The following is a 72,089-nucleotide window of genomic DNA, read 5'->3' on the forward strand; positions in this document are numbered from 1 at the left end:
AGCAGGCGAAGATTTTCCCCCCCCCCCCCAAATCTGTCCAAAAACTTTGCAGTTTACTCAATCTTCGGAGGAGACTGAAGTTGCTCCGGTCAGTTGGAGCCCAGTCTCTGTATGAAGCAGGATGCGAATTTAACTGCTACAATGTTCATGTCCTCCAATAAACCCCAAACATCTGCAATCCTCTGTCTGAGCACCACTCCAGATAATATAGACACCACTATATTATAAAGACAGGCGTCTCCCAACCCCACTGCTGTGTCAGGGTCATATGACAGAAATTATTTCCAGCCCATGGAGAGCTTTGTGCATAAAAGAGAGAGAGAGAGAGAGAGAGAGAGAGATAAACGTTTCCTGTGCTAATTCATTATAATAGTCTCTTATTTTCCGTTACCGTGGTGGGCATCCACAATATTAAAAATAATTGCTGCGATTTGGTCAGAAGAGGACAACGGTGATAAATTACCCTCTGAAAGAAAAGGGAAAAAAAACAACTCAGAAATAGATTCAGCTGTATAATGAGCCCTAACAGATTGTTCTGGTGTCATTAAAAGTCTGTCGGAATTATGAAGGCCTTCATCTCACACCACAGTTGGTTTAAAGACTGCGAATCTCAGTCAAAATAATTAGCACTTTAAAAGCACGGCGTCAGTTAACACGGGCATAAATAAAAACAGCTCTTCCTCCTCTGACAGCTGACAGATCATTTTTAGGACTTGCCTCTGGTGAAAACTCCTGTCTAATGTGCAGTGACAAAATATCTCATTCTACCCACTCCTTAGAGTTAAAAAGACTATGTACTGAGGTTTAAAGGGTTTTTGATCTGGAATCGGCAGCACATATACATGCTCAAGTGTTAAACACCCTGTAGAATTTATCAAATGTGGCATTGATGCAACAGTTTACAGACCGAAATGCCTTTGAATACGCAAAGACTGTCTCGTTACTCATTCATTCAACTTCATGCTTATTCAGTGAGAGAGTGCTGTCAGTTTCGGGATGATCTGGGGATTCAGTTCAAGTTCATAAGAGCTTGGGTATGTGTGGTTTACTTTTCATTGGGCTAATTAATTCTTAAAATTAGCCATCTCTCTCAGTACGGAGCCTGTTATCTGCTCAGTAAGATCTGGAAAGCCTGAGAGTGCAGCTTGTCCTTCAAGACCGTTGCGGCAGAACCCCGACCTAGATGACCAGTCAAATTACTGATAAGCTTTTGGCACGTGTTCCATTACAGCCATATGCTCAACAAAACCTTTAAAGAATTCGTCCCAATTGAAGGGTCTCATTAACAGCCAATTGGGTACGAGAACTGACAGTTTGACACTTTCCGCATTGAGCTTGTGCTTTGCCAAAACGTGGCTCTCCTTCACTTCAGTCTCGGGGGATGTCGATTGACTGTATAAAGAAATTCAGCTACTTTCCATTATAATGGAACTGGAGAAGATGCTCCATTAATTATATGACACAAGGTCCTTCACTAACAAATAACAAAAGATATTTCTTTCAAAGCCTGCATGTATATAAAAACATTCAGGATTAATTAAACCACTAGAACAAAAATGTCATTATAAAACAACCCATTTTACTAGCAAAACAATGTTACCTGTAGTGGAACACTATTTAATTATAATACCTAAAATCCATTAGGGTATATATTTTTTTTAATTATAAGGAGTGTATGTGCCCACATACTCTCTCCGCTTGTTTACATCTATTTTCCGTAAACATTTATCCAACCCAGGGTCACAGTGAGTCTGGCAGTGATCCCAGGAATCACGGGGCAGAGTACATACTCTGTACCGGATGCCAGTAATTATACCGCTTAGAGACACCTTCTCATATGAAGCAGAGAGCATGGAGGAAGCCTAGGCTAATAGAGGAAGCCTAGGCTAATAGAGGAAGCCTAGGCTAATAGAGGAAGCCTAGGCTAATAGAGGAAGCCTAGGCTAATAGAGGAAGCCTAGGCTAATAGAGGAAGCACGCAAACTCAATGTAGAATCGAACCTGCAACCCCAGTGGTGTGAGGCAGTGGAGACTCATTGATCCATCGTGCTGCCTACAAGTTGTTTACAGAGAAAACCAAACATTTGTATGAATTTCTTCAATAGTTAAAGTGATGGCTTTGGGTAACTTGAGTTACTTGATCTACTCTCAGAATAGAATCTGGGTTCCAGCTACAAGAGTATGGAAATGGTGGCAAATCTCCAGTTGTCACAAGGCTATTTTAAACAGTAGTGATTTTTGCTAAAGGTACAGTAAACAGAAATATTTTTAAAGTGCTCTCTGTATATTTAATTACAGTATTATCCTGACCATATGACCTGTTCTGATTGGATGCACTTTGATATTGCCAGGATTCTTTATTAAAGTTTAGTGCTGAGTCAAAGAAAAAAAAACATTCTGCTTTCCTTCAGAAACTTTCCTTGTTATTTCAGATTCTTGAAGGAAGTTTGGAGGGTAATTTGCCCAGACACACTTGTGTTGCCATGGCAATATCTTAAGTCTTTGAATTATTGGGAAAAGTAGTTAGGATGCACTTTTATGAAGATCATTTGAAGGAGAAAACGTACCCCACTTTAATGGCTGCTGGCGATTCTTTAGCCGATACGATTGTCACTTGCTGATCCCTAACAAATAACTGAAATGATTCATTTTAACATAAACCAAAATAAAATAAACCAAAGAGTTGATCCATCCATTTTCCGATCATGGTGAGGGTTTCATATAATGGGCAATTACATATATTTTGACTCGGAGAGGAGAAAAGCCATATTCACTGACGAAAGTCCACAGGCACACAGAGCAGAGGTGGGATTCGAACTCACACCCCTGGAGATGTGAGATAACAGCGTTATATAAATTATGTAAAATTATACACTTTCAGATGCATCGATTCATTTGTGAAGGGTGGCAGACACAGCGCGAATGCTTATTAATGCAGATAGCAACGCTTCAGTCATATGTCTGTAATTGTATTTTTGGCAACCGTCACAAAATAAGATATGCTCAACAAAATTATCCACTGAAACCCTTCTGGGTTCTTTAAATATTTAAACACTTAATATTACAAAGGATGCTATGCAACTTTCCTCTTCTAGGAAAGGATTTGCTTTTTAACAGGACTAACTTGTTAACACATCTATTTCAGGTGTTCTGAAATGGTTCATATTGCGTTTTCCAGCTCGCTTGTTTTATACATCATCCTAGTGTCATGCTGAAAGGGTAGGGATATTCCAAGGCTCTTCCAGCAAAGGGACCGCTGAAAAGACGGCAGCAGAGAGGATGCCGTCCCTCGGTTCACATCTCAACGCGGGCGCTGCCTCTTCTGCTTCTCAGCCCACTCAGCGTACTGCAGCAGCACACCACCCAGGCACAGCAACAGCGGAGAAAAAAGAACATCAGGTGCCTCTTAAAATAATAAAGAGACTTGCAAAAATAACAGCAGCCATGCTTATAAAACATGCCGGTTATACAACATAGAGTGACGAGAGTAACCAGAGAAAACTATGCATGAAAAATGACCGTGGTTTTAATCATTGGTTCTTTGTGTGGTTGATCGTTTAATTCTCATTAAATCAATTTCCATTAGATCAACAGTCCGTTAGTCAACGCATGTATACAAGAGTTATATGCCCATAGTCAAATATATATTCTAAAATATCGATTTTAAGTCACCAACGAAATCAACAAATTAATATTGATATATTGGATATACATCCTTTCATATTTATATATGCAGTTATATACCCTCCAATGAGCGCCATCTAACGTGACGGAGTTTTGGTTACATAAAGGCTGTGGCATTAATTACCCAGTGGATCCAGATAATGAGTGTTAATTTTAAAAGCCGAGAAAATACTTTCCTGAAGAAACATTAATATTACTTGTCAAGATGAAGTTTCAGTTTGTAAAGTAATTATGTCAACACCGGCAGCGATATCGAGCGCATCTAAGACTATAAATGAATAATGTTAATCCGCCCTAACCTGACTTTGAGAGAATTTACAACACATCGAAAGCTGCGACGGACAAACAGCTTCATGACACAAATTACTGTAAAGTAGAAAATAAAAATACATTTCCAAACAGTATTTAGAGCACTGTTCAGAATAAACCTAAAGATGGGGAATGTGCCAGGCTCTCTGACCGGTAGTGGGTTAACTGCTTCTACTGAGTATTACGGTAATGGTAGTCAAATGTAAGGGTATTGCGACCCCTGTTGAGCAGGAGCGGAACTGGGGTTCCTTTCACTTATACGTCTTTAGCATTTCTAAGCAGGGGCGTTGATAATGATTTTGGGCCCCATAGAAACATATCATAAGCGCCCCCTCCCCTATCCCAGTCCAGACAAATGCAGTTATTTTCCAAATTCTGTATGGAGAGTTACATACTTGCACGGCAATGTAAGCCAGGGGAACGTGTACCCCCCACCCCCCCACCATATTTAATTTGACTTAAATTAATAAATATACTTTTGTATTATTAAACTCTCTCCTATCACAAACGATCAGAGGACTGCATGTTAAATGCAGTGCAAATCGTGACCAGGAGGTGGTGCTCTAATTCTTTGTCTTAGTCCCGTATTGCTCCAGTCCTGTTAACGCATTTCGGCTATCCCATACAATTTACTAATGTTTTGATGCCCCATGACATCAGATTTCCGCGCCACTTGGGGTTTCATCAGCCTTTTGTATTATCCTTTTTATACCAACGGGCTTGCTCGAGGGGTGTCAAAACTATGTGTAACCATGAACACGTGACAAACGGGGTTATGGGCACAGTATTAAACGAATTAACCGTATTACGGTCATTGGAAGGGGTATTAGGGGGGAATGGAAGGGGGAAATGTTTTAGACATTCTAACAAGTTTCAACTATCCAAAATAAGTGCGTTTTATAAATGCAAAATTATAAATTCATGTACCAGGAACACTAGTAATGCGCTGACTTTGATTAATATTGCCTTAATATTTTAAAACTAAGGATGTCAACTATTATGCAGCTGTAGTGCATTATACAGCATGTGAAGAACCATCATTGGTTCGCTTGTCTCTTGTGTGTCTGGCTAGCTTGGGCCATATTTAGAGAGGATAATTTTAGTCGTGCACTGAATAAACATCAGGATCTCACGGGGGGAATGCGGTTGAGGCAGTTGGTCAGGAACGACCTTTTATCCGTGTGATTCTTAAGAGGTGGCTGACGGGTCCACAGGGCAGGATCGGCCTGGGGGACTCTGCGTGTGTGTCTCTTTATCTGTGTCTAACTGCGTTTGTGGTTCTGTTGGCGGTGCGTGTACGCGTGCGTATATTCGTGTGTTTGTGACCCAGCCACCATCAGCGGAGCACGATTCTAACCCTTATCCCCTTATAGCCTGTCTGACGTGCTGCTTGTTGTAGGGCCAAAGGCAGGATGTGGACGAGGTCAGGTGTCATGAGAACTGAGCCCCACTGCACTCCAAACTGTACCCCCCCTCCACCCCCCCTATGGGAGAACCTAAAGAGCAGCCCCTGCTCAACGCTGGGTGGGCTATTTTAGGACTGGGCTCAGAGACACACCTCCCTCTCCATCCAAAAAAACACGAGTCTGTAAGAAGGATGTGACTAGTTAACCTACTAACCCTGTGCTCAGTGTGTCAGCCACTTAGTATAAAGACACATTAGAGAACTCCTGGGACGTTAATGTGGGATATAGATACATAAGGAAGAAAGGGCATGGTATGCGGTTAACGCTCGGTGGCGGCGCTAATCGCTTTCAATCCCATAGTAACTGTACTTTGTGCCCGCAGTACAAAGCAGTCACAGCGGACTCATGGAAAGTTCTGCTACCTTTACATGGGTTCTTTCCTTAAGCCTGGGACCGCGGAGGAAGGGCGAGAGAGAAACGGAAAAAGGTGATTGCTCGCCCTGCCGATTGCCACGCCAAGATAAGAGCCCTAGGCTCCATGGTCCAGACGGAGTCCGTGGCCCCCGGGCGACCACTGAGGAAATGAAGGGAACCAGGGGGCAGGGGAATCGTAGCCTGAAGCGGTGGCCCTGAAGGACCGTAAAAATCCCCCAAAAGAATCGTCGCGTGTGAGAATATTTCCTGTTGCTCTCAGGCTGCCTGGAAGTAACTATATCCTTAGAGGTCCCTTGACACGCGAGACTCTCCTTCACTCGAACCCGTCCTGGGGCTAGGCTGCACCTGCTGCCCTGTGGAAATCACTGCCAGAAGGGCTTTCTGCTTCTTGCTGCTTTAAGTTTTGTTTTTTTTTTTTTGAAGGAAACCAAAGGGGAAGAGAAGAGATGTTCCAGGTGACTGAAGGAAAGCATTACTGGAAGGAGAGCGGTTATCGTGTGGTGAGAGATGGGGCCTTTCTGGTGTATAGGCTGTGGCATACCTGCCAACAGGAGGCTGTGAAAAATAGGGAGATTTTGCAGTGGGGGGGGGGGGGGGGGAGAGTTCCTGATGGATAAAGTGTGGGTGTGGAAAGTCAGGAGAAATTGTAAATTGGGGTGGAAAACCCATGCATGGACTTTGGGGGATATGAATTATTATTATTTATACAATTATTATTTGGTGCTTTTATATAAAGCAACTTGCAGAATAATGAAATAACACAATTTATGTGCTACATGGGATTTGAACCCATGACCCGTTCACACTCTACGGAGGTACAGGAGCGACAGGTGCGAGGAGTGATCGTTTTCGGGAAAGTTGCTCTCGCCCAGATGCTGCTCACTTCTTATAGCTTGAAGGAGGACAAGCAGCGGAGAGGCAAAATGGTGACACAATCAGACAACCAGCTTCAATGTCTTCCTCAAGGTCGCGGCCCCTCCCACCTCTTTTCCGGACATTTCCGGCGGCGCTTATTCCAACAAGCAATGAGAATTTGCGACACATGTCCACCCTACTTTTAATTTTTCCGCTGTACTGGAGCTAACATGAATGAATCCTAAATCTTATATCAACAGTCAATAATCGATTCCATATAAAGTACCGAGGAAGTAGACCACTTCATATTTTTGAGCAAAATGTCTAGTTTTGTGTTAGAAATGTGACATAATGAAACAGTTTAAAGTCTGAAGTAAGCCTTGTCCATTGCCATATCTGATACATCTGAAAGACTTACAGAACTATTAAATACTCCCTTATGACAGCAGAGTAATGACTGCACGGCTGTGGATGCAGAAATTGATATATAATTACTGTCATTATCTTGCTATCATTTCTGCACATGGGCAATCCAGTGACTTGGCTTGAAGTTTTGGGTCTTATACTCTGTTTTTTGTTTTTGGTTATATAAAGTGAGATTGTATGAATTTAGAACAATCTGCTGGAGAGCTGGACCTTGCCAGCTTTCATAATGGTTTGAGGGAAGCCTCCTGCTGGTTCTGCCCTGGTTCTCCATGATTCCACACCTCACCTTCGACTGCTGGGCCAAGAACATCCGGCCCGTCCATCATAAAACACGCCTCTGCTCCCAAAACACCATCTCTTCCCAGCTACCCAAGAAGTTAGGTGGCACGCTGTCTTCTAGAGCCCACCGCCAATAAAAACCTGAAAGTCGACCTCCGCTGAAGCTGCCAGCCCATTCGTTCCACTCTGGGAGGGATTACTGCTGAGGCTTGCTGGTGGACTTACCGCAGAGGGCCATTGGCTTTGATCTCACACACCTCCGCGCGTCCCCTATCCGGAATTCCAGCAGACTGTGTGCCCCCAGAAGGCGTGTAATGTGTGCCAGACCGCCCCCCTCTCCCCTGCCTTGCCGAAATCCCTGGCACTGTCCAGGCTGCAACTTGCCTGGGCCTGGGATCCATCAGCCACTGGGTCCTGCAACTGAGGGCTGTAGCTGCTCTGAATTGTGAACGCGACTGTTTTTCCCTCCCCTGAATCGGTCCTTTTTACTCTCCTGATACAAATCACAGCTGTTACGTATTCAGCGGCTGGTCCGCAGGCCGGACTTGGACACTCTCAGTGTTAGATTACAGCTGCCGATGTTGCCGTCTGGAGGCTTGCGCCAAACCGGCAAGCCGGTACCACGTAGCAGCATCGCTAACAACCCGGCCGTCTGCTTTAGCACAGGTCCTTTCCCAGAATCCCCCAACAAGGTGTCCAGCAGGTGCCATCGCCCACAGACCATAGCCTCTCAGACGCGGCTAACTGGTAGAGCTGCCTGCCGGGAACTCAGCAGGGTCCGTCTCCACCGGTTCGCATCAAGGCCAACTGCGTTGGTGCATCACCACGCATTTAGCCGGGAGCTCCCTGCACACGCATGATAAATTGCAGGCCACAGGATCTGGATTCACGGCCCGTTTGGCAAGAATGCCATTCCCTGGTCACAGAAGTTGTGACCTGTGTGGAACTCAGAAACGACCGCTTTGGGACATGTGTGTCCCAAAAGTTTTACGCTGAGGTCTAGTCAACTTAACAACAGCTACTTAATAGCAAATTAAAAAATTCAAAACGTTATCATTAGAGTTTTAAATCAGCAAAGGAAGAGCATGAATGCTATGTGCCATAAAGACGGACCCTGCTTTCATTGCTTCATTACACGCAGTGACTTTTGCTTTTATAGCTAGCTAGCTATAATTCATAACCACTTAAGCTGTAACTGTGTTAGATTTTTTTTTAATTCTAGTTTTAATTACTTTATTGTGTATTTATTGCTACATATTATGACAGAGAACAATGACAAAATGGACAGGTATTAATGTTTCAAATGTGTAACGTGGTCATCCAGTACACCCTAAGTCTGACTATCATGTTATTTTTTGAGACATGTGACCAGCCCTTGTCTCCCGTTGTAAGAAGGGGGGGGGGGGGGGTTCATCTCACAGGTCAGAGGACATCTGCACAGGTCGGAATTGATTCCCATTAAGTTATTTGAAGTGTGACACCTTACCCACAGTCCCAGAGATGAGATAAATGTCGGGGGGGTTGGTGGGTGTGGGATTTGTCAGCTCCAGATACAGACATGTCCACCTGTTCTCCCCCATCCTCTACTGGGCCATGGTGGGGGGGGGGGGGGCGGTCCTACCGCTAATTTGATTTGTGTTGGCCATCACAGAATCCAGCCTACCATAAGAAACAGTGCAACAATGTTTACTAGCAGACGATACTCACAATGCTATATAGCAGATCATTTACCATACTGGTTATTGACCTCTTCTGACAGATAGTGGCTGACTGGCAACGCCAACTGGGTGCCAAAGATGTTCGTTCTCATATTTTTGGGAATGTTCTTTAACTAATTGCCTGGCTTATCATAATTTATTTGTTATGCTTGTTCTTGGTGGATATTTTGTGGAAAAATAAACAGTAAATGTTTGTCTTTTTACATATTATTTGATAGCTTACATCAAAAGTTTTGTGAGCTTATCCTTATAAAATCTTATCTTATATAATAGCTGTTTTTTTGTTTATTGGCAATATAGTTCCACGCATATGTAAGTCACCACTTAAACCTTCAAATGAGCCTGTCGGTATCATCTCATCAGTCCTTGAGGTATTAGACAATCTAGGTACTTGAGATCAGTTTGGCTTTGTCGAAATAGCAAAGACTTTTTTTTTGTAAGGTGGGGCTGTTAATAGCCCTGAAGGACCCCAGTAGAGACGAGAATTGAGTAGACAGTGATGGCTGTCCTCCCCCCAGTCAGTTAGACAGCATCTGGCTGGTCACCAACCTTGTAACGTTAGGGCTGCACAGTCAACTGCGTGCGGACTGCTGAATTCCGCTGTGACCAACCTGCTGTCATGTGACCCCCCACTTCCTGTTGTTACTTTTACATTATATACAGGTGACTTTCAATCACACTTTGTAGGGAGGTGAATATTTTTTGCCTCCAGTCTTTCATGGCCAATCAGATTGTGTGTTAGTGATTGCTCCACACTACATATTGTGGTTAGTCTCCAAGTGACAAGTCAACAATTTCTAGCTGTTTTATATTTTTAGCATCAATGAGAAATTATTCCTTTTCAAAGATTCTCTTTATTTTTGTTTTAAGTATATTGAAGGTAATTTTGTCACTGCATTCAGGTTTGAATAGATTTTGGTGAGCTGTATTCATGTGAATGAGGTGATCTGAATGCACTATGTTGAGGTTTATATGTTAATATAAGTAAGTGTATCTTTAAGTAGATCTGAGTGCACTGTGTTAAGGTTTATAAGTAAATCTGGGTGCAGTGTGTTAATTTTTGCATGTAAATCAGGGTGCACAACAATTAAAGTTTACAGTTAGATCTGGGTGACTGTGTTAAGGTTTATAAGTAGATCTGGGTGACCAGTGTTAAGATTTATATGTAAATCTTGGTGCACAGTATTAAGGTTGACAGTTCAATCTGGGTGGCTGTGTTAAGGTTTATGAGTAGATCTGGGTGGCTGTGTTAAGGTTTATGAGTAGATCTGGGTGGCTGTGTTAAGGTTCATGAGTAGATGAGGGTGGCTGTGTTAAGGTTCATGAGTAGATGAGGGTGCACTGTGGGTCAGTATTGTTAGTGCAGCTGAAGCGCAGAGTGCAGGTTTGATGTGTCTTGTGCTGTTTGTGAAACATGCCCTCTGGTGACACCATCCTTTAAAGTCCCCATATCTGGAAGCCATTTGCCCCCTTGGGTTGTTTTCCCAGTGTAGGGAGCGGGAGGGCCAAGCTTCGCCCCAAGACATCTGCTCAGCGTTTATTTACTCAACACTTAGCTTTCTCTCGCCGCACAAACAAACTGAATCGACAGGAGACAAGTCCCACTGAGCTACTGGGGAAATTTTCAGTGACACATCACAAATTAAGACCATTGAATCCAAATTTACGTTTCGTGTAAAACTAACTATGGAAATGCAACAGTTTTTTTTACTGATTCACAAATAGCTGGATAACATACAGTATTTTTTCAGCAGTATTTCTATATCCAGACTTTTTTCCTCTGTCATTCCTCCATTCTCTCCTGTACCCCCGTTATTGTAAATAATGATGTTGGTGAGGAGAGTTGTTGTTACGGACAATGAGACCATGCCTCCCTAAAGCCAGGACTTGACTTGATCTCCCCAGATGTGAGAAATGCCACACTTTTGCACTATTTGGCACTTCCGGATTAGATGCGAACTGGTTTTCATTGTCCATGTAGTTGTACTTCATGGAATGACAATAGTGTGGAACTTAACCTAATCTAATCTAGAATTTATCAGCTAAATATTTCACATGATATCAGGGAAGGACATTTCAATATTTCGTTATTTCTGTAATCCCGTATACTAGGAAGAATTATTGCTTTAATTCTAAGAGTTTTGTCCAGCGATGTCATACATCCTTCCATTCGTCTATCTTCTAAATGCTTATCCTGGTCTGGGTCATGGGGGGAAGGGGGGGGGGGGAGGTATAGGGGAGGAGGTGGGGGCTGAAGCCTCCACAAGGCATTACAGGGCACAAGGCTAGTGCACATCCTGGACAGAATTTCTTATTATCAATATTTGATATTCAAAACAAAATCTAACTATGTAAGTTTTCTGATAACAAATAACTATATATGTTCTCTGATGGATAAAAAAATAAAAATGTCTCAGTAAAACCACAGAGCATCAGTGGCATTAATCTTGCTGACATCCTACCCAGCATGCCACGGGACATCACATTAGCTACATTCCGTTGTGTAAACATATGCATGTTCACGGCAGAATGATGTGGCTTTTGGCTGCCGCCCCGATGAGTTAGTATGGACCCTTGGCACTGTGGTGTTTATCTAAAGTCATTTCTGGGGCATATTTCTCACAGTCTTTTTAAGGTAAATCCTTGGTCATCATGTCTGTACTTTCTCTGGTGTGTGCCACCCAAGCATTTATGAAACCCTTTCCCAGTATCACTGCTGTGGTGGCAGCAGGTGCCAGGCAAAGTCCATGCGGTGGTCGAAGCCAGCTTCACCGCTGGTGCCCCCTCAGAAGATGCCAACTCTACGTGGACTCCTATGTCACCGATGTCTTGTCTGGCACTCCACGGGAGCCTGGGTGTGTCACCAACGCCTCCAGGCCATCAGAGGTTACACCTGCTCCTTACCTGCACACCTGCAAGACCTCCAGCAGGCACACGCCAATAAAGCATCGCATAGTTATGACGTCAAGTCCCGTAAATCCACTGACTGGGATGCCTGGTCATCTGTGGCCAATTCACAGAGTAATGAGTGATCTGACTCGCTGTGTGGGTCTGCGATGTAATTGCAGCAGAATGTCATCGTGGTGGAGCTTAGATGCTTGACCTGCGTGTCATGAGCTCATCACCCCCATGTTGGGTAACCAAAGAGCGGGAAAAGAAAAGGAGCCCCATCGTTGTCTTAGGGGGCAGCTGTGGACGTCATTCAGAGACACCTCGTCCGGGGGAGGGGCAGCCCCAAAAAAACATGTTGTGAGCAAATGACTCCACGCACCTTAATGACACACAGTGCCTTAACCAGGGGGGTCAGAAGGATGACACATAGCTAGGGGGGGGGGGGGGGGGCAGCGTTGTGATTTATAGGGACGCAGGCATCTCCGCTAAGAGCCGGAACAAATGTGCGCAGTTCTTATAGGTTTGTAAAAGGGGTTAAAATGTCGACCATGTGGAGGGAACTTCACAAGGGTTTAATTGAGTGCAGGGGTCTTAGGTGCCCCTGGAATGCGAGGACCCCAAGCTGCATGGCCATTTGTACAGTCAGGACGCTGTCCTTTCACATACGTATTAAAAAGAGGCTGCCATTTTACTGCTTTTGAACAGAAATGGCCCTCTCCACCCAATATATGTTGTGGGCAGGGAATTTTTATTGGATTTTTTTTTTTAACGGCTGTAAAGTAAATTTTAGGGGTGAAGCTCGGGCGAAATCCTGGGCACCGTTTGATCCTTGACACGTGGAATGCAGGCGCGGACCTCAGCCTGTGGCATTTTAAAAATGCAACACGACCCTCCGTTTTAACGCCCCTTGCCCTCGAAGTGCGTGGTGGGGCATTTTTTCGTGAAAATCAGTTCTTAGATTCGTCAGAATAACAGCACCCCACTAAAGCCCAACCCCTCCTCCCTGGGTAACAGATATCCCCCCCCCCCCCCAGTGGTTCTGCCCCTGCCGTGATTGGTACAGCCCCCTTAATTGCAGGCTTATGAGGCAGCAGGAGGGGGCGGACTGGGATGAATTGGTTTACAGGTGCAGCCTTACTGAAAACACATGGGCGACTGCCGACCCGCCTTTCTCCACATTAACAGCTCGCAATAACCTCTGAAGGGCTCATGCTCCATCAGCTGTAACACAGAGTCTGCTGGTGACCAGGCTCAGTCATAAAGAGGCTCTTTTATGTTGATTATGAGCCTGCTTCACTTTCCCAGCAGCCGCCTTTCTGGGCTGACTAAAGCAACAACAACGTGCAGAAAGGAGAACAGGCTGCCAGCGGTAAAGCTTAGCTGTTTTTCATCAACGGAGCCCTCAAGCAGAGTAATGGTCACTTCAAGCCGAATGCTCAAGTTATTAGTAATGATTTGGAAAAACGACGCGTGCTGTGCGATTCGTCCCGTTACACCGGCGTTCCCGAAGCTGACGGGGCCCCGCGTGAGACGTGCGCCTGGACGTACTGAAATGCCAGGCGCTAAACCGAAGCCAGCTAATAGGTTACGACGTTTGCTGGAAAAGGATAAGAAATGCTTTGGAAACCACACGTTCCTTATGATTTATGCGTGTTAAGCCTTTTTTGTACAGGTTCAGTCCTGCCAGCTCTTCCCAAATTCTCGTATACTGCTTAAGAACATCATAATAAGAAATCGGATGGGTTACCTACATGATTCAGAGCACACGTACACACTTTAAACTTCTTCAGTAATGATACATTTAGTATTAAATATTTGTATTTATCAATGAATCGGCATTGGATTTAGACATAGCGACCTTTATCCTAATATTGTATATAGATCATATTTTTAGGCTATAATATGCTTTTAAATATTTCAAGTAGGCCTAGCCTACAGCTAGATAGCCCTATAGACGTAGTTATAATTTTCCGAAACTATTAGCCCCAAAATAGAAAGTTATTCACAGATTCAAAGTTGAATTATAAATGTATATATGACCTATTGTTTTTTATTATTATTATTTATCGTAATACAACTTTATGTCCTAGTTAAAGTGATTGGATAAATAACATGAATTCGATTAAGACCAAATTCGATATGCTCATTTGTGGCCGCATTATTAGTTTACGCACATGCGGCTGTGTAGAGACGCAGAAGGGCAAAAAGTGTGCGCTGCTTCCCAGTATAAACAACGGAGCTGGGTTTGCGCCACCGAAGGAAAACAAGACGCAGCGGGGGAGGGGAGGGGGGCAAACCTGCGCCAAAGATATAGCGAGGGAATCCCTGACAGCGATCTGTCGCACCCCCGCCGCCGCTTCACACTCACCAGTTTCATTGCTGCTAAACGATTTACTGCGCAGGCAGCGTAAAACACTGAACCGCAGCGTTAAAGCGCGCACCGATTTTTACATTTATAACCTGTAATAATCACTCCGTACAGTAACCAGCGAGGAAAGCTGGGAAACAGACTAAATTATAATACCAATGGTCCCACAAGATACAGAGCTAAAATGTTGACGTTTCTGACCTCAAGTAGCCTAATTTAAGTGGTTAGTGGGAATTACTGAAATTTCTTATAGAGCTGATAAATTAAATTCTCTGTTGTGTGACGTGGGATTTTACGCTTTTCACAAAATGCTTCCCCAGTGTCTAGGAAATACGGTACAAACGAGGTGCAAGAAGAGAGTGCAGATGGTTGCCAATGTTTTGATGTTTGCGGATTTAACGCGCTTTTGGCTGTTTAGATAGCGGGACAGAGATAAGGGCATTTATAAAAATGTAGCAGGCCGTGAAAAGAACGACGTGAAAAATGCGTTTTTTGAAACTGCTAATTAAATATCTTGAGAGCATGTATAAGCAGGCCCACGTTTTATATAACCCCCCCCCCCAAAAAAAAATATTTTACAACTTATTATTAATATGGCATAATAATCATAAAGTAGGCCTAGGCCTATATAATGTACGAGTAACCTAAGGTAAAATCAGTTTGGGTTGTTTGAATCTTCGCCATTTAAAAACAAAAAAATCTGCATTTGCACTCCTGTCTCAATTTCTCCAAGGGGTGACGTTATTCGCAAAAATAAAAAATTAAAATTAATGAAATAAAAATTGCGGGCCTACATGTGTCTGCATTTTATATAATACGTTTTAAGAAAGAATTTGTGCAGCCGACCCAAACCAATGCGGAAATATTTATTTTGATTTTACTACACAGGATTCTTACCTGGAATATTACCCCCAACTGCGCATTACATTTCCATTTAACTATGACCGTATTTTAGTTGATTGATAAATAGTAGATTATTTCTAACGATGTTGAGGAGGACCATTTTATATTTCCCACTGAATAGAAAATCAGCAAGACTTTCTTCAAATAAAATTGCAGTAATGCACTACTGGACCAAAACTCAAAAAACACGGCGAAATAACAAGATATTTCTTTTTTCAAATTGAAACATTCTGCAGGTATAAGTTATTAATATCAACTAAAACAATGTTGAACATAACTTTGTCATGCACGTGGATGGCTTTGTTGTCAGAATTATTAATGAACGGGGAACAGACAGCTATTGATTCAATGTGGAAGCGAGGACAAATGTTATGCTCATTTCTAAGATGATTACTTATACAGAAACGGTCCCCAAAGAATCACCAGACAGTCCAGACAGTAAAAGGAGAAGAAAAATATTTAAAAGCCGGCAAGTGCAGAAGGACTGTGCTCGCCTTTTCCCGAAAGCCTGCAAGTTGGAATAGGAAGCAGCTTCTGTTTTCAAACCGCCCAGAAGAACAGTGGAATTGATCAGCTTTTACGTTAGTGTTTAGTTGAAAATGGTGTGAAATAAATGGAAAACCATGGGACCGGTGACTGGAATTTGTGTCTGCCTAACGGAAATGGGAAGTGATTTTTTTTCGTTATGTCATCCATAATATACAGTTACTCTTAAACAACTTTTTTAAACTTCGGAGTAAAGTGTGCTAGTCATTTAAACTCGTGTTTAACTAGTAACTGGCGCCCTATCATTAATTTTTCAGCATTTATGTTCCATTATGCAACCCATTTCAAATTTAAATGTCCATAAACGCTCAAGCAAATGAACTGCTAAAGTTTTCAGAGCTTTTATTGAATAGAATTTGCTTAATCAAATGAAGTTGCAATGGTAAATAAACTGAAACTATTTTGCAGAATATTTGCATGGTGGAAGTACAGTACACGCGTCGTTGCATAATATTTCGGTTTAAATACAGTTTGATTATTAATAAAGTCCGCATGAATTACATCAGTTAGTGTATAACGCCATCTCGTTTTTAAATGGTTTTCTAATTTCAGATTATGTTCTAAGACAATTTTGTCGCAGTAGTAGTTGCTATGCGATAATTGCTTGGAAGCTGTAAAAATGAAGCATATAGATATAGATATAGATCACTGTAGAAGCTGAATTTGAGGGTGGAAATGTCACGATTTCCATTGGAAGCTGGGGATTTGCATACCTCAGGCAACCCCTCCCATTCAGATATAAGGACTCAGTAGCGCGTCGCGCTCAGTTCTCTCCCGGATCAAACGTAGTTTGGAAAATCATGTGTTGACAGTTAACATCCGCAATACACGCATGTTAACAATAACTGCAACTGATAGCCTGACGTTAAGTTTTCGGAGACACATACATCCATACATATATGCAGCGGGAGTGTTTCCCGGTTGATTTCTCCGTGCTGCCGAAACCCCAAGCCTCCCGATGATGACATTTGCCATGCTGAGGCCCATGGCTACTCACCTCGTCTATCCCGACATCAGCATGATGTCCGAGGACGAGGAGAACCGCAGCGAGAGCGACGGCAGCTCGGATCAGAGCTACGGATACTGCGCCGAGAAGCACCGGAGGATGTCTCGCAAGTCCGGGGTCACCGGCGTGGTGATGGTGAAGCAGCGCAACGCGGCCAACGCCAGGGAGCGGGACCGTACGCAGAGCGTCAACTCGGCTTTCACGGCGCTGCGGACTCTCATTCCCACCGAGCCGGTGGACAGAAAGCTCTCCAAGATCGAGACGCTTCGCCTGGCCTCCAGCTACATCTCGCACCTGGCAAACGTGCTGCTTTTGGGGGACGGTAGCGAGGATGGCCAGCCGTGCCTGAGCGCGGTGTACAGCGCGCAGGGGGAAGGGGACGGAAAGCAGCCCAGGACCATCTGTACGTTCTGTTTAAGCAACCAGAGGAAAGGGGTAAGCATGCAAGGATGGATGGCTTGAGTTGCTGCCCATAACTGTTATACTTAAAAGGAATACATTTTTTAAAGAGCAGGAGTTTGAATTCCATAACCAAAGTTTAATACAAATCTATAGATGTCAATGCCATTTCATGTAATTCATACTGTTAAATGCTTTTAAATATTTCAAGTAGGCCTCGCCTGCAGCTATAAATACCCCAATAGGCGTAAAGTTAAAATACTCCAATGAAATGATTTTCCAAAACTGTCTATTAAGATAAATTTTGCTGCGCCAAATGCTAAAGACGAGTAATTGGGAAACAAGTTCACTGCATATTGCAGCGCTGTCATTTTTGGCTGCATTCGAAATAGCTGTTAAAAATGAAAACCGGGTGTATGTAGATGATAGGTGTATCAGGCCTAATAATACAACGTGAAAACACGGTTTGTATGTAGTTAACTTGGCCTATCCGAAGTAAACTATATTCCTTTGTTATTTTTCTGTTTCACGCATCGGAATATTGATCAGTTGCATAATATGCGGTATAACATTTTTGTTGCATCCATACCCTCAGGCTGTAAGCAATATTATAACCTGAAAAACATGATCTATAAAAACGATAAGGAATTACCTTAAATAACAAATGAGTAAAACGAAAAAGCATCACAATACACAGATTTTATTTATAAGCCTAATATATAAGCCTAAAAAAATCCTTGAAGTATTCTTAGGCAAATTTAGGCTAAGACAATAAAAAGGTGTTATTATAAATGATAGAATAAAAAATACAATCAAGAATAACAAATTATGTACGGGTAAATGTGTAACATAACAAATATTCAGAAATTTATGACAAATAAGTGTTTATTTTTAGGCCTACGTGGGGAAGGAATATAGGTTATTCCAGTCTAGGAGTTTCAATTTATTTGGGAGAAAAATATATTTTTGATTGTTGCTTGTCTCTTGTTTTTTTTTTTTTATCTGAGCCCTTGGTTTTGTCGGTTTCTGATATTAATCTGAGTTTTCCTAGTTTATCCAACAAATAACACCATGTCATCTGTCTTAACACACACTCATCATTATTAATATATCAATATGAAACTTATTTAGCTATACGTTTTCTGTTATCCTCATACAGTGCCTTACGTGCTTTTTTTATTTTTAACACCGTATTACCTGCTGTTATGTCTGTCTGCGTAATTGTCCCAAATTTGATTCGGATCAAGTAATTAAGCGCTTTGATGTGGCTCTGCTGGGAAGGGCTATAGGCCTATATAAAACTGAATTGTTGTTTAATTATTTTCTGTAGGTGAAGGATGGCAGAGATTGCCTGAGGATGCGTGGAGTCAGTTCGCTGCGAATGAGTCGCAGGTAGACGGCCTGCAAAGCCGCCCGGAGCCGGAATCAGTGTTCACATCTCAGGGAGCTCCAAGCCGGCCGCGGGAAACTGTCCGTATCGGGTGACACGAAAGACGGATCCAGATCGAGAAACAGAGTGAAATTCTTTCATTTAGAGAAAGTCGCACGAACTGTTTCAGCCACTCTGGACTGGATGGGGGCGGGGGGTAGTTACTGTTTTTAAGGCCGTTTGAACTTTAATGCAGAGCATGAAGTTATTGCCGTTAAAAGAGAATTTATTGAATTGTTACTTGCGTGGAGACAATGCTTGTATTCCTCTTTCAAATAAAGTTTATTTTTTCAATAGCTGCAGAATTTATCGTTTCAATTTTTTACACCTTAAACCTCTGTATTATTTTTAAAAAAGATGAAAATGTATTCGGATTTTTTAAATTGTACCGCAGTTACTTTGAACATTATCTTGATGTGCTTAGTTTGTGTAATTTATGTAAACGCAAAACTTATTGTCCGCAACGCTAAGGGATACATCCGCGTATGCATGTGACTGCACCTGTTAATAATCTCTAGGCCATGTGGTTATAGATATATAATGTATGTATGTATGTATATATACATATATGCAGTAGGCCTGTATATCATAATATACATAGAGCACATCAATTTTATATATACACATACATGCACACACACACTATATATATATATATATATATATATATATATATATATATAAATTCAGTCAGCCTGTCATGATATAATGGCATTATTAATTGACAGTTTGCTCGGACCATATGTATGTGTGTCTCTTCAGGGGACTTCATTAACAGTCTGGGATCAATGCAAGGTGCCTTAAACAGTAACATGTGTTGGCATGACATTTCTCTCCACATCGTGCTGTGAACATTTTACTGATTGTTAAAATTTGTTACGTGGAGATTTAACAAATGTGACAGAATGCATGAATTGCAAAACTCAGATGCTTCTGACAGAATGAAAATACATTTTTTTTATGTCCATGTTGGATTTTATTCATATATGTTCCTGAATACTATAATTATTAAATTAATATTATTAATAATATAATTATTTTTTCCTAAAAATCTCAATGATTACAATAATTTTGCTAGTGCGAGAACTTGGAATCATTCATTTGCATATCTGCTCTTTGATATTTCTAAAACCTTATTTAATTTATGAACTTGTGATGCTGTAATTTATTAAACAAAAACGTCTTTTATAAGAATACGTATCTTGATGGACCGCTTTGACAATCCCCTTTGATCCTGTCTGTGTTTTAGATCCTCCTGGGGTTGAATGCTGCAGTCTTCTTCCTTTCAGAAACTCTCCTGTTTCACTCCTGCATTGCTCTACAAAGGCCACTTTCGGCCTACATTGGAAATGGATGTGGAAGACCCAGGTTTGAGCGCCACTGTATCCCAGGTGGTGCCAGTAATGTGTGAGGTCGCGGCCCGGCCTAGATCCTCACCCTTGCTCCCCATCCTCCCTAAAAAGGGCATCAGGCGTGGGGTTGAATAACAGGAAAAGCTCAGGGTTGGATGCCACACGTCAGGAGGGCGCTCACCCGCCACAGGATTTTCTTTCACATCAAAGAGCTGTGGAAATGGCAGGGAAGCTGTGCCAGTTACTGGGAGCATGCGTGGGGTGGGGGGGGGGCAGCATGGACTTGATGGCGTCACTGCCAACCGAACCCAAGCAGCAGGAACCCTACAGACCAGTGGTCCTGAACTGGTCAGACCTCAGGACCCGCATTCTGCTGTGATCTGTTAGGCACGATACAAAAAGCTGGGGGGTGGGCAATATATATTTTTTTAAATCGCAGACTTTGCAATCAACTGAAAATGACTTATGGGTAGCGGCCCACTAAAAACACTGCCGTAGGTCGTCGTAAATCCCCGTTTGCCAGTTAAAAGACAAATACAGCTCATTTACTGTGATTATTCACCTGACCCAAAGGACAGCTCAAGCTCGCTAAATCAGCATTACAAGTTAACTGGGTGTCCATCGTCCTGTGGATTTATTGAGTGATTATCCATCCATCCATTTTCTGTAACCACTTGTCATATTCAAGGTCACAGGGGGGGGGTCCAGAGCCTATCTGAGGGACTACAAGCACAAGGTAGGGAACAACCCAGGATGGGGTGCCGACCCATCACAGGGCACATTCACACACCAGTCACACACCCCCACACCTACAGGCAATTTGGTAACTCCAATTAACCTCAGCATGTTTTGGACTGTAGAGGAAAACCAGAGTACATGGAGGAGATCCCACAGCGTCACAGGGAGAACATGCAAACTCCACACGCAAGGAACCCTAGTAGAGACTTGAATCCAGGTCCCAGAGGTGTGAGGCAACGTTCTAAACACTGCACCACTGTGCCACCTCACTGCAAAACTAATTACATAATTGTACACAATTATTTCAAGAATCTGCTAAATGAATCTAGTTTTCATTTTGCTTGCCTGGACACAGAATTTGTATGCTTTAAAACACTTTTATCCTGTTTCAGTATATATTATTTTGTGCATGCATGTAGGAATGTTTATCCTCCTGAGACCCAAGGAAAAAAGTGTCCTTCAATTATAGGTTATTTGTCTTTGGAGGAAATAAGACATCTTACAATTTAGATTTTTAAAAATGTATTCTTATTTTAATTTCCCAGCATGTCCTCTTTAGTGCACAACAAGAATAAATACGTTTCCCAACATCAGTGAAAAAATAAATGCAAAAATACAATGTCCACTACAATGGACATAAATGAATAGGTCGGATCTCAGGAGGATATACCCTTTGGTTTGTTAGCTAGTAGAAAATGAATGGTGACAGAATGCCCTGAAATTCTTAAACCTACCATGATGAAGCAGGTTTGGAAGGTACTGCAAGCTAACAGTCAGGCACCCAGGAACCTCTGAAATGTAGGTCCATCCCTCATTTTGTAGAGCTTCTCTGAATAATGGCTCTCAGCTGATGAAGGTGGGACAATACAGGCACAGGGGCTAGAGGAGTTAGGGCAACAGCTCGGAGTGAAATCTGTACATGGGGCTCAGGATATGGGATGGGATACAGGACGTGCACATTCCCAGGCAGAGCTCGGTGGCTAGGTGTTGATAACAAAGAGTCTGTTGTCCGTTGTTAGGAAGGACTGATAAGGAGAGTTAACTGCAGCCAGACAAGTGCATAAGCAAATTTGGCCTTAATCTTATCGCCTTCAAAATGTTATATCATGGCATGAAAATAAAGCAGGTGGCTTTAGCATACTTGCTTTTAAGCTTTGAATGTCATACATCCCCTAGATTGCTGTTTTTTTTCCCAAAGTTCTGGCCACACTGGAAAGAGAGAGAGAAAGAGAGAGATACAGAGAAAAATTGAGAGAGAGAGAGATGGGAGTCCACATGCACTTTAGCTTTCAGTGGCTTTTGTCACTGTCTCAGGACTCATGGATGTTAATGCAGCTGGACGCCTGAACGGGGATCCTCTGTCACATAGGGCGAGTTTCCTTCTCACATATGTGTCAACTGGGGCTGTGAAGAGCCGGAGCCCTTGTTGATGGCCCCCCTGCCAAGCTGCAGCAGGCTGAGACGGCCTTCCCTGCCTCACCTGCCCGCGTCCTTCCCCTCTGACTACTGGACCCTTCTTAATGCAGCTCTCTGGGTTGTAAATAACTAAATGGGGAAAATGTCGCACTTGGTTACAGCGTTTGGTTACAGCTTCTAATACATGATACTTTGCCAGGAGAGAGCAGCCAAATTCCCGGTGTTTCGTTTCTGCTTTTCCTTCCCAGCGCCATAATTACACTGACTTACGGCGGTGAAAAGCGCGAGCGCTGGACATTCCTGAAAGACGGAAATGACGGAGGCTTAACGTTAATTTATGGGCGGCCAGGTGTGACCATGAGAAGCAGATGATTGCACTTGCTGCCGCAGCAGACAGGTCCTTTTACAGAAATTTCCGTTGGGTAATCAAGTTGATGTTTTTCTGGTCCTCCTGTCTGAGTGAGTAGTTTTTGAATCGTGTATTTTGCGAGCAACCATCCATTATCTGTAATGGTCGCTGCAGTTTGAAGTTCCCCGTCTTTAATGCCAGCCATGAAAATTTTGTTAAAAATACTCAGAATCAGCATAATCTTATCTCACCAAGGGTATTTACATGTCTGAGGAATTAGTTGCATAATCAGACTAAAAATAGTATGATAATGAAAGAATAAAATTTTAAATAAATGTACATTATAAAGAGCTTGTTGTGTGGTATATAGGGTCAGGAGAGAGACACACTGTGGAGTCTGATGGCAGCATCAATGTTAGACGATAGCATTGCTAGTCATTTCTGCCCAATCTGTCTTCTGTTCGAAGTAAAAGCAAGATTGTTATTGTTATGAGACAAAAGTGCCACAAGTGAAACCACAAGACATAAACAGGGGGTGACAAGGGCAGAAGCCTGGTCTCCAGGGGCTTTTCAGGGGAATATTAAGACTTGTAATTCATCCAATAATTTGTCTTGGGAAAATATTCTGGGTAGAGAAAGGAAAATAGTTTGACGAAGGTAGCAATGCATCATCCTTGATTTTAAAATAAAAACTGTTTTTTTTTATTATTTCATTCTTTATTATCGCTCATGGGAGTTTTACTTAGACAAAAATGTTCTGAGGGCAGAAGGAAAAATGATTGGCTCAGGGAGCTAACCAATCAGATTGTACAGGAGGTGGGCCCAAGCAACCAGAGGAGGCAGGACCAAGACATCTCATTGGCCGACGAACTCAAAGGGGCCGAAACCAGTCGACTCCTTGATGGTATCACAAATTGCGAACAACAAGAAGGGGATACTTTTTGGTTTCTCTAGTCCTCCAAAGACATTCACTTAGGTTAATTGTCTCTAAATTGCCTGAAGTGATTGTATTAATGCGTACATGAGCCCAGTAATGGACTGGTATCCCAGCCAGGGTATACCACAGCCTTGTGCACTCTGCTGCCTGGTCTAGGCTGCTGGCCCCAATGTTACCATAGCAAGGGTAAGCAGAAGTTGCAAGTTCTTACCATCTGGGGCGATGTTCTGCATCACATGAGAGTTAACTGGGTGGGACACCTACCAGCATGACACTACTGAAATATAATGGGAATTTTATGTCAACAGATGGTTTTAGGGATACAAAAATAAAGTCAGCCATCACCTATGTACATGTGACTACTGACCGCTGGAACTGACCCTGGATCAGAGTCTCACTGGGGTGACTATTGTGCGGAGGAATGATCCCAGATCCCCGTGAAACTGCTCTGCAGCCTTGCCAGCTACTCTCCACGATGTCTCCATGCCGTTCTGACCCAACACCTGGTTCCAGTTTCCAGTTTTTGTCCAGTGTATTGTAGGTCTTCCTCAGTACATTGTAAGACACATCCTGCTGAATAATGTGTTATATTCCCAAAAAAAAGGCCAAAAAATGAAATCTTAGTTTAATATGTATCATAAATTTCCCTTTGAGTGATCTGAGTTATGTCCCCATTATTGAAAACAAATGTTTGGTTGCCATTTTACTTCCTCTTGAATTTTCAAAGCCAATATTCACCGATGTGTTTCAAAGCCCTTACATCTGTTGTACAAGAGAGCCGTCTGATGGCTGTACCAAATGATTAGTAGCTCACTAAAAAACCCAACTGCTGAAAAACAGGTTGGCCAGAATCCTCTGTGGGATTCCTGGGGACAGAAAAGTAGTGTGTTTACTTTGGAGCTTTTAGCTTGGCTGTTCAGTGCCCCCCACCGCCACTCACCCCCACCCCATACTCTCTCCCCGCCCCTTTCATTGTTTCCTAAACCACTGCCAAGAAATTGTTTGTGAAGCCGCAGCAAAGGGTCGAGGTCTCTGGTGTCACTGACTGCTGTGGTTTCGCGAATCTCACGCTTGCTTTATTGAAGTCTGGTATCGATTAGTCACGGCGAATATCAGGCCCGTGCTCTGCACCTCCACCCTGACGCAGCTGTTTGGATGTCAAAGGCATAAATCACTAAGCGTGACCCCCACTGGAAGCAGGGAAGGGGGCTGTTGGGTTTCTGAAACGGGGGGATGTTCTGGGTGCACGTCCGGCCTACTGTATTCACAGCAGCGCAGGTGACCGTCATGGACCTGGAACCAGAGTAACTTTCGGAGCATCCATAAGAACGCAGTGATGAACAATTGAACAAATGACAAAATTACCTACAAATGATTTAATGCAGATCGGAAAACCTTATTAATAAACTTCTGCACTATATTTGTGTTTTTTAAAAGAAATGGTTATATCTGACTTTTTCAAACAAACAAAGGATCCCCCCTGTTCAGACGCGTTCCGTGGTGCAGTGGGCGGGAAGGGTGTCACTTTGCTTTGGTCATCTGGATTCTCCGGCATGTTGATTCGGTCCCTTCCATTCTCAATGTGACTTAAGGGGACATGAATAAAGCCAGAGGGAGGAAAATGAGATACAAGAGTCGTCGGCCAAAGCGGTATGAGGCCAGGCCCCCCACTCATAGAGCTCCAGCTTTATTTTGCAGAGTTTCCTTTCCACGGCGCCAGGCCCCTGTCCCAAATCTGGCAACCTTGGGCACCATTAACGGTAAGGGCGACTCAAAACAAAGTAGGGCTCCATCCAGCGCCAGTTCCTGAGTGCAGACACATGATGAATCAGTGAGAATTTCCTCTCTTTTATTTAATCTCTTTATGTGTCACTAATGTCTACCGGCTGCCCCCCTTGCTAGAGGAAGAGAGGGAGAGAGGAAGAGAAGCGGCCAGGTTCAAACTACTGTTTAAAGGCTCATTTCTGGAAAAGTGATTTTGTTATGATAACTTGAGCGGAACTGGAATCCCTGTGACCCCCCAGTGAGGGAAGTAGTTTGAAGATGGATGGATGGATGGAGGGATGGTTGGATGGATGGATGAGTATAACTGGAATAAAAAATAAAGAAATATCTCCACAGGTAAATGAGTGGACAATGAAGCTGAAAATGATTCAGCTATTAATCATATTAAATGGAATTTTCCAAATAGCTTTGTTACATGCACACTCCAAATTCCTTTAGACTGGATCTCTTGGTCGCTAACATGTAGTTAACTAAACTGATTATTAGACTAGCTAAATTAACTGCTGTAGTACTCTTACTGACAATTTGTGCATCAAAACCAACTTTGTTTCAAACTTCCATCCATCCATCCATCCATCCATCTAACCACTTTTCTAACTGGTCAGGGTTGTGGTTTTTTTCTCATTTCATATTTGAAATAATAAAAAAAGTTTTTGTCCTGGAACGTCCTCTGCCTGTGTGTCATTCGTTCGCAGACGTCCTTATAGCTGAGTTGAAAAGGTCATCAAGCAGAACACCATGGTGACTTTCAGCAGCTGACCAGTGCTTCATCCAGCTGCATTATGTAATTCTCAAGCAAATAATTAACTTGAAGGTGCTTGTGATGAACCACTTATGATGCAGTATGAAAGAAATTCAGAAAATAATGATAATTGAAATGAACAAAAAATGGAACAAATGATAGTTTTTCCTCAAATATCAGAAATTACACCAGAAGGTATGCTTTTAAAGACATAAGATTATCTCTCCTATTCACATTTTTAATGTTTTAAGAAACACATGCTTAACATGGGGTTCAGCATTACATTCACCCAGTTAATATCACCACAAGCTATAGACCCATATTGTCCAGTCAGTAAAAGGCACTGTGATGTTGCCACATCGTTACACTGTTGACGATTTAAAAGTTAAAGATCCACCTTTTTTCTCTTGCTTTCAGCTGTTTGAGGGTCTCCAATGTTCTTGTCAGTTCTTTTAATTTACTTTTAATTGATTTTAATAATACTATTATTATTTTTATTGCCCTCTTACAGCTCTTTAATTTGTTGTTTGATGTATATTTCATTTAATTGTAATTATTATTTTTACTACCTAATTCTTATTTATTGTATGCAAATTTTCATGTTATTCATATTTTACTGTGTATGTATTCCTTGTTAACTCATTTCCCCCTCAACCAGAAAGCGCTTTGGGTCAACTCCTGTTGTTTTAAAATGTGCTATAGAATTAAATGACTAGACTCGACATGTTCATGTTTGTTTGTTCGTGTTCTTGTTTGTTTCACTCCTTTGCACGCTTTCTTTCGCCAAGGACTGCCTGTTTGGTGCATTCCGGGGCCCCTTGTCTGTCTGCAGTCTGATTTCAGTGACAGACTCATCCTGGACCAGCAGTCCGGACAGGGGGCCACTTCAGGACTGACTGGGCTAGAAATGATAAGGAAGACACCCCGTCGCTCACAAGTATGGAAAGCCCATTACTGGCCAAGTTCAGGCCAACAGCCCCGAGTCCGTCTCCCCATCTGGTGCATCACAACCCGCACAAGGAGAATCTGCCGCTGTCAGGGCCCCCCCAACCCCCGGCTCTGGGCCCATGACTCCCCCAAATGGCTCCCCCAGGCCCCCCTCAGGCAGGAAGATGTCACAGAGGCAGAGGAAGGAAAAACACACACGGCCGACCCAGCAAAGGCACTCTCTGTGCGGCCTGGGCGTTTTGGGTCAGTGCCAGGCCTGACATCATCCGGCGCTGGGACCCAGATGTACATCCCCCCCCCCCACCCCCCCACCCCAGGCGCGACTGTTGAGAGAGCAAAAAATGCGAGCCCAAAACGGTTCAGATTAATAACAGGCTCAAGAGTCCTGTCCAGCAGTCGTAATGGACAGGAAGGAGTTATTGGTGCCCCCCCCCCCCCAACACATACTTTGGCCTCCCCAAAGAGAGAAAACAACCAGGACCACGGAAGTGGCGGCCCTTAAATAACGCTGCCGTACGTGGCTGTCAGCCAAGGATGTACCTGCCCCAAGACTTGCTCTGCTGCCTTTTATTTTGTTTTTCTTTTCTTCCCCCCCCCCCACCCCACCCCCCCCTCAGGCACCAGCATCTCCCATCTTCCATAAGAGATTTCCTGCAGGAAGTTCTGCAGCAGGGGGTTTTAAATGGAGCTAGATCATTTCCCCCCCCCCCCACCCCTGACACCTGAAGTAAAAAATGGGATGCATGCGGGCTTCGCTGTTTTCAGGGCCTGAAATACCCACTACTGAAATGGGAACCCCCCCCCCCCCTCCCAATGAAGAGATGGGGCTGATTTGTTACAGCCCCCGCGGTTCCGCTGCGTATGTCACGCTCCTCCAGTGAGTGCCATTTGCTGCTTACCGTTTGCCTCCTTCCTCTCCTTTTAACCTCAGTCATCCTGCACATGTTCCGGGCGTCACATTCAAACCCATTCATTCGCAACCTGTGCAATCTGTGGCTGTAAAACGGCTGGACCTATCAGCTGTCTGGAAGGGAATATGACGATGATGACGATCATAATCATAATCGCAATTGTAATCGTAATCTGCTACTTGATTTTTATATTTCTGTTTCACAAGGTTTTTATTGCTCTCTAATGAGCAGAACGACGCATTTGACGATAACATAACTACAGCCCCGTCTCCAAAACATTTGGGACATTGTGTGAAGCGTAAAGAAAAACAGAATTGCAATAATTTGCGAATTATATAAACCCATCACATATCACATGTTGAAACTGAGAAATTTTATTGTTTCGTGGCAAATATATACTCAATTTGAATTTGATGCTGGCAACACGTTTAAAAAAACTGGGAAGAGTCAACAAAAGACTAGAAAAGTTGTGTAATGCTACAACAAAACATGTAGTTGAATATCTCACAACTAATTAGGTTAATTAGCAGCAGGTCAGTAAGATGGTTGAGCAAAGAGTGCAACAATTTTAGAATAATGTTCCTCAGCGTAATATTGCAAAGAATTTTGGAATTTCCTGATTTACGGTACATAATATCATTAAAAGATTCAGAGAATCTGAAGAAATCTCTGTACTCAAGGGACAAGGCCAAAAACCAATATCGGATACCTCTGATCTTCGGGTCCTCAGGCGGCCCTGCATCAGACAGACTGATTCTATAGTGGAAATCACTGCATGGGCTCAGGAACACGTCGGAAAGCCATTGTCTGTGAACACAGTTCGCCGTTGCATCCACAAGTGCAGGATGAAATTCTACCATGCAAAGAAGAAAGCATATCTAAACATGGTCCAGAAATGCTGCTGACTTCTCTGGGCCTGAGCTCATCGAAGATGGACTGAAGCTAAATGGAAAACTGTCCTGTCAAAATTTCAAATTCTTCTTGGAAATCAAGGACGCGGTATCCTCTGGGCTAAAGAAGAGAGGGACCGTCCATATTGTTATCAGCAGACAGTTCAAACGTCAGCATCTATGATGGTGTGGGGGTGCATTAGCTTGGGTAGCTGGCACATCTGGGGAGGCACCATTAATGCTGATCAGTATATACATGTTTTGGAGCAACATATGCTGCCAGCCACACGACGTCTCCTTCAGAGAAGGCCTTGTATATTTCAGCAACACAATGCCAAACCGCATTCTGTGCGTATTGCAACAGCATTGCAACTTTGAAAACATTTCAAAGGAGAGCAGTTGAAATCTTGTATCAGGTGAGAATGGGACAACATTTCACTTTTAAAACCTCAGAAACTGGTCTCCTCAGTTTCCATTCACATAATGTTGTTAAAAGAAGAGGTGATGTGACATAGTGGCAAACATGGTCTGTGGCTTAGCAGGTTGGGGTGCTGTGTTTAGGATTGGAAGGTCGTTGGTTCAAATCCCAGACTCAGTCTAGGGACTTTGCTATTGGGTCCCTGAGTGAGGCCCTTAACCCTCAATTGCTGCAGGGATTGTCTGACCCTGCCTTCTCCATATCACTTTGGATTAAAACATCTGCTAAATAAATAATATGTAATTTACGAATATATAAATTCTTACATATTACATTGAGGTCCCCCTGAACAGGAACCTGTTACTTCAGCTGTTACACTTACTGCTTGTGGTGTTTGCATCAGGCCCTCAGCTGGGAAGCTGTAGGAAAGGCCATGCAAATCAGCTCAGAGGAATGAAGTGCCTTCTAACCTTGCACTCAGCAGAAACACCACCTGCAGCAAAGCTTCATACATACCAAATCGGTCTAGAAATAATGCATATTACAGCACAACAAATTGTGCTTAATAACTCAATCATAAATAAATGCTCTTTATTTATAGCATTATGCTCAGAAAGGTTTATCTTCCCATTAAAATGTTTAGCAGTAACGGGAAGGACGGCACAAAATTACTGAACTCTAGGGAGGCATCCTGTATGCAACATTCAAATATATTCCATTCACTTATCCAAGACAGGTATATGTGGAGACCTGGATTTTCCGGGATGAAGAGGGCATGAGGCTGGAGAATGACCTGGGCAGGATGCCAGTGTATCACAGGAAAATCACATGATGGGTGATTTAGAGACACAAGTTAGCCTAACTGTATGTCCTGGGAATGTGGAAAGAGACCTGCACAGCACAGAGACAAAAACTCCACATACACAGAACAGAGGTGGGATTCAATCCCGAACCCCAAAGGTTTGAGGGATACCCACTGTGCCATTATAAAAACAAGACATTTACATTTTATATAGCAGACTATATAAAATAGGAGGGTCAGCCAGACTATTAGAGCAATGGGATAATGATGAAAACACTGGGATTTGAACCAACAACCCACTGCTCACAGACAGAGCCTTCTAACACAGGCCACATTCAGCTCCTGCTTAGCTCCCTAGCATCCTTGCCACCTTTAAGGTAACTCTAATCACAAAACCCAGTTCCACTAGTCAGGGTTAAAAGCCGGTGTCCTCCTGTCAGCGGCACATGAAAGAGCCAGGTGAGTTCTGACACAAAAAAACAGAACCAGGACGTGAAGCTATTTTGCCAATCCTGAGGGGTCGAAGCCCCAATTCCCAGCAGCCCAGCGGTTTCCAGACGCTTGCGACATGCAGAGCGGTTTTGCTTAAGAGATCTTGGGATGGCCGGTGCAGCATTTTAATGACATCCTCCTGGTGTTGAGGAGGAAGGTGGCCTGGGCCATATTTCAGGCAGGCACTTACGGGGAGGAGGTCTCCCCGCTCACCCCCACCTCACAAATATTAATGGCTATCAGACATGCACCCCGGCATCCCTGTTCAAGAACGGGGGGACTTGGATATGATGCTTCCGAATTTTTATGACCCGTTTCAAGAGAAAGAGCGTTGGAGCCCCTTTCTGGCCGGCAGACGGGGCCCAGGCGGGCGAGGGCCGTCCCGCACTCGCCTGCACACAGGAACCATTGTGTATGTCCTTTTTTTCACTGGCCACAGAAAGGGGAAGCGCAGGAATTCCCTGCAACGGGAGCTCAGACAATGCGGGCCGTCCTTCGACGAGACCGGCTGCCGCAAGGCCCTGGCTCTGGCCTCGACACCCGCCTCCGCACCCCAGGAACCGGGCGGGGGCCCCGAGGCAGGGGTGAACAACCGGTTATAGTAATTTGGAGGTGATGTTTCCCTGTGTAAACAATAAAACAATAAGGGACGACCCAAAGTGCATGGGTTATTTCCAAGCGGGGTGGGGGGAGGCCCCAATTAGAGCAGAAGCCCTGATTGGGCAATTTAATATTTTATTTTCCAGTGTGAACTTCCAGTGGCTTTTCACAGTGGCTGACATGAGCATGTAACGAGTTTGTGGTGAACTCTCAGCTGGCTTGTCCCTCACACCTTCAGTAACACTTCCTTGTTTCAGATGCCACAGCAGTCACATGACCAACCCCCGCCCCAACTACCCCCGCCTCGACATTGTTGTTCATGAGAGTAATGACACGGTGGTCCAAGGGAGGGGTGCCTGCTTGTTTTGGCTGCTCCTCAGCCCCGAGGCTCTCCGTGTGTGTGTGTGTGTGTGTGTGTGTGTGTGCAGAGCGCGTGTGCATGTGTGCGTGCCGGACTGCATGCGCACGGTGTGCGGGAGATGGGACGGCCGGCCAAGCGACAGCGTGTGCCGAAAAAATACAGTCCGCTGACGTTCCAGGAGGTCGGAGAAGCCATCTCTTAAGAGCAAGCTGTGAATTTGACATTCAGTCTGCGTTCACATTGCATTATAAAAGGTACTGTCCAGAACCCTTGACTCAAAATGTTATTTTTCATACACACCGTTAAACTGATAGAACATTAAATACATTAAAATTTAAATACATTAAATTTTATGAATTAAATAAAAATGGGGAGCAGTAGGATAAAAAGAAAGGACAAGCAGAATACAGATGAAGGGTTAGCATAACAAATTATTCAAGGACAGCATTATATACAGCCAATGTTGGGAAGATTACTTTGGAAATGTAATTCGTTACAATTACAAGTTACTCTATTTAAAATGTAATAGCAGTGTAACTATTTCAATTACTATATGAAAGTAATGTACTTTTCTAAATTATGAATGAATATTCTCAACTGTTAACCATTTTGAAATTTTGTAACCTGGCAGTGTTTACCTTACAGCAGTACTAAACACTGACTACTGTCAAACTCCTTTCAATACATGAATTAACATAAATATAATTGATCAATTTAATAAAGATAATAACAGCCAACAGAAGGCCAGATTTCAGGCCTCGTCTTACTGTATGATCAAACAGTTATAAAGTCATTACTTTTTTATAAAATCAATAACACTGCTAAATGAAATATTAAACATTCAACAGCACTGAATAAGTTGCTGTCTATTCTTGTGAGATGGTCTGTGTGTTATCTCTATCTGCCAATAATTGAAACAGAACTGTGGACACTGTAGCTTAGTTAGCAACGATGGTTTCGAGAAACGCACGCCTGAACAGTTCCTGCATCAGACAGGACATGAAATTTCAGCTGATTGCGTAATCACTTATTCTGTTTAAGTTAATTTTTCAATCACAAATCACGGAGTAGCCTAAAACAGTCTTCGCAGCACTGTAAAATAAAATTGGTTAGCAGAGTGGTAAGGCTGCATCGCCCAGGGGTTAGCTAGTTAGTGAATTTTCAAAATTCAATACGACATAGCATGTTGGGAGAGCCAATATCAGACCTAACATAAATTACCAATAACCTTAGCATATTGAAGGAGGACGGCACATTTTCTGTCAACGGGACCAGAAATGCCAGTGTGGCTTTAAAGCGCGGTACACTCTTCGCGATTCATTGTGGTGTTTACACATGCTGTCATTGTTTACATTTTGCTTTGTTGTCCTATGGGCCGTATCTTATGATTGGGTTGGTGTTGTCGTCGTACAGTCTGCATACCTGTCATAGCCAAGATTATTAGATCCATATCGCACAGTGTGATCGGTGACATCTTTACAACAGGTGTTCTGTCATAAAATACTACCTATCGAGACGTGCTATGGAGCCTTTCTGCGCATGTGCAGTTCCACCGTTTTGGGATTAGTGTTAGGTTTTAGAGGTTAGGGTTACGGTTAAGATAAGGGTTTTAGGGGTTTTGGTGGGTTAGGGTTAGGGTTAGGGCTATCGATTAGCACTACGGTAGCATTTTTCGACAAGGCAGCATATATCGACAGAACACCAGTAAACACGGAATGCATTGCACAGTTAAATTTGTGCCTTTTTCCGTAATGTATCGGAAATGATTTTTTTTATATATATATTTCCAGCAATGGAATGCATTTATTTCCTTATCCGCCATTACCTGCAACAGAAATTCAGACCGCTCCGGCGAGCTAATTAGCAGAATTGGCTGCAAATGTAGACGCGACAGGATAACCAATCAGAATCATCGAATAGTTTCAAACTTTCGGCTGTGGAGGGAAATAGCAAAGGAGGATGTTTTGCATAAGAAAAACATAAAAAGCAATAAAGATACTGTTATTAAAGATATTGGTTAGGTTTTGCATACATACAAACTTAAATTGTAATCATGAATATTTCCATAAGTAACTGTAATTTAATTACACTTTTTTCTCTAGTTACTGTAACGGATTACAATTACATTTTTTTGTAATTAAATTACGTAACGCCGTTACATGCAACTCGTTACTCCCCAACACTGTATACAGCATACAGACAGTGTGCAAAATAGCATTATATACAGCGTACAGACTGTGCGAAATAGCATTATATACAGCATACAGACTGTGCAAAATAGCATTATATAAAGCATACAGACAGTGTGCAAGAAAGCATTATATACAGCACACAGACAGTTTGCAAAATAGCATTAAATAAAGCATACAGACAGTGTGCAAGAAAGCATTATATACAGCATACAGACTGTGCAAAATAGCATTATATACAGCATACAGAGAGTGTGCAAGAAAGCATTATTTACAGGATACAGACGGTGTGCAAGAAAGCATTATTTACAGTATACAGTGTGCAAAATAGCATTATTTACAGCATACAGACACTGTGCAAAATAGCATTATATGCAGCATACAGCCTTGCATGGATGGAAGAACTTTTCAGGAGTGGGATACAATAAAATACAAACTATAGAATCTTATCAGCTGGTGTACATTATAAATGCAGGATGGGGAGGCTGATATTTCAGCACACTGTGGACAGGACATTTTTTTGAATATTATAACTCATACTGGTATGCAAAGGGGCAAAGTGGCCCAAACGTATCCCGGAGCCGGAACGGCCAGCATGTTTTCCACTACAGCTGCGGCTCTCTCCTCCAGGGGGGCGGACCCCCTCCAGCTGCACGGGGCCCAAGACAAAGCTGGCGTCTCGCTTTTCAGCACTAGGAGCAATCGGGGAGAGGATATCCTCAATCAGGGCTGTACAGAGCAGTGGGGAACAGCCTTGCTGACAGATATGCGGAGCGTGCAGCTGGGGCTCGCTAACAACCTCAGGGACTGACCCTGGGCCTGCAACGCCCCAGTACAGGGAAACCACAGCTCACTGTACCTCACTAGGTTACTGCTGAACAGCCTTCCTATACAGGGGATATGCCTCGGACGTCCTGCGGCAAATTTACCCAGAAATCATCGCCAAGGCCCCATTTGGCTCGCAAATGCTGACATGGCTTCCAAAGCAAATGAGTCAAATAAGTTTGTCAGGCTCCCAAGAGGCTAGAAACAACCTGTGAGTCACCGTGACCAAGACCTAACAGATTCGGGTCCTTAGCACCACTGGAATTCTGGTATGCCACAAAAAGTGAGGTTTAATGCTTAACACGGGTCAGCTTTTAATGAAAAGTGTCAGCATTTTTTTTCATAAGCCGTGTACAAAGTTGAGATGGATTCTAGACATGTTGCACAGCCATCAGATCCATAAATATGTTGGTATCATGTCCTGTGTCAAAAACAAAATACTGCTCTCAGAACAATTACTGATTATTTCACAATATCCCTGGGTTTTTGGTACAAAATACTGACATTTTACATGCATGAAAGCTGTACATAAAGTATTTTCTGATATTGTACAGTTCATTACTCAGAATCTGATAAAACAAACACTGGGATCTCTTAAAGGACATCACTATCAATTTTAATTCGTCATCCACACTCTCTTCCATATTGTGAAACCCAGCTGGATCTGTCCAATGACTGCCCTCCTCCCCTTTCCATTCTTGCAGCCTCCTATTAATAACTGTAGAGCTCCTTTTGTTAACAGGACTGACAGATGCATGTACTGCAGCTCACAGAGACAATGGGAAGGCCCTTTTGGATGAAAATAACAGGAAGGGATTGCTTTCCAAGTAGCTGAGACTAAAAGGAACTTCTTGACTATAGACTGATCAGCCATGGTATGGCATTTAGAAATCATCAAGATCTATTACTAAAGTATATTACTAAATGTATAAGGTGTAAGGTAAATTAATTTTGGTGTACTTTATAACCAAAGACACAACTCATTTGGATGACCTCTTCGAAAAGTTCACAAAATTTAAATTGAATTAATAGCAACCACTAGGAGGACGTTAGAATTACAAGAATTGGGCAACCACAGGTAGAAAAAGGTTCAGACCTTTCTGTGGTATTTCTTTGCAAATAGTCTTGACGAAGATCTTCATAGAGTTTCAAATTATAGTGACTAATATCACACATTTAATTAGTTAAATTAGACAACCCAAATATTTGACTGGTTGGGGAGCAACACAAAAAAGGAGCAGTGGTTTTTGCGTAGAGAGAGTTTATATAGACTTCAAACTAAGGGGCAGAGTTTGTTAAAGTCTTTCGACATGCCCTCTGACTTGTTTAAGATGTAATTGTTCATTTTGCTGCCAATAACACTCTAGTTAATGTTAGTAAGTGACTTTAGAGAGGCATTTTAGCCAAGAAAATAAATAAAATAACATAAAATAAAATAAAACAAAAACTCCCTGGAGGGATTTTTGGCTACCCTCAACTGGCTCGGTTAAGTAAGTTGTGCTCTGGTAGTCGATACATTTGCAGCTTGTTTTATGAGCTTATTTAAGATTAAAATAATTTGGTGCCATTTTACAATAAGGCTATCCATATAAAAGGTCTATGAATGGTTTATAATCTGGTTATTAATTAGGTTGTAACACTTTTGTAAATGATCAATAGACAATTTTAAACAACTTATAACAGTTTTCTTTTTATTAATGAGTTACTACCATTTACAAGTGGCAAAAGGGAGCCTTATTGTAACGTGGTACCAATAATTCTAAGAAATTAATTATTGTTGGGTTCTATCTTGGCTTTGTAGCTTCTGGCTGCAGGACAAGAAATTTCCCAAAGAGACAGGGTATCATGTCCCAAGATGATGGAATCCATGCAGGGAGTCTTTGAAGATCCTTAACATCCAAGAAACCAGAGAGTAGTCTGTGAAAATCTCATAATCCGGCGCAGTGAACACAGCTGTACTGCTATAATGATCACTGAGGGCAAGAGACAACCGTCACTTTTGCGGAAGGATGGGTGACCTGCAACCAAAGAAGGTGGGTTTGGACAGAAGCCATGCAGACAGCGGTGAGGTTGTGTCCAAAAAGACCCTCAAGGGTTCAGGTCAAGACAGGAAGGCAGAGGAGAAGCTTCAAGTGATGAAAGGGGAGCTGTGGAGCAACGAGCTGACACTTGGGGTGTCAAGGGTTAGGGTTTGGCGGGAAGGGTGCCCAGAAGACAAATGGTAGATTGTTTGTACTGGAAAGCGGTCCGAAAAAGTGTCAAAAAAACCTTGACAGATGTGCAGGGATTACAGCAAATAAGTGGAAAGGGGTAAGCCTCGATAAATGAGTTTGGTGAAAAGTATTACTTAACAATACCCAAAATGGTTGACAACATGAAACTCAGTAACTGCATGAAAAATATCATCCTGAAGTCATGTGAAGTGTTGATGTTAATTTACTTCAGTAACTAATGTGACTGATACATGTAATATTGTATGTATACATTATATGTGTGTGTGTGTGTGTGCAGGGGTGCTACCAGAGATTTTGGGCCCCATGACAGCCTATCACACTGGGCCCCCAACCCAGACCAATTCAATTATGTTCCAGATTTTTAGGGCCCCTTGGAATCATCTTAAATGCCCACCCCCTTTACAGAACCCCTGTGTGTGTGTGTGTGTGTGTCTGTGTGTGTGTGAGAGAGAGAGAGAGAGAGTGAGTGTAAGTTTGCATAGATCACATTTGGGGACCAAAAAGTGTGGTAAATCCTGAAACTTCCTTATTTTTGTGGACATTTTTCAGGTCCCCATTTGGATAACCTCAATTTTAAAAATCTGTGAACGCAATCAAAAAAGGAAAAATTCCAAAAAACTTGTATTTTGTTTAGATAAGGTTAGTTAAGGTTAGGGCTGAGTAGGGGTTAAGGGTGCCATTTAGATACATATGCCAACGTGTGTGTGTGTGTGTGTGGTCCAGGTATACCATACCTAATGAATACCCATTTTTTTATCTTATGGGGACTGGTTTCCTGGTCCCCATATGGGAAAACTCTATTTTATACAGATCTGTGACTGTAATGAAAAAACTAAAAATGCAAAAACTCTTGTATTTTGTTTGGTTACTTATGATTATGGTTAGGGCTGGATACGAGTTAAGGTTACATAGTTAGCATTAGCATTTTTCCACACAGAAATGAATGAGCGTTCCCCAAAACGATATGATTACACAACTCTGTGTGTGTGTGTGTGTGTGTGTGTGAGCGGGTTTACCTATCCTTATGAGGACACAATGTAACCATAAGGTGATAAATATTAGTTTTTATAATACTCTATTTTATAAAAATTGGTGACTGCTATGAAAAAACTAAAAATGCAAAAACTCTTGTATTTTGTTTGGTTACTTATGGTTATGGTTAGGGCTGGGTAGGGGTTAAGGTTGTCATAGTTAGCGTTAGCATTTTTCCCATTGAAATGAATGAGCGGTCCCCATAAGGATATGTTTACCCTACATGTGTGTGTGTGTGTGTGTGTGTGTGTGAAATTTAGCAGACCTAAGTGAATGGTAATCGATTTCCTACAACGAAATGCATGACAGTAAAAAGGGCATAAGGTCAGCCGAGCGGTTTATCGTCATCATTTACCCACGACGCTCCAAGCCCCTTGCGTTTGCAGAAATTTAAACGGGTGCGTAATGAGGTTGCGCCATCTAGAGGCGTCTCACGTAAACGACTTATAATTATTAACTCCACCCACCACAATGAGGCGCTGCTATAGAAATCGCGGGTCACTAGAAGGAATTTGTCATCGACTACACATCCTCACGTCATTCATTACGTAACTGCCTTTATGGCAAATATACAGTACTAAAATATACTAATGGTATGTGCTGCAGACCGCTTTTCCTGGTCAGGTTTGCAGTACCGGTAGTAGTATATGTGTCTATACTGGGAATCTAACAGACGTATATCGGGCAAAGTGAAATATAGGCCGTTGTTTTACGCGGAGGTGGAGCTCGGCTCGGCCAATCGCTGTCCACGTTTGGCGCTCAGAATATAAAGATCTCGCCGTGAGGCATGAAGGAGACTTAATTTTTATGATTATATAAAAGTTTACACTGATGCATCCCGGAGTCCGTCGGGTCAGACGGGAGTGGCAGTTGTAATTCCAGAATTCAAAATTAAAATAGGAAGGAAACTAAATGAAGGACTATCTGTCTACACATCAGAAATGATTGCATTGCTACTTTCGGTAGAATGGATTGAGGAGACCAGACAATTACGAACCGTGGAGTGCTCAAATTCCAGTTCATCATTAGTTAGTTTACTAAGACATCATTCAGACAGCCGTCCTGATATTGTAATAGAAATTCAACAAGTACTATATCACATTCAGATGATGGGATTGGTAGTTGTGTTTCTCTGGGTACCTGCACATATAGGGGTGGAAGGAAATGAAATGGCAGATATGAAGGCCAAAGAAACAGCAAAACAGAATAATATCGACATGACAGTCTCCTATAGTAAATCAGAGGTTAAAAGTATTATCAAAAGGAAAGTTAAAGAAAATTGGCAAAAACAGTGGGTCGGTGATGTGAAAGGTAGATGGTTCTACGGAATTCAAAGGAAGGTAGGAGAAGTTGGAAGAAGTACTGGAAGAAGAATACAAGAAAGCATAATAACTAGACTACGGCTGGGACACTCCCAAACTTAATGCTACATTACACATAATGGGGAAACATGACACAGGACGGTGTGAATTCTGTGGAGACAGTGAAACAGTGGAACATGTAATGATTAATTGTAGCGGAAGTACCATACAGAAAGGACAGAATTAATGCGGAGTCTTGAACTGGAAATAGAGCAGTACTCACTTATGAATATATTACGGAAAAGCCCTGCCGATGTGTGTTTTAAGTTTATTTTTCAGTATTTGAGGGCAACTGGGTTGGATAAAATTTAAGGTTTTTTTTTTTTGAGTTTGACTGTCTGATTCACACTCCCTGCCGGTTGGTGGCGGTAATGCACCAAATAGTTGTTTGCCAGCTGCCATAAAACAGCAAGTAGAAGAATGAAGGAGACTTCCGGTTCCTAGCGGTGGTTGCGTAAGGCTGTGCGCTACCAGTGCGCGTGAGGAACAGCGAGAGGCAGCATCATAAGAGCGTGAAGTGGGAAATTGGGGGCTGTGCTGAGCAGGTATTAGCCGGGCGCTGTACTGCAGGAGCAGTCATTTTCGAGGGAGAATTTAAAAGGGGGGATTTCTTAAAGGGGTCAATGTATAAAATGTGTTAAGTGGATGAATTGTCATGTACTTGGTCGTGATGCCTCTCCCCCCGCTGCTGGGGTATCTGGTAAAACCAGCGCTTATGCTTTTCCCGATGACTGGCACCTGTGTGTAAGCTTGCGCTCTGTGCTGCCTAGATAATTTGCTTTTCCGGGTTTAGCGTAATAATTAGACTGAAATCTGTTTGAAATAGTCGCTTTTGATTAGCTTGTTAGTGGTAACGAGGTCTGAGTTGGCAGAATAGATAAAGTTGTCATATGAGTTGAATTACGCAGCCTTTTTTGACTGGCCTAAATTTATTTAAATAGGTGTTAAGAGCAAAAGTTAGCCGCGATATCTGGGCTTTTCTTTTTTTATGTAATGCAGTCTAACGTTGGCTGTGTGGTGCTGTACATGTCCGCCTTATTTACCATAGGGATCGTTTGCCCCTTATCACGTGAATCAGTTTTGACGTGTTCTCATACCCTCCTGGCATTTGGATGAATATTTTATGCTTTTAAAAAAATTATGTAGTAATGAACCGGATTTTAGTTGCTGGATTTTAGTTGCTGTTTTAACTTTGTATTAATTTCCTTTTTTTAATTGCCCCCCTTTTTTAAGTTGGACAGGAGATCCAACTCACACCCCACAACAGTCCCTCCTCCCCCCCTCCTCCCCTTCTTCCCTCCCTCCTCCTTTCCCTCCTGTGAGCTCCCTGCCCCGCCTGGCCTCTCCTCCACTGTGCGCCCAGCCCGGCAAACATGTCGGGACCTGTTTCAAGTCGGGCAAGAGTGTACACGGAAGTGAACACGCATCAGCCTCGAGGGTACTGGGATTACGAATCTCATGTGGTCGAATGGGGGTAAGTGAGGGAATAGACCTACCCAGTCATGCAGCAGCAGCGCTGTGTGAAATGGGGGGGATTTTCATCTTGATAGGTCCCTGGTGAGTGACCTAGTGGCTCTTAGGGTCAACAGTGAAATCCATAGGAAAATCATAAGCTAAAGCGATAATATAACAGGTTTATGCAGCATTTGCTTTGTAGCATTGTAGCAACCTTTTTGCCCCGTATCAGACTACCATGTTGAATTTGTTGCAATTTGCATAAAGACAGGAATTGAATGGCTGCATTCACCCCTTGTACAAATGTAAAACATTGTTAGTTTAGATTTGATTTCTGGACGCTTTTCACTTCATATATATTATTCTATATTGTACATTTTCAATAGAGGGGAACATGGTTTCTTCTTGTTTTTAGCTTGTTTTTTCTTTCAACACATGGAATGCTTGAAATGTTTGTTTTGATGACAGAAACCAAGATGACTACCAGCTGGTGCGGAAGTTGGGCCGTGGAAAGTACAGTGAGGTCTTTGAAGCCATTAACATCACGAATAACGAGAAAGTGGTGGTCAAAATACTCAAGGTAGGTTTGAAAATGTTGGTGCTTCAGAGCTGTGTTTCCCACCCTGGTCTTGAAGACCCCAGACAGTCCATATGTTTGCTCCAGGACCAAAAATGTCTGGGGGTCGCAGAGGACCGTGTTGAGAAACGCTATTTTAGAGCCCTTTTGCTGTGCATTAATTTCTCCCCCCATGCTTTTCTGTGCATAGCTGACTGAAAGCCCTTAACTGAAATGGCAGGTTTCTGTCTTCCTATGTACCAGCAGGTGAAAACTGAAAAGATTAGATTAGATGTGATGAGTCAAAATTTTAGTTTTGATACTAAAGACCTGAGATACACGATGAAATTTAGTGGGATTTTTGCAGGCTTCTGTGACAAAATTGAGGCTGAAATAGGCCAATATTTTTGGTTGGACCAAACTGAAAAATTGTTGGATTTCAGTGGAATTTAACAAGGGTTGGTTAAAAAAAAGAGTAAGACTAAACCTTTATTTTTATAAGAAAAAAATTGATACAAGTTTACGCTGAATATTTTTGTACCAGTTGTTTACACTTCCCTCAAGTCAATGTAGTCAGCTGCTGCCTGGCTGTACGCCCATAGCCATAAAAACATATAAGCCGGGTTCTGATGCATATGTGTTTAAACTAACATTGGGAGTGTGCTGGTGAACTTCTGTTCAGGTGTCTGTTAGGACAGCCAGTGAATGTCAGCAGCCCTGCCTATGACCTTGCTGTGTCTGAGCTGTGAGTTTGAGATGGCAGGCTCAGTTGATGTCTGCCCCAGGCTCTGGGGCATTCAGACATGAAGGAGATGCAAGTCTGTGCTAACCCTGTGATTTGATAGGTTGGCCAAGACATGGGACAGCAGTGTAGCACCCCGGTAGTGGTTTTCCAAAGTTTGCTAAAAATAAGGTGATATATGCTAGAATTAGTTCTTTGTAAAACATATTTTAATGGACATCATACTACCATACAATACTACCTCATACTGTAAGTTTTTGCACATTAAGCTCTTTTGCACATTACACTTAAGTATTTATTTTTCTCTCTTTTTCTATTATATTGTACCTTGGCATTTTTGTGTGGACAGCAAAGTAAGAATTTCATTGCACAGAGAAATGCACTTTTCTACTGTACGTATGACAATAAACGCCTTGAATCCTTTTTGGCGGCTGGTAGACTGCCCTCGACATTAGGAGTTACTACAGCCAAAGGTTTTACTGACAGCACAGTTACAGAAAGACTTGCATTCAATAATCTAATGGCTTTTGCAATGGTTGACACAGTGCAGCGGCTTCACGCTCGAATGATCTTAAGTGGAAAGAATTTAAGGAAGTAAGTGAGGTAGAAGTTTGCGTGCAGCAGAGCACCTTGTCTCTTTTGCATGTGCTTTCTGCTGCTGAATTGTGAATTCTCTGTAGGGCAAACTGTGGTTTTTCTCTCCTTTAGTATAACACTGAACAATACCTACTGAGCCATCTTTACTTATTTTAAACAGATTTTGCTCAACTTTAAGGCAGCATGAATTGCAAAGGAACTTTACATTTTGCTTTCCCACAGACTGATGCCTTGTCCACACGTACACGGGTAAATTTTAAAACGTACCTTTTTCTATACGTCTTGGGCTTTTGTCCACACGTAAACGGCGTCTCAGGTCACTGAAAATGGAGCTTTTGCAAAACTCCATCCAAGATTTTAAGAAACTCCGTTTTCAGCGTGGACATGTAGACAGGGAAAACAGAGTTTTTGGCTCGAAATGTCAGATTGTGTGCCGTTGTCCACTTTTGTTTAACGTCAGAGCATGCGCTGTTTGCTCAAACTCGCCTAATGTACAGCGCAATGGCAGATTTAGCTGAAATAGTGCTTGTGCTAACCTTGCTGACAGGACTTCTTACATGTGTACAGATAAATGTTGAGTCACTCTCGCATTATATTGATCAACACAGGCGTCGGAATGTGCGCCATGGTTTTCAACTTAACAGGACTGGCAATTAGGCTTCTGATTGGCTAACACGGCAGTACGGTTAGAGTTATAATGCCGCCTGTTGGTTTGGCATGCTTTTGACAGCGCATTTTAGCGGTTTCATGTGGACGGAAATTTTTTAGAAGACTGTTTGTGTGGACGGGGATATTTTTTAAACGGAGAAAGAAAACACCATTTTAAAATATACCCGTGTACTGGAATCAGTCATAGATGAAAAAGACATGCTTGAAGCAGACTGCAAAAAAATTGCCTTGTTGAAGGAGATTTTTTTTTTTTCCTGTTGCCAAGGTGATTCTATTTTGTTTCAAATGACTAATACATGTCAGTTTGCTGAAGCACTTGGGTCCACCTTCAGTTGTTAGATCAGGTGACTCATTCAGACTGCTGTGAAACTGCAGCACTGTGCTGTTGCCATTGTTTGTATATGGGTGCCGCTTATTCTCATGTGAAGCCCCAGCGAGGGGATCTAGGCTTTCTTCTAGGCTCACGGTGACCTTTGACTAAATGTGACTCCGCAGCCGGTGAAGAAGAAGAAAATCAAGCGCGAGATTAAGATTTTGGAGAACCTCCGAGGAGGACCCAATCTGATCGCACTGGCAGACATCGTGAAAGATCCAGTGGTGAGTTGCTTATTTAATGTGGTTTGTGTGTCCATCTAGAATCTGTTTTAACTCCTTCTCTTTTCACTTTACAGTCCCGGACCCCTGCTTTGGTTTTCGAGCATGTAAATAACACAGATTTCAAGGTAACGACGCTCCAGATCCATCTTGTGAAACTGCCTTATTTCTTAAACCTGGCCACTGCTGTGCTTGTTGAGTCACAAAATACCCTGAGACAAGTGCAAAAGTGGCATGCAAACTGAAGCCTTATTTTGTGGTGGTGTTTCCTGCCATTCCTGAGAGAGTAATAATGTCTGTGTTCTCCCAGCCCTATCCGTTACGTCTGTCATTAACCGGCACTAGCTGTGACCTGCATGTGAATGTTGACGTGTTTGTTTGTACTGTGCAAAGCTGGTATATTCTGCAGTCCGAACATGCTGAAAGATCTAGCTTTGCAGAAATGGTGGAGAAATTTTAAACACTGCAAGCAAAAGCTGAGTAAAGAGTTCTATGTAAAACTTAATTAGGTGAATGTTTTGATTAAGGAGTTTTTCATTGTATTTTGTCTTAATGTATGCTTAACAGCAATTGTACCAGACCCTGACAGATTTTGACATACGGTTCTACATGTACGAAATCCTGAAGGTGAGAGCTGACCTGTTTTTTTTCAATCCATGGTTTTTTTTTGTAAGTTGTATTTTTATGCACACCTGAGCTTGCTTCATGACTGACTTTTCTGTAGGCTCTGGATTACTGCCACAGCATGGGCATCATGCACAGGGATGTCAAGCCACACAACGTGATGATCGACCACGAGCACCGGAAGGTACTCCACCACTCCCGCCTCCGCACCCGCTGATCCTTTGCACGCCTGGAACACGCCTGCTTTCCCCTTGCAGTTACGGCTTATCGATTGGGGTCTAGCTGAGTTCTACCACCCTGGGCAGGAGTACAATGTCAGAGTGGCCTCCCGCTACTTCAAAGGTCCGGAGCTGCTGGTGGATTACCAGGTGAGTTAGGTTCTGCTGGCTCAATGGACTGAGCTGCAGAAGGATAGAGGTGGTGGGGAGGTGACCCAGCTAATTTTGTTGTAAGTATTTCAAAATACCATGGTATACCTTATTACTTTAATACTAGCCCAAGTCTTCACTAAACTTTAAAACTATTCATGAAAATTTACCTGTTTCACTACACAGCTTATATCTGTTGCAATACAGACCTCTTCTGTGGCCTGTACTACGAAGCGGGGTTACTGGCTTATCGGGGTAACTTGTCAGATTTAAAGTAGTCTGGACAAAATGTAAGTGAACGAATATGAAGTCCATTTAAACTGTGGTACCTTAAATCCGACAAGTTACCCCGATAAGCCTGTAACCCCACTTCGTAGTACAGGCCACTGGTCTGGTGGAATATCACTGCTGTATGCATCCGCTGCCAAATGTAGTATTAACACACGCTGTTACGTGCACGACCATCCGCAGTCCGAAAGCGGACGAAAGAACACGCAGAAAAGTGATGTATGAACAAGCCTTAACAGAAAATGTTTGTTAGGAGTCTAGGGGTTGTTCTAGACTTCCTGTATTTAAGAACTCTTTTTGCATACCATCTCTCTTGGGATGGAACTCATAAGTGAATAGACCAGCTGTTTTGTTGGGCTGACTGTTCTTGTGAAGAGCTCTCCTGTAGTTTCAAAAATGTGACATCATTTGGCTTGTTTTCTGGGTTCCTGTCGCCACCATTCATTCCACTTATGTTGACTCTAGATGTACGACTACAGTCTGGACATGTGGAGCCTTGGCTGCATGCTGGCCAGCATGATCTTCCGGAAGGAGCCTTTCTTTCATGGCCATGATAACTATGACCAGGTTGGTTGCCCATACTTTCCTGCCCCATGTAATGGTGTGTTTTTTTTTTTATTTTATTAAAATTAAAAAAAAATTTTTTTTTTTGGACAAGCTCCTCAAATAATGGGGTAATACCAGTTTGTGATCATCTTTGCCAAGCGATGACGAGCTCATGCTCCTCTTGTTCCCCAGCTGGTGCGAATAGCAAAGGTTCTGGGAACTGAGGACCTGTATGATTACATCGATAAGTACAGCATTAAGCTGGAGCCGCGCTTCAATGACATCTTAGGAAGGTGAGTCTTGGGTGGTAGTTCCCAGATTTGACCTACATTTGCTTCCTACACTCCCTCCTTAAAAGAGAATTATTCCTGAAGATAACTCCTTTACAAAACCTTCCCTCCTCCTCACTGTGCACTTTCTTGGCTTCCTCAGAACAGGGTTTGTAACGTTTTTTCCAACAGGCACTCTCGTAAGAGGTGGGAGCGCTTCGTCCACAGTGAGAACCAGCACCTGGTGAGTGCTGAGGCCCTGGACTTCCTGGACAAGCTCCTGCAGTATGACCACCAGACCCGGCTTACGGCTCGCGAGGCCATGGACCATGCCTACTTCTGTGAGTAGCTCCCTTTTAAGAAGAGTACAAGACGTATGCCGGCAGATATTGATTAGTTTGGGACCTTCAGGGATCAGCCTTGTGTGGTCTTGTAATCCTAACACAATTACTGCCTCTTCATGTTCTCATGTTTTCTCAGATCCTGTTGTGAAGGACCAGGGTAGATCTGGAGGCATGACTTCTGTGTCCAGTGGAAATACTCCCGTGCGTTCAGCCAACATGATGTCAGGTGGGCTGGAAACGCTGCTCTTTTCTATCATCGATGTCGAAGGTTTCAGTAGTTGGTAGGCCTACAAGGTGACCTCTTAAGCAGGCATTGTTGATCTGAGCTACTGCTTCAGTGTGTCTGAAAAATTAGATTACGTGTAATACAATTAGGTCTGCAATTAAATGCATATCACTAAAGCAAAATCCCTAATATCCATTTATCAAGGTAATAATTATTAAAATCATGCCGGTTAACTAAACATATCACTATGAAGTTAAATATAGGGTTATAATCAATGAAATGTCGCTATCGAGTTAAAAATATATAATCTGAGATGTCAGTGAAAGAATTCTCAAAGATAAATATATGATTATAATCGATAAAACATATTGCTATTGAGCTGAGTATACATTTGATAATCTAATAAAACATGTCAGGTAAACCATAATAAAACATGTTGGTTATACTATAAAGGTAAATTTAAACGCTTTTTAGAGTAACATGCCTTTTAAAAAAAACATTCATAAATGTAGAACAATAAACACGTCGGTTAAAATAAACACTTCTCCTTCCGGTCAAAAGGGTTGTTCCAGATGCACAAGAACTGCGTCCTCTCCAGCTTCTGCAGATTTGTGTGCGGTACAAGAAAATTATTTCTTCCATCTGCATAACCATGACACCACTGAACATCCAGTATAGTAAGCCTGTAAAACCCGTGCACTTTATTTTTGTGCGAGTGCACGCACTTTTAAACATATTCGCATACGGATCTCGACGCATTAAACCGAAAGTAAAATGAAACCTACTAAATTCGAATACTACTCGAATTTTATGTTGGGGAGGGGGGAATAATTTACAGGAACAAAAATCTCCATGATACTAAAATGTCGCAATCAACCATTTGGGGTTTCTCCTAATAGTCAGATCACAGTAAACGAAAGAACAACGTTGCCATTACTCTAGGTCAGGGGTGGCGAACCCGCGGCTCGCGAGCCGCTTGCGGCTCTTTCACTGCTCGCCTGCGGCTCTTCAATCTATCCACATGTTCTGTGTTTATGTCACGTTCGGCGGGTGAGCGAGCGGGTAAGCAGGCGAGTGGAGCCGGACTGACAGGCAAACGGGGTTTTTAATAGGGAAGAGGCAGACATCCATGAACACAATACGTCACAATACAATGCCGGTGTTCCGGGCAATTCAGTTTCCCTATGTTTCCCCTGTCGCGCGCTGATTTGTACACGGTTTCGCTGTTGTTTTCATGTCTTTTTACGAAGCTCTTGAGGTAAACAAGCCACATATTTTAAAACATCACATGTTTTTTGTTTTTACTGATAATAAATGAAAGTATTTAATTCGCTGGATAGAGATATTTCTTGATGAAAACGGTATAGTATTTCTTATAAGACTATATTATGCGTGACGAACTACTGTATTCGCATGTAATACTGTACCTGAGTGATTTTCAGACATCCCACATACATATTTGCCTAAATATTAGGAGAAACATTATTTCCTGACATCCAGGATATTTGGTTCCCCCCTGTTAAAACAGGTATACAGCAACTCTGGGCCTCGGTACTAATAACAATACAGTATTCACATGTAATAATGTACTTGAGTGATTTTCAGACATTTCACATACCTCTTTGATTTAATATTAGGGGAAACATTATTTCCCGATAGACAGGGGAAACATAGGGAAACCGAATTGCCCGGAACACCGGATCTGGCAAACAGGGGGAGACGCGGACTAATATACACGAAACAAGCCGAAATAACAGGGAACAGCTGGGCACAATCGGGGAAGCACACGTGATAATGAGGGGGCGTGGCACACTCGAGGATCGAACGGAGCCGGGCGTGACAGTTTACACTTGCAAATTATTTTTAAAATGTCAAAACATAAATTTTCAATAAAGGGGTATGTATTTAAATGAGTTTTTTTTTTTTTTTTTTACACAACCTCTCGCGCGATTTAACATAGACTAAGTTCGTTAGTAGCCTGTCAATCATCATGGCAGAGTCAGGGAAGCGTACAGCTAAGCGCAAATACGAAGATGAGCACAGAACATTTTTATCTGAATGGGAGGATTTATATATTTTTTTTTTGAAAGAAACGGAAAGCCATTCTGCTTGATATGCCAGACTTCGTTGTCGCATTTTAAGGCTTCAAATCTTGAGCGCCATTTCACTTCACTCCATTCTACCGTAGCATTCTACTTTTTTCGACACTGAAACAAGTGAAATCAAAGCATCGCTCTGTTCTTACTGACACACATGTAAAAGAGTTACTACGAGTAGCAACAACTGAATACAAGCCAGACCTAAAAAAGATTGTGGAAACCAAGGACTGTCAGGTGTCCCACTGAGTCAAATAAAAGGAGGTAGGCTGAATAAAATCCATGAAAACAATTCTGTTATGTAATTAAGTGTATAATTTGTGATACTGTTGTTTGCACATCTGTTGTGTGGCTCTTTGCAGCGATAAAGATTTTTTTTGGCTCATTATGGCAAACAGGTTCGCCACCCCTGCTCTAGGTCATTGACGACTAGGGGTGCAACGATTATTCCACATCGTCGACAAAAATCGACAATAACAATAGTCGCAGACGAATTTGATTGTCGATAATTGTCGCCAGACATATTTTTAAACGGAGTGAGACGTTTTCCTTCCTTTCTACCTGTTCAATACTATCGCTTTCCAATAGACTGCACCAATACACTACACTGGTGAGATTCGCTCTTGCGCAATAGCATTCAGCGACAGGTAGAAGAATGGTGGTCACAAATCAGGCATCATCGCGTATTAAATGCTCTAAAGTCTGGGACACATGGATTAAAGTTTTCCGTCGCTATGACGGATTTCCGTCAACTGAGTGCACTAAAGGGTAATAATAATTTATGTAGATCCGAAGAAAAAAAATGGGGGGGGGCTGGAAAGGCTGTATTTCTTTTGTTTAATTACGATTTAATTATTCTTCCTAAAAATAAAAATAAACATTATGGTTTCGGCAATTCGCTTAAACATTGATGGCTGCGGAGTAGCCTACAGGCTGCAAGCTATTTCCCGACGCGTGTTTAACATGCCAAACTTCATCGTAAGGAGAAAATAATTCCCCAGCATTTAGTGCCGCATCAGTCTCAAAGGCTTTTAATGTCCCAAAACAAAGATGAGATCTGCAAATATCTTTTGCTGTTGGTGGCCGATGCAGACTTCAGTGATCTAACAACTGTATCATTGGCTCAATAGCTGAGTGACACGTCACGGTGGGTGGAATTCAGATGGAGAATTCAGCTCCATTTCCCAAAGCAAGTCTGTACTGAATTCTAAATCCCAAGTTTTTAGTTTTTCTCTTGATGTGTCAAGTTAGCAAATGTGCTGACAATTGAACAGCTATGAGAACAGATGTCCTCGGCCTATTTATTACTGTTTTACATTAATGAATAATGTTTGTTTGGATTGTGAATGAACTTGAATCTTCAGCTACCACAACAGAAGTGATGTTAGAACAGTCCTGCTTTGACCAGGTTGCTGTTGGCAAGTTCATCGTTTCTCCTGTTTGTTTGGTTAGAAAAGGCCCCAGTAAATCTGCAAGTGTTCCTTGTATGGTGACTTACAGACCTGCATATTCTGGTCTTCCTAATATTTGTTTAAGTGAAGTAAGATTGTGTAAAATTCTTTGCTCATGTTACCCACAGGGATCTCCACCTTGCCGGCCTCCACTCCCATTGGTTCCCTGGCCAGCCCAACGGTCTTTCCTGCCACCGGCACCTTGCAGACTCCTGTGCCTGTTACTGGCGGTGCCCCGTAGTGATTCCAGCCTTCCAGTCATCCTTACTTCAATCGTCACTCCTGACCATTTTGCAATATGAAACCACTGCATGAGGTGTGGGTGTGGTGGCCGTTTCCATTTTTTTTGTGGCCAAAGATGATTGCCAGCCATGCATCACGTGGAAAGATGTAAACTTTTCAGGCAAATACTGTGTGTCTATTCACTTGGAAAGATTAGCTGTGAACTTGGTAAATCTGAGCCACTCACAGATGCCCAAAACGTACAGACAAAATGAAGTGGAGTTTTGAAAACTTGATTTAAGGATTTGGACCGCAGTGACTTTGTGGGACCTGATGAATACAGTTTCATGAATTCCAGTTCAATAGGTAGTTATGCCTACACCTGTATCAGGGTGTTTCTATCAGGTCACTTTTTATCCGAGTCAGATACAGCAAGTCATCTGGATTCTCCAGCTTCTATTCTGATCCTTACCTTTTCATAGTGGGCGGATTTTGGTAGGTTTGGGCAGCATTTTGTTTTGAATTGACACAAAATTGCCACCTTGAAACACAAAATACAAGCCAACTCTCCTATTTTTTTTTTTTTAGTAGAATTAAGAATTCACTTTAGTAGCATTACCAAAGTTAATGAGTATTGGAGAGTAGACCAACCAAAACGTGTGTAAGGTTGTTGCAGCCAGAGGTGATTGAAGAAATCCTGTAGTTAGGATATTAGGAATATCATATTGAGTATAAGCATCTCACCTTGTTAAAATGTTTTCTATAGAATTTTTTTAAAAATATTTCCATGTCTAATTCTCTGACACTTTTGGTTTGTTTTGTATTGAGGTTTTCTACTGTTGGTTTTACTATAATGTTTTGTCCTTTAGATCAGTATTGATGTTCAGTGTGAGGGGTTGAACTTTCTTTTTGAGCCAGTAATGGGATGTTGAAAACCCGGCATACTTAGACATAGCTATATGCATTGCTTTCTACTTCTGAAATCCAAGTAAAAAGCAGAAAGTTGTAATATATGTGGCTAGAAAGATCGTTTGGGGTTATATCACTAAATAGGCATTGTCCTGTTATTTAAGTATTTGACGGGTATTTGAGACTGTGTAAATAAACACTTCTTTTACTTAACTGCCTATACCCAACCCTGTTTTTATTTTTACAAGAATCAAGCGACTTAAACTGGTTGCTGTGTTATATTGGATTAGATCGGTTAAAAAAACACTTCTCCTTCCGGTCACAAGGGTGGTTCCGGATGCACAAGAACTGCGTCCTATACAGCATCTGCAGATTTGTGTGCAGTACAAGAAAATAATTTCCATCTGCATAGCCATGATACCACTGAACATCCAGTATAGTAAGTCTGCAAATCTCGTGCACTTTATTTTTGTACGAGTGCACGCACTATTAACCTTATTCGCATACGGATGACGACGCATTAAACCGAAAGTAAAACAAACTCTTCGAATACTACTCGAATTTTACATTTAGAAAAAAAACAATTTACAGAATTTCCACGATAATAAAATATGTCGCAATCAACCACTTGGGGTTTCCCCCAATATGTCAGATAACAGTAAACGAAAGAACAACGTCGCCATTACTCTATGTCGTTGATGACTAGCGTTTAGTGTTATCTGAATACCTCGTAAGTCGCTTTGTCCAAAAAGTGTCTGCTGTATAAATACATGAATGCAAATTCTTATTTAGTGACGTAGACTGTACGCGCTAATAAAAGATAGCTTACATATACGATTGAACTTGGTTCAACCAGCCTCGAGTAATGCACAAACCAAGGTCATTGCCAATTTATGTTTTGAGTGTTGCGTAAGAAGATCATCTCAACTATATGGCAGGTGGAATGATTGCTCAATTTCAAAACGATTATCTGTCTTTACAGTTTCATACGTTCTTTTGATATTGGTGGCCGATGCAGACTTCAATGATCTAACAACTTTACCGTGTAAAGTTAATGCCGAACCAGGCCTGAAATACAGGAGAGTGACCTGGTATAAGGTATGTTAAATTTCCCAGAATGTAGCACTGAAATGTTTTTGATGACGTTGTCTTGGTGTTGACATGTAGGAACGTTTCTAATGTTAAATAAAAGTGTGTGTGTATCCCCACATGTGCCCCTGGATGTCCCCATAATATGCTGTGAACATGTTACTTTTTAGCTTTTGGGGACATTTTTCAAGTCCCCGCAGTAGAAACTATATATATATAGTGCTATATATATATATATATATATATATATATATATATATATATATATATATATATATGTGTGTGTGTGTGTGTGTGTGTGTGTGTGTGTGTGTGTGTGTGTGTGTGATTAGGCAAAAATAGACAAAAGTCTTGTATTTTGTTTGGTTACGAACCACTTGAGGAATTAAGAAAAAAAACAGACGTTGTCTTTGTTGGCAGGTGGAGGGTGGAGATGAGAGTTTGACTGGGTTGGTTCTTAAAAATCTGCGTACAAATGAGACTGCACTCTTCATGTCAGCTGAGCACCATTATCAGATCGGGGAGGATCTCTCTCTCTGCCTCCCAAGTTCAGCTATAAGTGTCTGCGCTACATACCGCTGCACACTTTGGCCTCCTGTCGGCCACCGCATTCAGGAAGTTGATTACACTTTCCATCCCGAAGGTAAATTCAGTGCTCGGAGGGGCAGAAGTTTGTTCTTTTTATATGGCAGTGTTGTTCTTTGTAAACTTAGCCTGGCTCATGTTTTCATTTTAAGTTTATGGTTTGTGTCCAGGTTGCCAAGAAGTAGAAAAATCCCATACTGAAGGCTTCCTGTCGAGAGAACTTGGTCAGCGGGACACCCTGGTGATGATTTTGGGTGGAGTAACAGCAGCATACGTGATGATGATAGCATCAGCAATAGTCATGCACAAATCAAAGTGCCAGATAAAGGACGTCTGAAAGCAGGGCTGTACAATGTGGTTTGTATTCATTTGTTTGCTTATTGTATGTTCCTACCAAGTAAAATGATTTTTCTTTGTAAAGGTAAGTTTTGGTATTCCAAAATAGTTTTGGTAGTTGACAGAAAGTGGGGGGATGCCCCTTTGGTAATTTATGTATACAGCCTCTCCTAGGTTACGACGCGATTATGTTCTGATAAACCTATTGTAAGGCGAAAATGCATTTTAGTATAGTACACCTAACCTAAGAAACATCATAGCCTAGCCTAATCTACCTTTGTAAGTTTAAAATGCATAAAAGCACCACATAATTTTTTTTTTACTGCACCAGGAACCTCTATTTAAAGAAAATAAATTAAAATAAAAATCACTTGGCAAGGCATGCCCAGACATGTAGGGCAAGATGAGACCAGTTCAGTTTATTTATTTAATTCTCGACCCGTCTAACATAAGAGATAGGAACAGGAAACTAACACAGGACAAAGGTTAACACGAAAAAAATTTTAAGTACAGTAAATCTGGGTAGCAGTTAACCAAATGTCAAATTCCTCCAGCTCACCGAAAAGTGACATTCCGCCATTTTACATTGTAGATGTCGCTATTGGCCGTTACAAAAGTCGCTAGAAGTCGCTAAATGACGTCATCGTCTTATTTGCATAACATGCATATTCATTAAAATGGAGAGGAATAATGTCGTAGGAGAGACAAAGTGGTAAAAAAAAAAAAAAAAAAACAGCCTAACTACGTTTAGAACTACAAATGACCTTTATTCTTGTTTTTTTATGTATCACAATTCCAACCCTCCTCCTTTATCCGGACTTGGGACCGGCAAAAGTGACCCCAAAGAGACACTCTGGTGGAGTTATTTATTTAATTATTTAGTATTATTATTTTAAGTTTCAGTAAACAAGTGAACATTTTTAACCATAACATTTTTTGTATAAAATCTACATTAACAATCTAAATGGACCAAAAAAGGACAATAGAAAAAAACTCAATAGCATTGTAAGAAAATGATGCCCCTCCACATACAAACAGGCTGTGCTGGCTCACAGAAAGAGTGGGTCATCATCATTTTGGTAAAGCTTCTCTATACGTTAGGTTCAGCAACTGAGGGAGCTGACTTAAATGAGTAAGCAGTTGATGTGGCAAAAAGGTGTAGAACATCGTCAGGCAGTTGGTGCTCATAGCAAGCCTCACCAGACTCAGGCTGTGTGAATCAAATCTGTGATTTATTTTAGTGCAGTCATTTATTTTAGACAAAGAAAATTAACATCCCGCCCTAAGGCCACTGGAGCGATCGTGGAGCGATTTGACTGGAGTGGGAGGAAATTTTAGAGGAGCGAGGAGCGGTGTTGAGCGGAGGAGCGGACGGAGCCAACAGCCTCGTGAGCGAGGAGCGGAAATTATCACCGCTCCACTCCGCTCACATGCTCTGGGCCCAGTCAACGGTATCAATTCCTTCATCCGCCAGGAACTGCCTGCATACTCTCGCCACATGAGGCTGGGCATTGTCATGCACCAGGAGGAACCCAGGACCCACTGCACCAGCGTAGAGTGTGACAATGGGTCCAAGGATTTCATCTCGATACCTAATGGCATTCAAGGTGCTGTCGTCTAGCCTGTAGAGGTCTGTGTGTCCCTCCATGGATATGCCTCCCCAGACCTTCACTGACCCCCCACCAAACCGGTCTTGCTGAACAATGTTACAGGCAGCATAATGTTCTCCACGGCTTCTCCAGACCCTTTCACGTCTGTCACATGTGCTCAGGGTGAACCTGCTCTCATCTGTGAAAAGCCAATTCTGATATTCTATGGCAAATGCCGATCAAGCGCTACAGCGCTGGGCAGTGAGCACAGGGCCCCCTAGAGAACGCCTGACCTGCAAGCCACCCTCATGAAGTCTGTTTCTGATTGTTTGGTCAGAGACATTCACACCAGTGACCTGCTGGAGGTCATTTTGCAGGGCTCTGGCAGTGCTCATCCTGTTCCTCCTTGCACAAAGGAGCAGATACTGGTCCTGCTGATGGGTTAAGGACCTTCTACAGCCCTGTCCAGCTCTCCTAGAGTAACTGCCTGTCTCCTGGAATCTCCTCCATGCCCTTGAGACTGTGCTGGGAGACACAGTAAACCTTCTGGCAATGACATATCAATATGCGCCATCCTGGAGGAGTTGGACTACCTGTGCAACCTCTGTAGGGTCCAGGTATCACCTCATGCTACCAGTAGTGACACTGACCGTAGCCAAATGCAAAACCAGTGAAAAACAGTTAGAAAAGATGAGGAGGGAAAAATGTCAGTGGCCTCCACCATTCCTGTCTGGGGGGTCATCTCATGGGTTTTAATTTCATTAACACCAAAGCAGCTGAAACTGATTAACAACTCCCTCTGCTACTTAACTGACCAGGGCTGCGTTTCCGGATAACGATTGGTCTTAGTGCTTAAGAGCGTTTTCTACGAGTCATTTTGTGAACGTTCGTTATTGTTTCACGTGCGTTTCCCAAAAATGCACTTAACACAATTGCATGTAGCCCTGCTTTAAGTGCTACTTAGGAGACGCTATCCCTTGGCCAAGTGCTGATATGTCACACTGTAGAATGGCTCGTTATTGTTGCACATGCTGTTATAGCAATCCATCTAAGTTTTGATTTCCGTTTCTTCTTCTACTTGTGTGAATGTATATTCAACTCGAATAACATAAAAAGTCCTGTAATTTCTTCTTGAGCAAGTTAAAAACATAAATTAACTGGAAATGTCATTCTGTAAAAACACTGTCTTGCTCCAATCTCGCATAAAACAAAGTCTAACAGTCCTTGCCAGAAATGACAGCAGCATCATTTTCGATATTTATATGAAACCTTAATTATTTAAGTAAAATTATTTATCAATTTCTTTATCAACAATTGCTTATCTCACATCAAAATAAATAAAGAAATAAATAAGCTCTTACATTTATTTTTGAAAACTTTAGCCTAATTATCTTCGCCTGATGTGCAACTCTTAGCTGCTCTGAGATATTATGCAACTGGCAATTTTCTTCAGGTACTTGGAGATGGACTTGGAATAAGTAAACCATCTGTGTCCAGAGCTGTACAAGCAGTCACCTATGCACTGCTTCCACTTGCGGCTGAACACATCCAATTTCCAGCGTCAAGACAGGCCATGTCAAACATTCAGGAGTATTTTTTAACACATTACCATATACCACAAGTCATTGGAGTCATTGATGGTACTTTGATTCCCATCAGTATGCCTTATGTGGATGGCCATACATATAAATGCCGCAAAGGATATCCAGCAATCAACTGCCAAGTAATCTGTGATCATAAGTGTTTAATCACAGACATTGTTGCAAGGTGGCCTGGGAGCACACATGACTCCTATATCTTTACCAACTCATCTGTGGGTCAAGAGGCCCAAAACTCAAAAGGACAGTGGAGGCTGCTTGGTGACAGCGGATATCCATTGAGGCCATATCTGTTCACCCCTGTTGCTAATCCTGTCAGTAACAATGAGGCACATTTCAACGAGGCTCACCGTGTTGCCCGAAGAATTGTGGAGCGCACTTTAGGAAGGTGGAAGCTACACTTTCGGGCTATTCACAAGTCCAGTGGTGATCTTCTCTTTGTGCCACAAAAGTCCTGTGCTGTAATAACAGTAACAGCTATGTTGCACAACATTGCAGTGAGGACAAGAGTGCCCTTGGACATCAGGAAGGAAGATGAAGAGGTAGAGGAAGAGAATGAAGTTGAGATGAGTCTTCATGATGATACACCAAGACATGTTCAATACATGGCTGGGTTTCATGCACGCCAGCAAGTCATTGACACATTTTTTTGAGTTCGTCCTTTAGTCGTGTCATCTTTAAAGCACATTAAATATTTTCTAGTAAATACATTTGTACTACCCTCGAAAGATTCGTTATTTCTATAGTGAATTGTGTAATGAGTAGAAAATAGAAATGAATAAAAATATACGTACAAATAAAATGAAAAATTACTTTGAAGAGAAGTAAATTTTAGGTGCAATTTGCCGGCTGTCCAGCAGGTGCCCTCATAACTCTGTCTCCTTACGATGCACTTAAGGCTATACGATTACTCCAGAGTACTCGTAGATCTACGAAGATTTTCAAGTGCTACTTAAGTTACGATGCTTTTGGGAAACGCAGCCCAGATCAGTATCCCAGAGGTTTACATATATATATATATATATATATACATATATATATATATATATATATATATATATATATATATATATATATATATTCACAGACACACACCCATAAATTAAGAAATTAATGAAATGAAAAAATCTGTTGTGGTCTCAGTTTTTTCCGGAGCTGTATATATTGGCAGAGGAGGCGGGCAAACACAATATGTAGTCTACAGGAAAGAGGATCAGTATTGCAATGAAGTCAAACTGAAACGAAAATGAGTCAAAATAAAAAGTAGGTGTGTGAAACAGGAGGCTAACAGCCAATCCACAGCTGTTCACTAAAGCGACTTTATCGGGATAGCTATACTTACTAGGTTTTAAGTGACTAACAGTGAAACACGGCAACCACTGGTTTGTTTTAAAAGCTGGATGGGCATCGAGTCCCAAAAGAGAACAATACCTATAAAACAGCAGCGCTTAATTATTTTGGATTGTCTCGTTTCAAGATTTCAAGACGGACGTGGTTGGGAGGATGTTTCTACGTGATGTTATCTGTTTCTGGAGTAAGTCTAGTCATGCCGTTTTATGGTAACATTAGACACTATTGATCATTGAATACTTTTATATTTTAAATTACACAGTCCGAATGAACTACAGAACAGGAACATGTTAAATGAATAAGACAACAATAGAATGTGATAGTACATGATTACACGGATATTTATTATTTGATATAAATACGGTACCAATACTCATTGCTAAATGCTTTGTAGGATTGCGAAATTAACATTTGTTTCATTTATACGGAAATTTGCATAAATGGCAACAGAAAGTAGTTAATTTTGCTTAACGGACTTCGTATTTAGCACAGACATACACTTTTCATTTCTTCACAGCTACAAGAATTGCCTATTTTTCAGTCATGGTCATGCACATCTCTCCGATGTTATCGATGCCAACACAACCGGAGTTAATTACGGGGCAGTGCAATTCCAATATTACCATACAATGCGGCAAGACTCATAAAACCAGCGAGTATCGGGTTATCATCTGGTACAAGGTACCTGTCTGTCTGTCTGTCTCATTAGAATTTACTTCTTTTTATTGATATATTACTAATGCTAAATTTTATTATAATGGAATTTCAAAATTCAAATCTTGTCATTCATATCTCAACTGTGATCTCATATGTACCCAAATGTGCCCAAAAAAATATAGCCTTGTGATTAGCCCCAAAATATAACCAAAATGTTATATAACCAATGTGAATGATAAAACATATACCCATTAATACAGGATCAAAATATTTCAGTAACACTTTACTGGACTGGACACAAATAATGTAGTATTAAGATATCACTTACGTATTATTTAACCAGAAACTATAACTACTGATCTCATGTTAATTCATCATTAATTAATCTCAAGCAGTCATTAGGCTATATTCGTTGCTATATCTGGTAATTCTGTAAGCCTTTGTGAACTACTGAAGGAACTACTTTAGGAACAAGTAATGAACAACACAAGTGAAATACTAATCTAATTAATGTTTGTTCATCATTAATGAATCGTGATGCATCATTTGTCTCAAATAGCGACTATATTTGTTCATTACATTTTCAAGATTTGAGCTTCAGTAGTAACTGAGTTATTACTAAGTAGCTGTGCCTTGTCAAGTTACCAGCATTTCCTCTCTGTAGATCAATGACACAAATCAGTCCGGCATCATCAGGAAGAGCCACGGAGTTGTTCCGAAAAGATATGGCTACTCCCGAGATGTCGGTATGGACAGCAGTGGCGGATTGTTCCTTCCTTGGCTTCAGCCTGAAGACTCTGGGAGGTATCTGTGCCACCTCGGAGCATTCGTTGGAGGGAGGAATGAAGACTTCTCGCTCGAGTTAAATGTGTCAGGTAATGCATGTGCTTCGATGTTCACTATGTAAGCTCAAAATGCACACAATAAGGCTTTGTTTACACAGAAGGGTTCCAAAATCGACTGTCGCCTACATCCTCTGCATTTTTGCAGCTTATGCCCTGAAATAGTGCAGCATGCAGAGGCGCAGAAGGTGGGGGACACGTTCCACCCAGTTAAATAGGGACCCTGATCCGTCTCAAACCGCCCGACTTTTGTGGGGAAAAAAACTTTGAGAACTAAATAGGGTTGGACACCGTGGTGTTTGAACTCGTCAAATCGTGTCGACCATCGGGAAGTACTCATAGCATGTGTTTGCTGCAGGTAGCAGTGCACTCACACGCGCGCGCGACCCCCAGCCTGTACACACGCGCTCCCACTGTTCCGCTTTGTCTCGTTTGTAGGTAGAGATCGACAGAGTGCACGCATTCCTATTAACCTATGCTGTACACGTTTTAAAAAAATTTCACTTCCACGATGACCTACCCATTTAACGAAGGACAAATAACCTAAACACCGATGTCACTTTCTAAAATATTTTATTCAAGAATATCAGATCTATACTTGCCGCATTTGTGATTGTATTCCGCCGTTGTACAGCCTTATATTGTGCCGGATGCAGCTTCGGTCACACGAACCTGCAAAGCGGTATGCAATACGGCAAAAAGCGCAACCCGCAAAAGAACAAAGATCTGTCTCGTTGTTCTTTGAAGGTGCAAGCGATGTAAGTAAACGTAAAGTCTATGTAGGCTATACCAAGCCATGGTGGATTCAACTGTCAACATAATTTCCCCTTATGTCTGATAAGCTAATTTATGTTACTACAACAAAGAAAAGGACATCATCCAAGTTTGACCTAACGATAAAGTATGTCTGTTAGAATAAAGCCATACAGTGTTGCATTTTCTCTGTTCACAGTGTAGTGCTGCACAATATTGGGGGGGGGGGGTGTGTGTGATCACATCGTTATATATATATGTATGCATGTACACACACACACACATATATATATACACACACACACACTTCCCCAATATTGTGCAGCTCTACACCGTGTAAACAGAAACTGTGTGTGTGTATGCGATTAATATTCCGTTATTTATAAAACAAAAAAGTTGTTCATATTTGCCGAAAATAAACTTATCTGCCTATAGGATTGTTCACAGCGGCGCCAGCGAAATTCTTCTTCTTGACACACCAGTGATGCGCCCGCTGATGGGTCCGCGGATACGAGTCAAACAAATGCATTTTAATAACATTCGGGTAATTTGAGGACGGGTAAGTTTTAAGCATGTAAAGTGGGCTAGACATCATTTTGTCTTTATTGATATTTGCGTTCGAGTCGGGTTAAATTATAAACGTTCTACTTTTAGATATACGATGGCGCGTTAGGGCATTGATAAAGCAAAATAGTAGAATGGTCGATTTCGAGAATAAAGTCATAATATTTCGCTTATGACTTTAATGTAAAAATATTTCGAGATTTAAACTTGTAGTTTGCAGCCTATGTATGTGAATTTCCCCTTTATGGCCGAATTTGCCATTGACATGTGTTATGCCGAAACAGGCATCCCTGCCGGGAGATTGCACCACTGAAAACAGCGGAAGGGAAACTCTTTTTTGTAGTGTGAAAACGACCGTTTCTGTTTCTGTAAACGCATAAAACGCATGTAACATATCACACGACATTGTATTTTGTTAAAATACAGATATACAACACAAACAAACAAAATAGTCGCGGATCTGAAAACGGGTATACCTATAATACCTAGACTCACGCATGTCAATATCAATTCAGAAGTTCAAAACAACAGACACGAACTTGGCACTATAACGCTTAATTGTTACATTATATGTTTATATCAGATGTATATTAACGCTGTTATTTTCACGAAGAAAAATAAATTTGTTACATTTTGTTGCTCAATATTTTTTAAAACGTCTGGGTCTCTTTATGGCTAAAATAGTGTTGCACCACGTAACTCAGAACACACTTATCTCCAAATTGTATTAACGTGCTTTATGCCGGGGTCAGTGCGAATATAAATAATAATAATAATAATAATAATAATAATAATAAATGCAAAATTAATGGGTATGCCTGTTTCAGCATTTTATGCCTTTTATGAGATAGTGTCTTAACTAATCTGTGCAACCATATGATTGACACAAAGAGCGTATGCAGTGAAAAAAAAAACCATACTAACACTGTATGCAGTGAAAAAAAAAACATACTAACACTGTCAGCTTTCGTGTATCTTAACCCAGCTGACTAACATGGTAACAGCTGCATAACATAGATATTGATATCACTCTAGATCATACACAATGAATTGCATGGCAGTAGCCATAACACTGGCCTTAATAATAGTACTGTCATAGTAGATGACATGATGGCTCTGTCTGTGCACCTTCCCCTCTGCAATTCTGTGCATGCATTTTTCCTTGTTATGAGGGCTTCCACTGTGTGCTCAGACAGGTTCAGTGATTTGGTCTCTCTAAACTGCCAGCATTGACAAATGCCTTCCACAGCGTCTCCTTCTTCAGGTTCAGGAAGATCCTGCACAGGATGGGCTGGAAATCAGATGGAAGGAGAATTGTTTTAAATGCATAATGATTATTCAGGGTGGGGGATCCTGCCTAGAACAAGATGGGCAACAGAAATGAAGGGCGACATCTTCTGAGGAGGTCCCCCCGCCCCCAACAACCTTAATCATCCCCATCCCCAACAACTTTTTCTGACAGTTTTGACCGCTACTCATTATTCATTTAAATTTGGTAATGTTTTATTAGCAAGTAAACCAGTGTTCTGCTTTTAAATTATGGAAAGAGAGCCTGGTTTATTCTAAATTCACTTCTGAATTTTTTAATTATTACTGCAAGTCACCTTCCTCAGAGTGAAGTTTGGTGTGTCGAACAAAAATGACTAAACTGAAAAAACAACCTTGGACAAAGTTTTTTTTTTTTAAATGACCAGGTTTGCTATTTGCTTTCTGTCACAGAGTGTGTCACGCCGGTGAGTCCCACGTTCACTGATGTCTCTGCGAATCAGGCCTGCTGCACGACCCCTCCTCCATACAAAGAGCTCTCTGCCGCATGGCTAGCATCCAGCTTCTCATTGGTCAGCTTCTTTAAAGCACTGCTGTGCTTTCTGGTTATCTGGGCAAGTACCTCGTCTCTGGAATCATTCATGTAGCCTCCCTGTCCCCTTTACTGCTTCACACAACATGACTGTCGGAATGAAAGACCTGATTCACTGATTAAGAGGTGTGTCCCAATACTTTTGTCCATAAAGTCTGTCTATCTATCCTTATCTAATCTTGGAAATCAGTCAGTTACTGAGGGGGATGGAAAGACTTACTGTGTAGAAATCTGTCCTTTCTGAATAGCACCTGCAGGAGATGTTGCTCTTGTAGAGTGAGATGACCTTTTCCTCTGAGTCGTACATATTTACATTTCTGGGCTCCTCTCTTCTATAGTTACCCATCATGGTGAAAAGGAAGCTGAGGAGTCAATCATAACACAGGAGATCCCTGGTTTCCATGTTCCTCAGGAATGCAATAAGAATGACTGGACTTCACACCCACTGCGTCACCAGCTGTCTGACATGTAAATATGCTACTTCGCAATTTTGTATTATAATAAAATATACAGCATGAAATATACACGGGTGGTTCTGTTTTTTATATAATGACCTTTATAGCCTGATGAAAATGTCAATAACATTGCTTGTAACCATCCACATTTCAGTTAAAACTGTCAAAACAGCTGTGGTGAGTCGAATTCCATGAAAACAATGTGCAGATTTCAGGTGCAGAAAACAGTTTACTTCAGTTTATTTCTATATAGCGCCTTTCACAAAGAGGAAAGACAAATAAAAGAAAGAAAGAAAGAAAGAAAGAAAGAAAGAAACAAACAAACAAACAAAAAAAGAAAGCAAGCTAGATGACAACAGAGGAGAGGAACCAAAAACTCCCAAGTACAATGTAAAAGAAAAAGTTAAGACAACCAAAAATTTCAAGGCAACTGCACTAGATTTTTGAGGTTTGAGGGCTCAAACTGTAAAGTTTTGAAGAAAACCACTTATTGTTGTGACAACTAATTATTTTTTATTCAGGTAATCTACATTTCATATCTATAACTTCTGATTTTTAGTTTTACATACTAAGAATTACAAACATCAAAAGTTGTGCCGCCTTATTCACTTTGGTTCAGATGATTTATCTTTCATATGCGTAAAAACTTGAAAATTTTAATTAAACATGCTAAGAATTCAAAACTGCAAAATATATGCCAACTGATTATTATAAATGAAGATAACAAAACAGTTGAGTTAGTTTGTTTATTTTAAATTTGATAGTAATAAATGACAGCAGACATGCTTTGAGAATCCCTGTGGGGAATGAGAGCAAACTTGACTGTGAAGGGCAGCTACCTGTTGTGGTGCCTTCGGGGAGCTGGGGGTCACAGGCCTTGCTCAAGGGCCCCCACATGTGCTGATGCTGGGCATGAACTGGTGACCTTTACTGCATGAGGAGAGAGGCTTAGCTCACAGAGCCACACGCTCCAGTGTATGGAATATAAACTGGAATATAAGCTGAACTTATAACTGAATAATAATTTATAACTGTTTGTCCACATCCCAGTCCAGAGGAGGCAGCATATACCTAAGTGGGATAAACCTCTGTGCCTCTGACCCAAAGACTGCCAGTTCTAGCCCAGCCCAGCTCATCTTTGGGCTCTGTTTCTGTACCCCTGGGCACTGCAATGGGTGAATATGCTAAACTCACATTTTAAAGTCTTTACACATGTGAAAGATAAGTCTTAAGAAAAGACAATAGGTTGGAATAACTTTTGTTGTTAGGAATTATTGGTGCGTAAAACTTAAAATTAAAAGTTTTTATAGATTTGAAAGATAAATTATCTGAACAAAAATAATTACTAGGTAGCAATATGTGGTTTTCTTAAAAACTCAGAAGTTTGAGTTGCCCTGAAAACTCAAAAATCTAGTGCAGTAAGTTGCCTTGAAATTTTAAGTTGTCTTAACTTCTTATTTTTTAAAGTGTAGGGAGGGAAAAACCTCTGGGGGTCCAAGGTCAAAAGGCTGGCCAACCCCCCCCCCCCACTGGGCAAACTGACCTAAGTGGGAAAGTGTAAACTGAGGTCAAGGTCAAAGCCAAAGTCCCTCAGTGAGTCAGTTGGCCTGCATGGGGTGACAGATTGAAGGCTGCACTCACAAAGTCACATCCACGATGTCACCCTCCCATGGGACTGAACAGGCCTCAGATGATAGTTATGCAAATGACTGTAAGCATGAATAAAGGTGCAGTAAATGTTTGTCTTTATTTGAATCACAGTACAAACAAAAAAAAAACTGAAAAACTTCATTATTTTTGAACAAAACTTTAAAAGTGCAAACTGCTTAACAAGCTAAAAATTTCAAAAACTCGGATGACTCAAAAGTGCGTGCTGCTCCAAGATACTTCTTTTAGCTTCGGTTCGCCGCTGACAGACGCCGAACTGCTGCGGGGAGGGCGGACACTCTGGTGGTTACAGACTTGTCATGACACAGGATGCGTTTCTGAAACTACATTTACGAAAGTTTTAAACGTGTTTTATTATTGCTTGCATTTAGCTTGATAGTGTAACCGACATGTTGTATTAGATTATTAATGTATATTTAACTCAATATAGCGGCAGCAAGCGTTAATAAAATAGGCCTACATCAACTAATGTTTTAAAAAATGTTTATAAAAATGAATTATTTAAAAATCGTTTACATTTAGCTAGATTATGTAACCGACGTGTTTTATTGAATTGATGTAGCCTATATTTAGCTCGATTCTGCAACTAGCGGTTATATCAATAAAACAGCGATTACGAAAGTTTTGAAAAAGGTATACGTGTGTCTGGATTACGTGCAATGTAATTAGGTCTGCAATTAAATGCACATAATGGTAAATCAAAATCCCTAATATCGATTTATCAGGGTAATAATAATTATAATCCTGCAGGTTAAGCAAACATGTTGCTACCAAACTAAATACACGGTTATACAACATATCGCCATCGAGTTAAATGTATATTAATAATATAATAAAACGTGTCGATTATACTATCACGGTAAATTAAAACGATTTTATAATCAATAAAAATATACCTTTTTAAAACATTCGTAAACGTATAGCTTCAGAAACACTGGTGTAAAGTAACGAAGGCCCGCCCCTTCTCTGCCTTTGATTGCCTCTGACCCTGAAGAAAAAAAAAGACAGATAGACTTGCGAAGGAAAAAAAAAAAGTCCCACTCGACTGATTTTTGGTCGCATGTGTAAACAACTTGGTCGCACTCTGGAGCTCTGTAAATGTCCTACAGATAAATCATACGCCAGTGACATATTATGGTAGCTCAGGGGAATAGACATATTTCATTTTAAATTAGGTGCTCTTAAGCCACAAATGTTGTGAATGAAACTGAAATCAGATAATTAGTTAACAGTTCTGAAATCGGACCAAAGCAAAACTTAATCTATCCGTTCCTAATTAAAAAAAAAAAAACAGTTATTGGTGTTAGACAATGTTAATTCTATATTCATATATTGTGTATTCATAATCAATAGACTGTACTTTCTAAATACTACTAAGGAGAGTATAATTGAGACGTAAAAAAAACATGTATGGGTCAACCCAAATTGACCACTGTCACGCCCAGCCCTGCATTCCTCATGTGTGCCACGCCCCTAATTACCCATGTGTGGAATCTGTGCTTCTCTCAAGCTGTTTTGTGTTTCTTAATTAGTTTCTTAGTATTTAAGTCCGTGTCTTACCTTTACTTGCCAGACTTGTCATTAATGTTCGCTAATTTTGTGTCTTGTTAGTTTATGTCTTGAGCTTAGTTTTCCCTGTCATTCCCTGGTCTGCTCCCTTTTGTTGTTTTAAACCCCATTAAAACCCCTTATTTTGCTGACCCTCGTCTCCCAACCATTATTCCTCGCCTCCTCCCTGGACGTGAACGTGACAGACCACTGCCATGAAATTAGTCTGGAAATTACTTGATAAACTAATTTTTTTTTGTGCAGAATGGTGTCAATGTATGGCAATTTAATGAACTGCACTGCTGTAATTAAAATATTTTCTGGAATTAAACTACAATTGCCAAATAGCCGTTTTACATGTATATGTAAAGTCATGTATATTTATTAAAAATTATATTGTAATACTGAGGTCAAGGTCAAAGCCAAAGTCCATCAGTGAGTCAGTTGTCCACGCAGGCCTGCATGGGGTGGCAGATTGAATTCTTTTTTTTTTATTTTATTTTTTTTATTGCCCACCACCTCTTCGGAGGACAACTTTATTTTACATTAAATTCAAGAGCAAAGATTGTGGCCGCTCCGAACTCACCCGTCCCGTGGAAAAAAAAAAACAAAAAAAAAAAACGGGGGGATACAGATACAACGATCGTAACGATAACAGACATTAATCACCATGGGGAGAGGGGGAGAGAGAAAAAAAAAGGGAAAAAAGAAAACAAAGGTATATAGAAATAATAACACTAATAATGTAGGTGGGATGGAAAAAATTAAGTGTAGGGGAATAGAAAATACAAACAACCATAAGAAATATAACACTCATTACTTAAGAACATCAAACAACAAAGATTATAACAACATCAGTAATAATAATTAGTAATGTGACAAATCGGTATTATATATGTGGCATACACACACGTGATCGTACCCTTATACATGTCTATTTCGATTCCTATATCTATAACATACCTAAAAACTAATAATAATAATAATGAATTTAATAACAGGATCTAAACTGTGTGAACATTTGAGCATTTTATCAGTTTTAAGATTAAATTTGACTAGTTCTTTATAGATGTATTTCCCACTTATGTCATGAGCGCCATAACTGTCGTGTCTAGCCCCGCCCTGTTCGTTTGTTACCTGTGTTTCCCTTGCCTGTGGCTGCTAATCAGCCGAGCCTGAAGCTTGTTAGTCTTACCTCTTGTTCCTACCTCCTTGTTGACCAGCCACGCCAGTCTTGTGTTTACTCCTCAGTTACTCATGTATATTAGCGTCTCTTAGGCCTCATGGTTATCTGTCTGTGTGAGCTATCCTGCCTCTCTGTCCCTCAATAAATTCCTCTGTGAGGGGTCCACTTGCTGGCAGCCTGCATTTGGGTCGTCCTTCTCCTGCTGTGTTGTGACAAGAACCTTCCAAAACGTTCAACAGTGTTCAAATTTGCTGAATGAGGAGGCCACAGAAGGCATCTGACTTCAAGTTAGTGCTCATAAAACCACTCTTGAATATGTTTAATATACGGTATGGTGTATTATGGTGCTGTTGTCTATCCTGTAGAGATCTGTGCGTCCCTCCATGGATATGCCTCCATCCATGGAACCAGCTCTCATCTGTGAAAAGCACAGGGCACCAGTGGAACACAAACATATCAAGGTTTCCCTCAAAACATATGGATATCCTAACTGGGCTTTCTTGAAATCTATGAGAAGATCGAAGAGCACTGCTACAACTGACAGGGAAGAGAACAAATGTAAGAGCGTTGTCATCCCTTATGTTGCAGGGGTGGCTGAAAAGCTCAGGAGGATTTTCAACAAACACGGCATCCCTGCACATTTCAAACCAGGCAACACACTGAGATAGAAACTGGTACATCCCAAGGACAAAACGTCCAGTCACAAACAAAGCAACGTAGTATATTCAGTTCAGTGCAGTGTAGAATGTACAGATCTGTACATAGGAGAAACCAAACAGCAGCTCCATAAATGCATGGCACAGCACAGAAGGGCCAGCTCATCAGGACAAGACTCAGCAGTTCACCTACATCTGAAAGACAAGGGCCACTCCTTTGATGACCAGGACGTTAAGATTCTAGACCGGGAGCCTGACTGATTCAAACGAGGTGTGAGAGAAGCAGTGTACTGCAAGATTGAATGACCCTCGTTAAACAGAGGAGTTGGCCATAGGCATAATTTATCACCCACTTACAATGCTGTTCTTTCAACTCTCCACAGATGGTTTCAGCCGTTCACACCCTGACCCAGGTGGTCACAGTGACATACAGGAAAGCCAGGGGAAACAACAACCATCAAGTAACCATCAAGTATTAACGACTTGAGGGCTATGCAGGATTTATAAACCTGCTGCTCTAACCAGTCAGTCAGAATTGAGAAAGCCCTCTGGATTAAAGGGTGAAACGTTTTCAAGGAACTAAATAAGTCGTTGCCCTGAATAACCTTTCTTGGGATAACCATAACCTGGATGACTGAGAATCTTCACAGACATTTTCAGAATCAGAATCAGAATCAGAAAAACTTTATTTATCCCGGAGGAAATTGCTCATGTTACTACAAACGGTCACATAGAGACACAGGACAAGAACATAAAAGAAAAAGAATATCAGATGTAAGTATAAGAACTAAAATAAAATGATAAGAAACTCTGCGCTATATACCCATGATATATACGGTATGGTGTATTATCTTGGAATATGGGAACAACATGTGGAAACTTACGTAGTACTGTGCGAAAGTCTTCGCCTGTCAAAGAAAATGTTTAAATGTACACATCAATGTATATTACCTCAAAGAAAAAAGAAAAAAAAATTAGAATATATGCAAATATATTCTTGGCCGCTAGCTGGGGTCTCATCGGGCGTGGTGGGGTGGGTCTCTCCCGGTCTGCGCCTGGGGGGGGGGGGGGCGTTCCCTGCTGCTGGGCTGCCTGTGCCGCCCCTGAACACCTCGGTTGGCCGTCCCTGCCGGCTGTGCGGGGTCAGGGATGGGGACTAATCGGGGCCAGTCGGGGATCTGGCCCCGGTGCCGGGGGGGGCCCACTCCTGGCACGCCCTTATTGCTACCCTGGGTCCAACACCACATTTCACACAACACTAGGGCCTTGAGGGGCGGTGGGGAGGTGCGCCGAGACACTGCCCCTCAATTTTTACTTACATGTTAGACACCACATGACACTAGGGCTGAGGAGGTGGGTTGAGGCAGGTGGGGCTCTGCCGTCTGCCAGCGGTGGGGTGCCCATGCCTCAACTGCTCGCCCACTTTTTGCACCTTAGTCATATACGCAGTCCATATTACATTAGGGCCTTGGGGGTGTGGGGAGGGGGATGGGGGACTCTGCCATCTGCCAGTGGTGGGGCCCTCATACCCGAACTGCACCCACTAATTTTAATGCATAGTAGACATAAACACACAACTCTCTCACACATGTACATGCACACTTCACACCAACATGGGTCAGGGAGGGGATGGGGGCCCCCCCTAACTCTCTGTCTCTGGCCCTGTGCTGGTGGGGTGGCCCGCCGGGGGGAAGACCCATCATGGGGGGGTTCGGGTGGCCCTGGCGGGTATGGGCGGCCTCCTCTCTTGGGCCGCGGGCCGGGTGGTGCTTGGCTCTGCTGCGCCGTGGTGGGGCCCTGGCGGGCGGTCCGGGGAATCTTGGGACACTCTGGGCCCTGCTAGGCGGATTGGGGGGTTCGGTCTGGGCTGGGCGGGGTGTCTGCCGCTCCCCGGTCGCCGCGGGTCCGCTCCCGGGTGGGGGGGGGGCTCTTTGTATGGGCCCCCCTTGGATCATCCTGCAGTGTTGGGGGGGAGGCGTGCCGGGTCGCTGCGGTGGGCGGCGGCCCGTCCTCCCGGGGGACGGGCTGGGGCTCCCCCGGTGTGTGGGGGGCCGTCCGCCGTTGGTCCCGGTGGGTGGGGCCCTTCGGCCCTGGACCCGCCTGCCCCGGTGGGGGGGTTGCGGGTGGGGCTGGGGGGCTCGCCGCCCGTCCTCCCTCTGCGGGCCTCCCTGTGCGGGGGTTGGCGCCCCCTTAGTCCCTCGCGGGCTCCCTCTCGGGTTGGGCGGGTGGTTGTCTCTGGGATGCGTGGCTGTGGGCCCTTGTGCCGGGGGGGCAGTAGGGTGGCCTCGGTTGCCTGGTTCTCCTGCCTTCGCCTTGGGCCTGGGGGGGGGGGGGGGTGCTGCCGCCTCCCCTGACGGCATTAAATGCCAGCACATCCAATGACAAATCAGGTCACACCTACACTTGCACATGCATACAAGACTGGTTGAGCGATCAATATCATTATTATTATTACTTTTTAGGGTATGTTATAGATTTAGGAATTGAAATATACATATATAACGGTACGATTACGTGTGTGTATGCTACATATATATAATACCGATTTGTATTAATTATTATTAGTATCACTGATGTTGTTATAATTCTTGTTGTTTGATGAGTGTTATGTTTCTTATGGTTGTTTGTATTCTGTATTCCCCTATACTTCATCTTTTTTCCATCCCGCCTACATTATTAGTGTTATTATTTCTGTATACCTTTTTTTTTTTCTTTTCTCTCTCCCCCTCTCCCCATGGTGATTGATGTCTGTTATTGTTACGCTTGTTGTTTTTGTACCCCCCCTGTTTTTCTCCTTTTCCACGGTACTGGTGAGTTCGGAGCGGCCACAATCTTTACTCTTGAATGTAATGTAAAATAAAGTTGTCCTCCGAAGAGGGGGGGTGGTGGTGGGCAAAAAAAAAAAAAAAAAAAAAAAAAAAAAAAGAATATATGCAAATTAATAGTAACACTATTCCACAGTAACAATGAAAACTTACAGGAATTTCTTTTGTTCACCGAAAAGTGACTGGTGTCTTGTTGGACGGCTAGAAGAACCTCACTTCAGTTCCCAAAACTCTCCTCAGGGGAATGTCAACCTTTCCATGTATTTGTTAAAATTCACCACCAACTCAATTAATAAATGTAATTAATTATGTAATGAGGTTTTGATTAGTCAAACATGCTGTGCTAGTGGTTGAGTAAAAAAAAAAAATGGGTGCATTGGACAGCAAGTAATGGGGTGACTTCAGGAGAGGTTGTGAAATGGCTAAGGTGACACACTTTGACAAATGTAATACCATCGTTTTACACCAACATGAAGTTCCTTTATTTTATTTGCCTGAGATTTTTGTGTGTGCAATTGCAGCTGGTTTGAACCAAAAACAGACCTGAAGTACTTTCATACCCCAAAAGTTAGCATTGCTCTCTGTATGTTGCTCAACTTCAGTTAGTTTATTGGACATGCCCAAGGTGATTGACCTATCTTCAATGCAATTTCACCACAATATCACCACACACTCAAAGATGATGGGGAAAATCCATGAGATCCCATCAGGACATCGTTGTGTTCTGTCTATATAATTGATTTTGTTTCACATTTGATGTGAAAAATACTGAAATGCCAAAGGCAGCTGTTTTGTGCTAATCAATTCATTATTTAAGAGTAAAAAAAGAAATAAAAGGACCCCTCCCCGTCTAAATCACTATTAAAAGCACAGCTACAAAGTTGAGTCATATTAGACTGAATGCCATTTAGCATTGTGTTTTATCCATAAAAGACATCTGACAAGACTTTTATAAGTGCATGCAGATAACAGTGGATTAATGCATAGCCCTATGACTCTGGCAAACCAGGGACCTCTGTTCCAGCTTCATCTTAATAAATCTGGCTAATCCATCTGCAATTCTCCCTCCAATCAGAGATTTCTTGTTTGGTTTCAAGTGACCTTGCCAGCCAGGGTCCCCTGAGAGGTTAATCTGGCCTGCATGCAGAACCGGAAATCCAAGCCAGTTTGCTGATTCACATGGGTTCACACATCTCCTCTTTTGCATTTCTGCATGCATTACTGGGAACAGAAATGTTGCACCCAAATCACGTCACCATGGGGCGGACTAACTCCTTCGAAGGCCCTAGGCTGACATGGGTACGGGGCCCCCTGAACAAGAGGGGATTAAAGGCAATGGAACCATCACTAATATGCTAATTAAAGCGTGGGGTGTCCATGGTAAAACTTACCTCTCAGGGTGGGGGTGGGAATGCTGTTGCTAAAATTTTCTGATGGGGGGAGGAAGTTTCACGCCGGAGGATCGATCAATCATATTTAGGAAGATTATTCCTCTTTTGCTAAGGTTAGTCTTGAATTTTTCCATGTTTGTCTAATT

General features: G+C 42.1%; 3 protein-coding genes and 1 long non-coding RNA gene across 5 annotated transcripts; 3 read left to right on the forward strand and 1 right to left on the reverse strand.

The window, feature by feature from the left end:
• Positions 1–2,953: 2,953 nt before the first annotated feature.
• LOC140591871 (uncharacterized) lies at positions 2,954–16,959 on the reverse strand. The gene is made up of 2 exons (XR_011992169.1): positions 16,819–16,959; positions 2,954–3,346 (listed from the first exon to the last, which is right to left on the reverse strand). It is a non-coding gene; the product is annotated as an uncharacterized lncRNA (long non-coding RNA).
• Positions 16,477–18,951, forward strand: tcf15 (transcription factor 15). The gene is made up of 2 exons (XM_023834889.2): positions 16,477–17,262; positions 18,557–18,951. The coding sequence occupies exons 1-2, from the start codon at positions 16,780–16,782 to the stop codon at positions 18,620–18,622; spliced, it is 549 nt and encodes a 182-aa protein (XP_023690657.1). The 5' UTR covers positions 16,477–16,779; the 3' UTR covers positions 18,623–18,951.
• Positions 18,952–39,419: 20,468 nt separating this feature from the next.
• LOC111855748 (casein kinase II subunit alpha-like) lies at positions 39,420–51,206 on the forward strand. The gene is made up of 13 exons (XM_023835066.2): positions 39,420–39,582; positions 40,271–40,511; positions 40,961–41,072; positions 43,552–43,653; positions 43,728–43,778; positions 44,218–44,277; positions 44,375–44,458; positions 44,532–44,642; positions 45,396–45,497; positions 45,669–45,769; positions 45,938–46,086; positions 46,226–46,315; positions 49,991–51,206. Exons 2-13 carry the CDS (start codon positions 40,411–40,413, stop codon positions 50,101–50,103), a joined length of 1,176 nt encoding a protein of 391 aa, XP_023690834.1. The 5' UTR covers positions 39,420–39,582; positions 40,271–40,410; the 3' UTR covers positions 50,104–51,206.
• Positions 51,207–57,309: 6,103 nt separating this feature from the next.
• Positions 57,310–62,738, forward strand: LOC111855653 (uncharacterized). Of its 2 annotated transcripts, XM_023834862.2 has the most exons (5): positions 57,315–57,724; positions 58,058–58,221; positions 58,862–59,072; positions 62,076–62,236; positions 62,553–62,738. In XM_023834862.2, the coding sequence occupies exons 1-5, from the start codon at positions 57,694–57,696 to the stop codon at positions 62,592–62,594; spliced, it is 609 nt and encodes a 202-aa protein (XP_023690630.2). In that variant the 5' UTR covers positions 57,315–57,693; the 3' UTR covers positions 62,595–62,738. The 2 variants fall into 2 exon arrangements, with proteins under 2 accessions (XP_023690631.2, XP_023690630.2); XM_023834863.2 differs by lacking the exon at positions 58,058–58,221 and having other exon boundaries at positions 57,310–57,724.
• The last annotated feature ends 9,351 nt before the right edge of the window (positions 62,739–72,089 follow it).

This window comes from Paramormyrops kingsleyae, chromosome 6 (genome assembly GCF_048594095.1).
Source record: "Paramormyrops kingsleyae isolate MSU_618 chromosome 6, PKINGS_0.4, whole genome shotgun sequence".
Taxonomy (NCBI): Eukaryota; Metazoa; Chordata; class Actinopteri; order Osteoglossiformes; family Mormyridae; genus Paramormyrops; species Paramormyrops kingsleyae.

Excerpts from the sequence above, each read along its gene's own strand:
- tcf15 (XM_023834889.2), top strand. The coding sequence starts at position 16,780 with ATGATGACATTTGCCATGCTGAGGCCCATGGCTACTCACCTCGTCTAT. Across the intron at positions 17,263-18,556 it reads TAAGCAACCAGAGGAAAGGG|GTGAAGGATGGCAGAGATTG; the intron begins GTAAGCATGCAA and ends TATTTTCTGTAG.
- LOC111855748 (XM_023835066.2), top strand. The coding sequence starts at position 40,411 with ATGTCGGGACCTGTTTCAAGTCGGGCAAGAGTGTACACGGAAGTGAAC. Across the intron at positions 45,498-45,668 it reads GCCATGATAACTATGACCAG|CTGGTGCGAATAGCAAAGGT; the intron begins GTTGGTTGCCCA and ends CTTGTTCCCCAG. Across the intron at positions 46,087-46,225 it reads CATGGACCATGCCTACTTCT|ATCCTGTTGTGAAGGACCAG; the intron begins GTGAGTAGCTCC and ends ATGTTTTCTCAG.
- LOC111855653 (XM_023834862.2), top strand. The coding sequence starts at position 57,694 with ATGTTTCTACGTGATGTTATCTGTTTCTGGA. Across the intron at positions 58,222-58,861 it reads GGGTTATCATCTGGTACAAG|ATCAATGACACAAATCAGTC; the intron begins GTACCTGTCTGT and ends TCCTCTCTGTAG. Across the intron at positions 59,073-62,075 it reads GCTCGAGTTAAATGTGTCAG|AGTGTGTCACGCCGGTGAGT; the intron begins GTAATGCATGTG and ends TTTCTGTCACAG.